Source organism: Loxodonta africana, chromosome 19 (assembly GCF_030014295.1).
Source record: "Loxodonta africana isolate mLoxAfr1 chromosome 19, mLoxAfr1.hap2, whole genome shotgun sequence".
Taxonomy (NCBI): Eukaryota; Metazoa; Chordata; class Mammalia; order Proboscidea; family Elephantidae; genus Loxodonta; species Loxodonta africana.
The window spans coordinates 21,398,057-21,465,094 of record NC_087360.1 but is presented as its reverse complement, the minus strand read 5'-3'; the positions used below and the strand labels follow the sequence as shown (position 1 = coordinate 21,465,094).

At 55.0% G+C, this 67,038-nt stretch overlaps 6 protein-coding genes and 1 long non-coding RNA gene across 10 annotated transcripts in view; 4 read left to right on the top strand and 3 right to left on the bottom strand.

Annotated features, from left to right (window-relative positions):
* Positions 1 to 244, bottom strand: part of P2RX6 (purinergic receptor P2X 6) — an 8,967-nt gene extending 8,723 nt beyond the window's left edge. Inside the window, exon 1 of the mRNA XM_023559387.1 lies at positions 111 to 244. Coding sequence (XP_023415155.1) covers positions 111 to 244 — 134 coding nt within the window. The remainder of the gene's footprint in view (positions 1 to 110) is intronic.
* A 969-nt stretch (positions 245 to 1,213) lies between these two features.
* LRRC74B (leucine rich repeat containing 74B) lies at positions 1,214 to 17,050 on the top strand. The gene is made up of 9 exons (XM_064272959.1): positions 1,214 to 1,581; positions 2,234 to 2,321; positions 2,707 to 2,845; positions 3,844 to 4,050; positions 8,043 to 8,152; positions 10,013 to 10,128; positions 11,544 to 11,622; positions 13,089 to 13,184; positions 16,895 to 17,050. The coding sequence occupies exons 1-9, from the start codon at positions 1,214 to 1,216 to the stop codon at positions 17,048 to 17,050; spliced, it is 1,359 nt and encodes a 452-aa protein (XP_064129029.1).
* A 5,679-nt stretch (positions 17,051 to 22,729) lies between these two features.
* Positions 22,730 to 30,396, top strand: LOC104846789 (tubulin alpha-3 chain; the record flags this gene model as incomplete). Its single annotated transcript, XM_010598888.3, has 4 exons — positions 22,730 to 23,015; positions 23,909 to 24,057; positions 24,378 to 25,058; positions 29,625 to 30,396. Coding segments are annotated over 4 exons (1,413 nt in total), but the record flags the coding sequence as incomplete, so codon positions are not given.
* Positions 30,397 to 30,892: 496 nt separating this feature from the next.
* On the top strand, positions 30,893 to 33,216 carry THAP7 (THAP domain containing 7). The gene is made up of 5 exons (XM_064272371.1): positions 30,893 to 30,910; positions 31,070 to 31,149; positions 31,526 to 31,681; positions 32,183 to 32,323; positions 32,516 to 33,216. Exons 2-5 carry the CDS (start codon positions 31,070 to 31,072, stop codon positions 33,078 to 33,080), a joined length of 942 nt encoding a protein of 313 aa, XP_064128441.1. The 5' UTR covers positions 30,893 to 30,910; the 3' UTR covers positions 33,081 to 33,216.
* Positions 33,217 to 33,266: 50 nt separating this feature from the next.
* Positions 33,267 to 53,065, bottom strand: LZTR1 (leucine zipper like post translational regulator 1). Of its 2 annotated transcripts, none has more exons than XM_003419279.4 (21): positions 52,866 to 53,065; positions 52,404 to 52,466; positions 48,885 to 48,941; positions 47,211 to 47,290; positions 46,617 to 46,725; positions 45,748 to 45,831; positions 44,036 to 44,093; positions 43,198 to 43,337; positions 40,944 to 41,145; positions 40,365 to 40,520; positions 39,833 to 39,943; positions 39,522 to 39,614; positions 39,289 to 39,384; positions 39,039 to 39,204; positions 38,618 to 38,787; positions 38,348 to 38,504; positions 37,257 to 37,383; positions 37,029 to 37,178; positions 36,228 to 36,333; positions 36,030 to 36,110; positions 33,267 to 35,821 (listed from the first exon to the last, which is right to left on the bottom strand). In XM_003419279.4, the coding sequence occupies exons 1-21, from the start codon at positions 53,063 to 53,065 to the stop codon at positions 35,705 to 35,707; spliced, it is 2,523 nt and encodes an 840-aa protein (XP_003419327.1). In that variant the 3' UTR covers positions 33,267 to 35,704. The 2 variants fall into 2 exon arrangements, with proteins under 2 accessions (XP_003419327.1, XP_064128436.1); XM_064272366.1 differs by having other exon boundaries at positions 52,843 to 52,939.
* Positions 53,066 to 53,474: 409 nt separating this feature from the next.
* On the top strand, positions 53,475 to 53,793 carry LOC135228234 (uncharacterized). Its single transcript, XR_010318597.1, has 2 exons — positions 53,475 to 53,581; positions 53,681 to 53,793. It is a non-coding gene; the product is annotated as an uncharacterized LOC135228234 (long non-coding RNA).
* A 509-nt stretch (positions 53,794 to 54,302) lies between these two features.
* Positions 54,303 to 65,775, bottom strand: AIFM3 (apoptosis inducing factor mitochondria associated 3). Of its 3 annotated transcripts, XM_064272369.1 has the most exons (20): positions 65,745 to 65,775; positions 61,198 to 61,411; positions 60,932 to 61,041; positions 60,605 to 60,714; positions 60,466 to 60,510; positions 60,167 to 60,263; positions 59,976 to 60,088; positions 59,613 to 59,699; positions 59,060 to 59,151; positions 58,851 to 58,981; positions 58,652 to 58,767; positions 58,482 to 58,553; positions 58,336 to 58,399; positions 57,840 to 57,916; positions 57,643 to 57,760; positions 55,926 to 56,024; positions 55,520 to 55,595; positions 55,027 to 55,131; positions 54,641 to 54,661; positions 54,372 to 54,411 (listed from the first exon to the last, which is right to left on the bottom strand). In XM_064272369.1, exons 1-20 carry the CDS (start codon positions 65,773 to 65,775, stop codon positions 54,372 to 54,374), a joined length of 1,818 nt encoding a protein of 605 aa, XP_064128439.1. The 3 variants fall into 3 exon arrangements, with proteins under 3 accessions (XP_064128437.1, XP_064128438.1, XP_064128439.1); XM_064272367.1 differs by lacking the exon at positions 54,641 to 54,661 and having other exon boundaries at positions 54,303 to 54,411; positions 61,198 to 61,417; positions 65,733 to 65,775; XM_064272368.1 differs by lacking the exon at positions 54,641 to 54,661 and having other exon boundaries at positions 54,303 to 54,411.
* Between the last annotated feature and the right edge of the window lie 1,263 nt (positions 65,776 to 67,038).

Below are 67,038 nucleotides of genomic sequence, written 5' to 3'. Positions count from 1 at the left end.
GCCCCCCCGCCCCGTCCCAGCCTACTCCCCTCAACCCAGCCCCTGAAGAACCCAACCCTCAACCCCCGGCCTAGCAGGCCTGACCACCTGGCAAGGAGCCCATCTCTTACCCCACCACATAGGCTGCGACCCCAAGCTGCAGCAGTCTCTGCAGGGCGCCCACCCTCCAGTTCTTGGTCATCACATACTTCTCCGTCTTGTAATCCAGAAGCCCCCAGTCAGCCACAGCCCCTGGGGCACCCATGCTCCCAGCTCCTGCTGCCAGCCAGGACACATGAGTCAGCACGACAGCTGTAGTCACAGCCGTGCAGGAGGCAAAGCAGGAGCCCAAGCTGGGCCAGGCCATCAGCTATTAAAGGGACACTTCCACACAGGCAGTCTTCAGCCTCTACCCTCAGCCCTGGGCTCAGACCTACCTCAGCCGCCCAGCTCCAATCCTCTCCAGACCCCTCTGCTAGCCCTGGGCACCCAGAGCACATGAGAGCAGCCCTGCTCCCGCCTTCTGGAGGCTTCCCTCTTGGGCTCGTTCCTTGGGGGTGGACAAGGTGACAGGTGTTATAAGCGCTGGAAGAGGAGGGGCCAAGGAAAGATTGAGGAAGAAGTGACCTTTGAGCTGACATTGGCAGATTCTGAAATTCAACAAGCAGACAGACAAAGCGGGGGAGGGATGTTCTCACGCAGAGCAAGAAAAAGAACTAGGAGCCACAGAAGGTTCCTGAGGGAGAGCGTGGCTCTGGCTGCAGAGAGGAGGGTGATCCGACTCCGCAAGGCTCCCCAGGCCCTCCTGTCCAATGCCCCCACAGAGTTAGTGCTCCCTCTCCACCTCAAGCTGGGAATAGGGTACTGACTCAAGTTCAGGTTCTGGAGTCAGTGAAATGGGGAGATTACAGGACCATCATAGACAAGCAGGGAGAATAAGTGTCCTCACAGCGCCCAGCCCTGCGCCGGGCCCGTTGCGTGCCCTCATTGGCTCTGGAGAGCAGAGCTCAGGGGCTGAGCAGGGCAGCGGCGGTTTCTGTGGCAACCAACAACACCGGGTGCCTGGGCACCGCCGCAGGGAGAGCGCCGACAGGCTACGGCGGACGCCTGTTCGCAGAACGCCGCGCCCTATTGGTGGCTGCAGCCGGGGAGCCCGCCCACACGCGCCGCCGGGCTCCAGGCGCCGAGCGGGCGAGGTCTAGGGCCTTCTGCCCCGACTTGCTAAATGGGCGTAATGGCTGGGGCACCCTGCGAGATATCTGGGGAGAACGAAGGGCCGGAGGAAGAGGCGGGGGCGGCCTCTGGGCCTCTCGGAGGGGTCCAGGAGGCCGCGGAGGTTGTGGACACGGATTCGGATTCTGACCTGGAGATGGAAGGTGCCCCTGAACAGGGTGAGCTAGGCCTGGCTCCTCACCTTGGGGGCTACTCCCGCGGGGGTCTGGGGAGAAAACTGGGGCTGGAGTGGGCAGGGACCCCTGTCCAGCAGGGAGCTCACCCCTCAGCCGGTTGCCCCCTAGCCCGGTGCCCTCCCCCATCTTCCTGGAGCTTCAGGAGTCCACCACTGGAGCACACTTCCAAAATGCAAAAACTCTTTGGAACAGTGTGAAGTGGTTCTCCAGCCTGAAATGGGCTCAGGGCTGAATTTTCCCAACACAGAGGAAAAACTAAGCTAATGAATGTACAGAATTTATAATTGTTTCTGTTTCCCCCCCCCAAAAATGTTCACAAATCATTGGTGGCAGCTGTCACTTGTTTGACAGCATGCATTTCAGCATCAGATGCGCGGGGTCCTAACCCTCCTCTGCCACCTACCAGCTGTGTGGACTTGGGGAAAGGCTTGCTTTCTGGGAATCTTGATGTTCTCAGCACAATATGGAGGCACTATTTTTTTATCCCTTCCGGAAAGGAGCCCTGGTGCTTGGCTGTTAATCAAAAGGTTGCTGTTTGAGCCCACCAGCCTCTCTGAGGGAGAAAGATGTCTGCTTTCATAAAGATTACAGCCTTGGAAACCCTATGGGGCCGTTTGAGGTTTCTATGAGTCAAAGTCAACGCCACGGCAATGCGTTTATGGGTATCCCTACTGGCACAGGAAGAAGCACCTCCAGAGGGGAAGCACAGACTGGGTGGTAACGGAGGGCAGGGGCACCCATGCTCCCAATTCCTCCTGGAGGACCAGACATTCATCCCGTCTCCTCCCAGGAACCTGTCATCTTGGAGACCTTGTCAGGGTGCCCCTCTACCTGGGGCCTCACAGGGCCTTCAGCATCGTGCCTGCCTCCTGCTTTCAGCGCCAAGGGAGCGCCTCAGAGCTGACCCTGCGGCACCGTGGTCTAGGGCCACAGGTACCCCTGGAGGGACCCAGGAGCCAAACTAAGTGAGATGGGGGCAGCAGCCATGGGAGGGCCCATTCCCTCCCTGAGGGTGGTGCTTTGCTCATCCTATACCCCATGACCTTTCTCTGGGCTGGAGTGGTCCATCCCCCACATCTGGAGACAAATGTAAGCAAGGCTATGGCAGAGATATGTGTCAGGGGTGGACACCTGCAGGGTCCTGTCACCACACTGGGGAGTCAGGGAAGGCGCCAGGGGGTGAGGTCTGGGAGGAGCCTAGAAGGAGAAGCCGTGTGCCCTGGGCACCGGGACAGGGCAGGTCTCCCAGTTGGTGGGCACAGAACAGGCTGGGCCTTGAGGGCAGAGACCCAGATAATGGCCAACTGTGTCTGCTCTGGTTCAGGGGGCCCAGATTCTGGCTTCTGTGTTGTCCTCCAGTCCCCACATCAAGCGGCTGGACCTTCGAGACAATGGGCTCTGTGCAGCTGGGGCAGAAGCCCTGGTAGGGGCCCTGAGCAAAAGCAGCTGCATCTGTGGTAGGTGTCAAGCCTGAGGCAGGTGAGCAAGCCTGAGTCCTCTCTTTCCTAAGCATATTGGGGTCTTCTCACCCAGGGCCTGCTAGTGTTAAAGGGAGATGGGGAGGGGCCTTGTGACAAGGTGGGTGTGAGGGGAGGATGGAGTCAGGTCCTCTGGGGTACATTCACTGCTGGGCTTCCTTTCTGACTCGCTCACTCCCCACACACCTCCCCCTGGCCTGCTACAAGTGGTAGACTGGCTGACCACAGCGGAGGGAGATGTGCTCTGCAGCCCTACCCTGGATAGCAGGGGTGGGGGACCTGGGCAATGCAGGAGGGCTGGTGAGTGGGGCTGCTGTCAAATGCAGGCTCTACCATGAAGAGTGGATGACCTGGGGCAGATAGCCTTGCCTCACCGAGCCTCTGTTTCCAATCTATAAAGTAGCCGCAACAGCACCCCTTTGCGCTTGGAGTTGTGCAGAGGGTTGACTGAAACTAAACATATGAAGTGAGTGAGCGTTCAGTGCCCAGTCATGTGGCTATTGTTGTCAATTCTTGGAGATGGGCAATGGGGGCTTCTCTTGATGAGCTATATCACTATGTGGCATGAATCCTCAATGTGGGCAGTGCACCCCCATCATAGGCATTCTTCACAGCACTGCCAGGTAGGTGGTTTGAACCCCTGGACAGAGCAGGTCATAGACATGCCAGGATCGGGAGGTCAGGGAACCTACTTATGGTCCAAGAAGACTCAGCCAATGAGGCAGAGCCAGGATGAGGTCATAGATATGTGGGGAGGGGGGTCAGAAAATCTGCTCGAGGGCACCCAGCTGATGGAGCAGAGCTACCATGCAGCTCCAAGGCAGCCCGAATGCAAAGCCCCTTCTGCTGCCTCAGGCTTAGAGGTTTGGGGGATGGAGAAATGTGAGGGGGGTGGTGCTTCCCATTCCTGCCTTCTTGTACCCCCCCACACACCTGGCTTTGGATCCCACTGACCAAGGAATGGTACTGTCCCACAGATGTGGACCTATCGGAGAACCAGCTGGGAGCAGCGGGAGTCCAGGCCCTCTGTGCCGCCCTCATGGCAAACCCAGCTGTGCGAAAGTTGCAGCTGGCAGGAAATGACCTGGAGGAGCAGGCGGCCCGGTACCTGGCTGAGCTCTTGCTGGTCCACACGAGCCTGCAGTCCCTGGACCTGAGCTATAATGAGCTGAGTGATGGAGCAGGTAACACTCACTTGACTTCCTCAGGCGGGAGAGGGTGGGCTGGCAAGGCCACACTGAGCACCTCCCAGAGAGCATCTACACTCAGCCTGGCCTGGACATTTCTACCTTGCATCCTCTCCCACTTCAGCCACACAGAACTCTTCGTTAATGCAAGGAATATCTCTGAGTGTCCACTGCGTGGGTGCTGGGTACTGATTTTACCACTAGGGACCCAGCTGTGAATAAAACAAAGTCCCTGAGTTCAAGGAACAGAAGTTAACAAGATAATTCTCAGTAATTGTGGATGCTACAAAAGAAACAAATGGTGCATAATTCTAGAAAAGAATGAGGACCCTCTGATTTAGAAGGAAGGAGCCCTGGTGGCACAGTGGTGCAGTGGTTGGTGGCTAACTAAAATGTTGGCCATTCGGATCCACCAGCCACTCTTCAGGAAAAAAATGTGGCAGTCTGCTTCCATAAAGATTTCAATCAATCCAATCCTGTTGCCACTGAGTCAATTCCGACTCATAGCGACCCTATTACAGCCTTGGAGACCCTATGGGGGCAGTTCTATTCTGTCCTATACAGTTGCTATGAGTCGAAATCGACTTGATGGCAATGGATTTTGTTTTGTTTTTTTGGATTTAGAAAGGTGGACAGTGAGGCCTCTACAAGGAAGTGACGTTTAAACTGAAATGCGCAGGGTGGGGAGGAATCAGCCATGGCAAGACAAGAGGGAGAGTACTTCAGGCAGAGGGACAGCAAGCATGCAGGTCGATTTCCCAGACTGACAGAAGCCAGTGTGACCAGGCTAGTGAGCTGGGGAGAATGGCCAGGCTGTGGAGAGGAAACAGGATTCCAGGTCATAGCAAAAGCCATGCAGATTTTATTCCAAGTGTTGAAGACATGGGTAGGATTCATTGATCTCACCCTCTCTCTCATGCCCCAGGGCCTTTGCACGTACTGTATGCTTTGCCAAGAACATGTACCTTTACTTACCTGTCCCCAAATGCTCCAGTCAACTGTAAGAATCCCCTGGGGCCCTGCGTTAAGAACCATAGTCTTGAGGGGAGGCCTGTGCATGGTTCTAGCACCTAGCACAGGCCTAGTAAGGCTGGGTTGAAAAAATGCAAAAAGGAAAGACAAAATGAACACACCAATGCACTCAGCCAGCCTGCTCAGTCAGAACACACTGAGGCAGTTCTGCATCTTAACAGAGGTCCCAGGAGATTAGTCTGATATGGACAGTTCGGGAGTTGATGCCGTTGTGTCTCAAGCTGCTTAGAGAGAGTGGGGGTGGTCCTGGGGTTTAGCTGCCAGTAGACCAGTTTGTCTTCTGAGAAGATGATTGTGGGAAGTCAGCAAAATGAAGAGAAACGCTCGTTAGCAAACTACCTCCAGGTGTCCCTTCTGGGCCTGCAGTCAGAGGCAGAAGCCCAAGAGGCAGTGGGAAGGAGGAGGCTGGAAGCCAAGGCCCCTGTGTGCAGGGGGACGGGCTTCAGCCTGGCAAAGGGTCAACTTGGACTGGGCATTTTGTTTCCTCAAGTGGGAATCTGTGGGTGGACCTGGCTTCCTTGAGGACTGTAGGAGCTTGAGCCTGTTTCCACACCTGACCAATGGGGACAGTAGCACCAACCTCATGGGCTGGCTGCAGGAGCCACAAAAATCAAGCACAGGTAATTGCAGGAGGCCAACTTCAGGTATGTAAAAGGAAGAAACTTCTCACCATCCAGCCATACCACAAAGGGGCTGCCCCACAAAGTTGGGGACCACTGTCTTCCCCCAGAAGGGTCTGAGGAAGTAAGAAAGTACCTGTATCTGAGCACCTGGGGGTGGCAAACCACCGCTGGGCACTGGGTCCCGTTCTCAGGGAAGCAGAGCTGGCCGGGAGGCCTCATGCTGCCGGGGAGCTCTCCAAGGTGCTAAACGCATCTGGCACCTGCTGCCTGTTCTGACCCAGCAGGCCGCTTAGTGCTCTGGTTCGTTCTTTCTGCTTTTCCTCTGTGTATTTATTCAAACCGGCCTTACTAGACTGCTCTAGGCGCTGGGACCATGAAGGGGGGTCAATATTCAGATCCTTAAGGGACTCTCAGGCTTAAGGGAGACAGGATAGGCAGAGCCTGGCAGGACGGACGCTCAAGCGAACGGGGCATAAGAGGGCCTGGCTCAGCCCAGCAGGCCAGAAAGGTTTCCTGTTGCTGCCATGAACACAGAATAAAAAGAAGAGGAGCTGGTAGCCAGGTGAAAAAGGGGTCAACAGTTGGAAACGGAGGAGACCCAGAGGCATGTCAATGCTTCTGAGAACTGACAGCAGGTCAGACAGACTGCGGACAGAATGGAGAGTGAGGTAGGGGCTCTGCCCATTTGACATGGCAACTACTTCTCCAGGGTTTTCACCACCCCACACCACCTCTTCCCTTTCTCCACCACCACTAACTCTTCTCTGCCCCAGCTGTGCCAGCCTTGTCACCTCTAGCTTAGACTATGGACAAGCCTTCCCACTGGTCTCCTTGCCTCTCGTCTGTGCCTCAGCCTGCCCTAGCCCATCCTCTACACCTGCTACTGAAGTTCCTGTTGAAATGCCACCCCAATCTTGTCACTTCTTTACTTAAAACCCTCCTGGGGCTCCTCAGGTCCCTGGGTGGCATAAAGGTTGGTAGTTTGAGCCCACCCAGTGGTGTCACAGAAGAAAGGCTTGGTGATCTGTTTCTATAAAGATCACAGACAAGAAAACTCTATGGAGCAGTTCTACTCCATAACACGTGAGGTCGCCATGAGTTGGAGTTGACTCAGCGGCAAGGGGATTTTTTGCGGGTTCCTTGCCACCTACAGTGCCCAACCCCCTTGACCTACCATTGAAAGTCTCTGAGCATCTTTCCAGTGTCCATCGCCCCTGCCTCATTTTACTGGGTTCCTCCTCACTGCTACCCCCGCCCCAGTCAGCGTGCATCCCACAAGTGCCCTGTGCTCCCTCCTGCCTCTGCCCACTCGCACTTCCCTGTGTCTGCTCTCCATGGAGGTACAAGCTGAATTCCTTTCTTCAAGGTGATCTTCTCTGTCTTCACTTTCCTGACCCCTCCAGGCAGACCTAGCCCTCACTTTGTTCTCACACCTGCCTGTTTGCAGTCTACAAAAGCTCGAATCCCACTGGCTTGTATTTGTATCTTCCCTCATTAAATGTGAGCTCCTTGCCAGTTAAATGGACACTGCGAACACAGGGTGGAGAGAAGGAGTGTGCTGTCTCATTAGGGGGGGAAGCAGCTAGGAGTACATAGCAAGGTGTATACAAGTTTTTGTATGAGAGACTGACTTGCTTTGTAAACTTTCACTTAAAGCACGATAATTTTAAAAAATTGGGAAAAAAAAGTGAGCTTGAAGAAGACAGGACCCATGTGGGACCCTGTGCCTAGCGGAGCCCCTGGATGCAGCAGACATCAGTATCATTTTTTAAATTGGTGTATTTTATTTTATTGTGGTGAAAATATACATAATGAAACATATGTCATCAATTTCTACATGTACAATCCAGCAACATTGATTACATTCTTCAAGTTGTGTAGCCATTCTCCTTAGCCTTTTCCAAATCACTCCACTACCATTAACATCAACTCACTGCCCCTAAACAAAAACTCCCCTTTTCCCCTTCCCTTCCATCCCTGGTAACCACTAATTATCTTTGGTTTCTATGTATTTGCCTATTTCATTTAAGTGAGATCATCCAGTATTAGTTTTGTGACTGGCTTATTTCACTCAGCATGGTATTTCCAAGGTTTGTGTCGTAGCACGTATCATAATTTCATTTCACTTTATGGCTGAGGAGCATTCTATTGTGTGTATATACCACATTTTGTTTATCCATTCATCTGTTGATGGACATTTCCTTTGTTTCTATCTTTTGGCTATTGTGACGTGCTGCAATGAACACGGGTGTACAGGTTTCTGTTTGTGTTTCCAGGTTTCCTTTTTTGAATCAATGAACAGAGTGAATGTGGTTTCTCTTGGTGTTTCTAAAGGGGAGACCCTTGGACCAGCCCTGGCAGAAAACTCAGGACTCATCGAGCTTAACATGAGCTGGAATCACCTTCGAGGCCCAGGAGCTGTAGCCTTTGCCAGGGGACTGGAGGTATAAGGTGCCCCATGCAGTCAGCCCCTCGACCTGTCCTCTGTGGGGCAGGGTCTCCCAGGTGCCAGCTCTCTGTCTTTGCAGCTCTTCAGAAATGCATCTTGGGTCTTTCAGGCAGAGTTTAAAGTGTATTTCTTTAGGTGACTTAATTTTCCTGACCCCATTCAATGACTCCCTCTCGTATAGCAGAAATGAATGTCACACATCTTCCCCAGACATGACAGACACTCGGCTGGCTGGGGACATTCATGAACTCCAGTGACACATGCCAGTTGTTGGGCATACTCAGATATTTCCCAGAGATAACACCTGCTTTGTCATTAGTACTGCTGCAACAGAAAATGTCACAAGTGGGTGGCTTTAAAGAAAAGAAATGTATTTTGTCATCATTCAGGAGGCTAGAAGTCAGAATTCAGGGAGTGGCTGTAGCGGGAAGTCCTTCCTTATCTATTTCAGCTTCTAGTAGCTGGCAATCCTTGGTGTTACTGAGCTTGTAGAGACACTTGTCCCATGCGTCTGCCTTCATATGGCCTCTTCCTCCTGTCTGTGTCTTTTTGTCTAGTCTTTTTTTATAACGCAGAAGTGGTTAGGTTTAGGAGCCACCTTATTCTGGTATGACCTCATTCACATAACAGAAGAAAAGCCCTATTTCCAAACAGGATCACATCCACAGGTACAAGGACCAGGACTTTAACACATAGTTTTGAGGGACATATTCAATCCACAACAGAACCCTTGCACCCGTGGATCCCAGCACATACTCTCCAACATCTGATTAGCCCCCCTGGATATTGGGGGTTGTAGGTCACGAGAATGAGTGGCTCAAGCCCCTGCTCAGGTGGCACCAGATGCCTGTAATGCCCACAGTGCTAGCTCCCTTTTGGGGCCCTCCTCAGGGAACGGCAGCAGCTGATTGCCCTCTTACAGGGGCTGACCTGGGGTTAGGGCACCACAAGCTCCTGCCTCTCTTGTGTCAGTCCTCTGGGAAGATTTCTTCCCAGCCCTTGAAAGGCTCCCAAGTAAGGGTGGTGTCTTAGTTATCTAGCGCTGCTATAACAGAAATACCACAAGTGGGTGGCTTTAATAAAGAGAAATGTATTCTCTCACAGGCTAGGAAGCTAGAAGTCCAAATTCAGGGTGCCAGCTCCAGGGGAAAGGTTTCTCTATTGGCTCTGGGAGAAGGCCCTTGTCATCAATTTTCCCGGTCGAGGAGCTTCTCAGCACAGGAACCCCAGCCCCAAAGGACGCAGTATTCTCCTGCCTCTCATTTCTTGGTGGTATGAGGTCCCTGTGTCTCTCTGCTTGCTTCTCTCTTTTAAATCTCAAAAGAGATTGACTTAACACACAACCTAGTCTTGTAGATTGAGTCCTGCTTCATTAACATAACTGCCACTAATCCCACCTCATTAACGTCAGACAGGATTTACAACTCATGGGAAAATCACATCAGATGACAAAATGGTGGACAATCACACAGTACTGGGAATCATGGACTAGCCAAGTTGACACATTTTTTAGGGTGACACAACTTAATCCATAACAGGTGGTATCTGATTACTCTGAGGCCTGCAGCCTCTTGGCAGACCCATGGCTCTTGAGGGCCTCTCCTAGACACTCTGCTATTCTTTACACACCCACCCAGCCTATCGTGCTTCAGGTTATTGGCTCTGCCATTCATTATCTGAGGCACAGCTAATGAGGGTCTACATAGCACTTCCCTTAGACACCTTGGTCCTCCCAGGAACCTCTACCCCTTGCCATGCTGTTTGCATCTTGGGCCTCCAGGGCTCCAAGGGTGTGACCCTGTGGCATTCTCCACTGCCAAGTGTGCCTCCATGGCTTTGCTCTTTTGTGTTCTAGTCAAACATCTTCCTGAAAGTCCTGGACATCTCATACAATGGCTTTGGTGACCCTGGGGCCTCCGCCGTGGGTGAGGTCCTCAAGGCCAACAACATGCTGGAGGAGCTCAACATGAGGTGAGGAGCAGAGTCACAGTCTCCAGGCCCACAACCAGCCCCAGGGGCCAGGGTCTTAGCCATCTAGTCAACATTTTAATTTCCAAGCTGACCATAGTCTACTGGTAATGGGGTTTAAGCCATGTCTTGGTTACCTAGTGCTGCTATAACAGAAATACCACAGGGGAATGGCTTTAAAGAACAGGAATTTATTGCCTGAGTTCTAGAAGCTGAAAGTCCAAATCAGGTTCTTGGCCATGTCAATTCCTTCCTCGTAGGTAGTCCTGACTCTTCCTTGGTTTATAGACGATCCTCACATGGCCTCTGTCTTCCCCCCATATGTGGGTATTCCTGGGCCTATTCTTTTTAAAACTTGTAAGTGATTAGATTTCAAACCCACCCTATTCGGGCATGGTCTAATTGACATAAAAAAAGACGACCTTATTTCCAAACAGGATTACCTCCACAGCTTAGGAGTCCAACACACATTTTGTGGGGACACAATTCAATCCATAACAAGCCACAATCTGAAAGCCCCAGCTCTTCCTTTCTCACTCTAGTTCACCACTTAATACGTGGGGCCCGTGGTTCCCACCATACAGAGAGGTGGCTGGGAATATCAGACACATGTATACAGCCCTGTCAGTAGAGCCTGGTGTGGGTGGATGCTCCATGCAAGCTTCCCTCCCTTTCAACAGAGGCACCTAGTCTAGGTGAGACAGGGCAGAGCCCTGACACCTGGGCATATGGCTCCTGGAGGCTGTCGTGTGTGAGGTGCTCCTCCAGGCCCATGGAGGTAACCAGAGCTGGGCCAAAAGCCCAGAGGGAAGGAAATGGGCCAAGGCCAGGCAAGCCATGGGCAGCCATGGCTGAGTCCCTCCCAGACCACACACTCCATACTCCTGCCCACTTCCCCTGCCAGTGGAAGGAGCCAAGGCTAAAGGAGGCCCGAGAGATGCTAAAGGTAGAGGCAAGCCAGCCAGTGCGGTCAGTACCAGTGTTTGGGAAGTCAGAGTAGAGTGGGACTGGATCTGGAAACTATGGCCAAGAGTGGTGCTTGGATTCAGCCAACTGAGCAGGGCTAGGAGGATCAGACTAGTGATTGTCCAGAGCAGGCGATGCCATTGCAACAGGCTCGGGGTGCCAGGTGGGGCAGACCACATGGGAACACTGCTGAGCTCAAAGGGCCAGGGGTGGAGCAGCCGGTTTCCATCTGGGGGAGGGACGCAGCAGGCATGTTTGCTGAACACATGAACCACGATGAGCCGGGGTCAGTATCACCTTTTACGCATTGACTCGTCCTGGATCCCTGGAGCAGGAGTGGATGCAGCAACAGCTCTGACTGGACCTGGGCGGGAGGCAGAGGAGTCCTGGGGCAACCCTGGATCAGCACAGCTCTAGGAAGGCGGCACAGTAACCTGGTCTTTTTGTTGCAGCAACAACCGCATCTCAGCAGTGGGAGCCCTGGGCCTGGGCCTGGGCCTCCGGGTCAACCAGACACTGAGGATTCTTATTGTGAGTGCTAGCCTGATGGGGGAGGCCTAGCACAGCCCTGCCCCTCTCCTACCACATCTCCCCACCCCATGGCAGTGGTACACGCTGGCTCCATAGCCCAGATGGGAGTCTTGGTGGGGTGGTGTCTCTGTGAGGGATATCTCAGGACGGGGGGTCTCAGGGAGGGGGCCTGCTGGCTTCCTCTTGTGAGCAGTTCCTCCTCTTCCATTACTCCCCCATCTCTAGCCTGGTCCAAGTGCTTCTTCAGACTCCTCCCCTCTCACCCTGCCCTCCTTTCTCTGGACAGGTGGCCAGCTGTAGTGCTGCTGTGCCCAGGTGGCCAGCACCCTTTCTTCTCCTCCCCCGCAAGGCAGAGACCCAGGGTTAGCCCGGGTGTGCTGTTGGCCACAGCTGACACCTGTCTGACACTGCTTCAGTCCACAGGGGTCTTGTCCTCAGGGGCTGCAGGTGGGGAGAGGGCTGCTGAGCAGAGCTAAGAGGATGAGAGGCAAGGAAGGGCATGAGTAAGGGCAGGGCACTCCAGGAAATTGGCTGTGCCACAGCGTGCACTCAGGGCACCTTGGGGACATTGGCCAAACCTTCCCTGTGCTACTCCCACCACTGTCCCATCCCATGGAGCCTTCACCACGCAGAGTGCTACTTGCTCCCACCCATACCTCGAACCCAGACCTCCCCTTTCATGCCCTGGCCTGAATTCCTAGCAGCCTGCTGGACCATCTTCCCTGGAGTCCCCCAGACACAGCAGACAGTCCAACCTGAGCGACTCATCTTGCTGTGAGAGCTGCCTCTTCTCCTCAAGGCCCAGAAACCAGGGCCTACTCCTTCTAGTCGCTGATGCCTCCTCTGCCCTTCGCTGCCCCACCTCCGCCCGCATCTCACCACCCCTCCGTTAGTTCCATCCCTCTCTGTTGTTTTCTGTCTCTGGTCCTTCCCACCTGCTACCAGGAATCTCTCTAAACCCACTCCCTGCTTTAAACCCTCAGGCTGCTCTCTCTAGGACCAAGCTTTGAGCCACACCCGCCTCCTCCCTTCCCGTGAACTTCATCACTCTCACCCCAAGCTACACAACACAGTGCTACTTCTCACCTCTGCTCTTGCCAGGCCTGCAGCCAAAATGCCCAGCTCCACCCACCTCCCCGGTAAAGCTCAGCTCAGGTGTTATCCACCCCATTCCTCAGCATTTTTATGACCTGTTTCCTTTTTCCCTCCCCCTCTGAACTTCTAGGGTGTCTTTGTCTTTGGATTGGCCCCAGGATGGGGCTCAGTCTTTGTTCACTCCCCTCCTCTCTCCCCTGATCAGCTGCCTCACTCAGGGAGCACTCTTTCTGATGGGGGACACCTTCTGAGCAGGGATCCATGGGGTCGCCCTGATCCATATTAGCAGACGAGAAATTCCTTCTTCACTTTTGTGTTGCCCTCTTGGCCCCCCTAGGTCAGATTCTCTCAAGTGTGTGTGTGATTCTTAGGTGTCCAGGAATCCCATGCGAAGTGAAGGCTGCTTTGGTGTTCTCAAGTCTGTCCAGGATAACCCAGAATCTGCCCTAGAACTGCTGGATTTCTCTGTAAGAGCTTTTTATAAACCTCATCTCCCAACTTCACTGTTACCTGATTAGGGTCCGTGCCCTGGAGCAGTCGAGCCAATGAAGCATACTCCAAGTCAGAAAGAGTAAGAAAGTTTACTAAGGAGATGCATACATCACCGGGGACCCGGCAGCAACACAGGCTGTCTCTGTGGAGTCCCAAAGAGCAGTTTTACATTAGAGCTTATATAGAATCTTACAAGGGTTACAAGTGTCTTTGTAGTCCCCTGCCAGACATTTCTTTATTAGGCTAAAGATAAACATATTTGATACCTGGGCTCCAACTTTCCTGTGGGGGTTGTATGCCACAGGTAGTCCGGACAGAACAAAAGGTTATTTGAATCAGTTTTAAAACAAAGAACAAAGTCATTAACATTTGGTCAAAACAAAATTATTAACAGAGGTATGTGAAGGAGGCAGGCAAAGGAAGAACTTATAGATTTATCATTTTTTTCAGTTATGTTAAGCTCTCAGTTGCCCGTTTTGAAATAAGAAAAACATGCTGGGGAATATTCGGGGTCACATTCACCTCTCACCTTCCCAACAGCCCTCTGAGATATCTTTATTTCTATTGTCAAAATAATTGAAGGACAAAAAGAATGAAAGGTACAGGGTTCATCCGAGCAGTTAACTGTATGCACACAGGGAGACCTCTCTGTTTAGAAAGACAGATCGGCTGGTTACAGGAAGCTTTTGAGGAGAAAAGGAAGGAAATACAAAGTAGAAAATTTACTATTTGTCTAGCCTTAGCATAATTGAATCAGGCTCCCGTCTTCAAAGGCCACCAGGTGGACCTTGAGGCCTGGCCAGCTGGCGATCTTTTGCACAACAAAGGAATCTCAATTACTCAGGGAACTCCAAACATTTGGAGTTATCTTCTTAGGAAACCAGGGCAAAGACCAGATTACTTTGGCTAAAACTAAACTTTTTTTTTTTTAATTGAAAGTTTACAGCTCAAGTTAATTTTTCATACAAAAATTTACGCACGTATTGTTATGTGACACTAGTCGTAATCCCTATAATGTGACATCCACTCCTCTTTTCCACCTCGGGTTTCCCGTGTTCCTTCAACCAGCTCCGGTCCCTTCCTGCCTTCTCATCCTGCCTCCAGACAGGAGCTGCCCAGTTGGTCTTGTGTATCTGCTTGAACTATGAAGCACACTCTTCACGAGTATTGTTTTATGTTTTATAGTCCAGTCCAGTCTTTGTCTCAAGAGTGGGGTTCAGGAATGGTTTTAGTTATGGGTTAACTGAGTGTCATGGGGCCATGGCTTTGGGGGTTCCTCCAGTCTCAGTCAAACCATTAAAATGTGGTCTTTTTACTTGAATTTGAGTCCTGCTCCACACTTTTCTCCTGCTCTGTTAGGACTTTCTGTTGTGTTCCCTGTCAGGGCAGTCACTGGTGGTAGTTGGGGACCATCTATTTCTTCCAGTCTCAGGCTGATGAAGTCTCTGGTTTATGTGGCCCTTTTGTCTCTTGGGCTAACATTTTCCTTGTGTCTTGGTGTTCTTCATTCTCCTTTGCTCCAAGTGGGTTGGAACCAATTAATGAATCTTAGATTGCTGCTCAAAAGTAAAGCTAAACTCTTCACACAAAGTAAACTGAGTGAGTTCATGGTTAACAGATGTCTCGCCACAAAGGGAGTTTGTGCGATTTTGTGTCTGCATTGCTCCAGTTTATCTGTTCTTGGGTGCATGCCACATTGTTCAATGACCTTTGTGAAGTATCCTACGCACTCAGAGGAATCTATCAGTTTGGGCCTCTGTTTCTTTTCTTTTTTAAAACATCACTTTAGAGAGAGAAAGTGGGGATCAGAGAAATAAAATGCCCTGGCCAAATACAAAGCATAGCAGAGTCAAGATTCAAACCCAGGCCTTGATGTTAAGTCACGATGCCACTGTGGCACTATGGCCCCACTCTACGGGGGACCGCCATGGTCTCACCTCTGAAACCACCCTGGTTTCTGCACTGGCTGAGAGAGTACTGGGTCAAGGGCACTTTGCTCACTGTTAACTTGGCTGTTCAGCTCTGCAGGTTCAGCACTTACAAAGCTATGGAACCTCCCCCTCAGGTCTATAGCGCCTGCAAGTGGATAATGCATGACGTTGCAAGATTCACATGTGTGGCTGTTTTGGAGATTAGGACCCCTTTTCATTCGATTTTGCTTTTTCAATATAGAAGAATGTCACCCTTTTCTCAGGCAGTTAAACATTAAAGATGTAAAGAGGAAAATCCCTGAAGATACAAATTACTAAAAGAAAGTCTAATTGCAAATCACTTACTGCTTCTTCTAACCCTGATTTATTTCAACTCAGGCTTGAGTCAAAAGCCTTCCCAGAGATGGGTTTGTACAATTCCAATGGTTGGGACAACTGGTATCAAATGTCCTAGTTTCCTTCCAGCCACCTGGTCTCTATAACAACTCCAAAGCCAGGTATTAGCTTGCCTTTACCATGTTCATTCTGCTCTAAGAATTTCTGTAGCCCTGGATTCTGTCACGCCAAACAAAATGGAATGATGGTAAATTATTCTGCCAAAATGTATGGCTATTCGATACCAAAACCAAAAACCAAACCAGTTGCTGTGGAGTCGATTCTGACTCATGGTGACCCCGTGAGTTTCAGAAAAGAACGGTGCTCCACAGGGTTTTCAATGGCTGAGCTTTGGGAAGCCGATCACCGGGACTTTCTTGCGTGGCACCTCTGGGTGGACTCAAGCCTCTAGCCTTTCAGTTCATCGCTGAGTGTGTTAACCATTTGCACCACTCAGGGGTTCCTTTATTCAATACAGTATAGGGTTATTATCAGAAGCTTCTAGCATAATGGAATACCATGGACTTTGGAATCAAATAGGCCTGGAATTTTGAAATTAATAACCAACAACACTAGCCCAAATTCAATTTCCTATTTTCTGTTTCCTTAGCTGGTATCATTAGTGTAATGTGACTAATCCTCAGCCTTGAGAGAAATAGTTAAAAATCCTTACGTTCTTGTTGTTAGCTGCCTTAGAGTTGGCCTTCATTCATGGGGGCCCCGTGCACAACAGAATGAAAGGAGGCCTGGCTGATTTTTGGAAGTTGATTGCCAGGCCTTTCTTCTTGGTTCTGCTGAAACCTATGTTGCATCACAGCAACATGCAAGCCAGGTGATGACTGCACATGACATACACTGGGCAGGAATTGAACCCAGATTTCCCGCATGGAAACCACCAATGTCTAAAAATCCTTACAGTTCAAGTAAAAACCCTTCCCACTTCTTTCTATAAAATGGGGCTAATTAATACCCACCTCCCAGGGTAATTGTGAAGACTGGATGAGATGATAGACCCTGTGGAAAGGGCCTTAAGAGGAAAAAGACTCAGTCATTGCTAGTTCTCTTCTCCCCAGCCCCTCTTAAAGTTTTTATCAAGGTACAATATTTATACTGAAAAATGTACATATATTAAGTGAATTTTCACAAATGGTGTATCCCATGTCACCAGCCCCCACCAAGACCTAGAGCATGCCCCTACAAGGAGCCCTAAACCCCTTCCCCCTCTCTTTTAATAGTTTGGGGAATGTGAAGTTGCCATCCACAGGAGAGAAGCTGCCCTTAGGAGTACTGTTGAGACTTTTGTATGTGTGTGTGTAGCCAAATATAGTCCTAATGTTGTATGTAATAATGTACTGTCTTGTAATGGGCTTTCTCCTCAGGATAGCCAGGTGAACAGAGAGTTTGATGACCTTGCTAAAGCAGTGAAGGTAATTCTTCCAGGGCTGTGCGTAAAAACTGGTGTTCGCAGAGTGGAATACAAAAAAGAGTTGCTGCCAGTCTTCAGAGCATCCCTACCATCATCTGCTTCTAACTGACTTTGAAGTGCGGCTTCCTCATCGTCTCCCACCAGCCACCTCAACTCCCATGTTGAGAGTTCTTGGGCTCATTATGCCTTCCACCTCTGTCCTGAGTCCTCTTATCAACCGATGCTAAGCTCCTTGGAGCTAGTCTTTATGATGACTCAGGCGGGGTACCATCCTCTCTGCCCTACAGCCCCTGTACTACTCTGAGTCTTCATTTTCTCTTATTTGCCCACGTAACACTTAGTAAACCCTAAAGGGTCGCTATGAGTCAGAATTGGCTAGATGGCAATGGGCTGGACACAGAGTTGGAGACGGCCAAGCAAGTCCCTCCCCCACAATCCCTGCTCATATTCTGGGGAACTCAACAATTACAACATAAAGAAATGTGTGACTGACATTCTCAAACTCTGTTTGGGAGAATGCAAACTGGCACAACCTTTTTGAAAGGCAACTTTTCATTAAGCACCAAGAGCCTTAAAACTGCCTATGCCCTTTGATCCAATTGTTCAATTAATCTGCTCTACAGAAATAACCAGAGATGCATAAAAAGATTGATGCCCACAGATGTTTCCAAACATGCTATCCACACTAATGTAAATTGCAAGTAACCTAAATCCTCAATAACAGGGGATTGGTTACCTAAGATTTGGAATTCTGCAACCATTAAAAGCCATGTTGTCAAAGAACATTTCATGATTCAGAAAAAACTCATGTGATTGTTAAAGGAGAAAATCAATATAAAAAAATCGCATGGTTTATGTGGCAGTTCCTCGTAAGGTTAAAGACAGCATTGCCATATGACTCAGTAATTCCACTCCCAGGTAGATACTAAACAGAAATGAAAACATTTGTACACAAATGTTCATAGTAGCATTATTCACAATAGCCAAAAAGTAGAAACAACCTAAATATCAATCAACTGATAAATGGGTAGACAAAATGTGGTATACCATAAAAAAAATTTTTAAAAACCGCACTGCTGTGGAGTTGATTCTGGCTCACAGCAACCCTATAGGACAGAATAGAACTACCCCCATAGAGTTTCCAAAGAGCAACTGGTGAATTCAAACTGCCAACCTTTTGGTTAGCACCCATAGCTCTTCACCACTATGCCACCAGGGCTTCCGGTATAGCCATACCATGGAATATTATTTGGCCGTAAAAAAGGAATGAAGTTGGGGGTGATAAAAATGTTCTAAACTTTGATTGTATGATTCTGTTGATATGAAATGTCCAGAATAGGCAAATCTAAAGAGATAGAAAGTAGATTAATGGTTGCCTAGACTGAGCTGTGGGTGATGGGGGGGACTACATTTGACAATTAAAGGGTACGGGGTTCCTTTTTGGGGATGATGAAGGTATTCTAAAATTGATTGTGGTGATGATTGTGAAACTCTGTGAATATACTAAAAACCATTAAATTTCACAATTTAAATGAGTGAATTGTATGGTATATGAATTATATCTTAATAAAGCTATTTAAAAAAAATCACATTGTTCCCAACTGTATCAAAAAGATGTATGTATACACACAGAAAAAAGACTTTTAAAAATCACTGAGCTATTAATGTTTATCTCTAGGTTGTGGGTTTATAGGTGATTTTTATTTTCTTTACACTTTTCTGCATTTTCCAAACTTTCTACACTGAATATACATTACTTTTAAAATCAGAAAATGAGTATTATCTTAAAACAGTATTTGTTTATTTAAAAACAATTAATTATTTAAATAACAATTGTGTGCTCACTTTGGTTGGAGCCCTGAGAAGAGACTCACTTGCCTAGAGAAGAGGCAGGGAAAGCAACTGACCTCCTCCCCTTTCCCTGGCTCTCTTCTGGCCTCCCTCACCCCCTCCTCTTGTTGCCAAAGCAATCTAAGGGCAGGCCTGATCCCACTGTTCGGAGGCTCCCCTAAATCAAACCAGTTGCGGTAGAGTCCACTCTGACTCATGAAGACCCACGTGCGTCAGAGTAAAACTGTGCTCTACAGGGTTTTCGGAGGCTGATTTTTTGTGAGCACCAGGCCTTTCTTTCAAGGCACCTCTGGGTGGACTTGAACCTCCAACCTTTTAGTTAGAGCAAGCACCTTAACCATTTGCACCGCCCAGAGGGGTGACTTCGGGCTCTCTAAGAAGGGGGAGTTAAGGGTCTGCCTTGATCAACCTCTAGGGAGAGACCAGAATGAGATGCTGCGTTCTGGTGATGAGCTAGGGTACGCCTGGATTCCTCCCCACCAGCTTTTCCCAGAAGTGAATACACACTGGATCTCAAAATAAAGACAATCTTTACAGAAAGAAAGAATCAGGTAATCGTTCAAAGGTCCCCCAAATGGGTACTATACCCCAACTCACCTTTTTCCTTTCTTTCGGTACCCGGGTCCCAGCCCAGGCATTCCTGGTCTCCGGAAACCCACTCCTTCTCACTAAAGGAATCAATCAACTCTTGCCTGGTTCCCGGTGCTGGGTGGGAAAGGGCTTTCTCCAAGGCGAAAGAGACGGGACAGAGAGGGTGCCAGCACTTTGGGTGAACGCCCGCGAAGGCCTCAAGGAGGCCGCCATGTTTGCAAAGACCTGAATAAGGAGCGCGGGGCAGAGCAAGTCTGGTGCACCCGGCAAGGACAGCAGCCGTTCCTGGTGAATGGCAAAGCCATTCACAAGCCGGTAGCACACGTGAAGGTTAAGGCCCAACACCACGCACAGGCTGCAACATGGCCGCTCTAACCGCACAGACAGAGGGGCCTCCGCCGCTCTGCGACCGCCTCCTGCGACCCCTTAGCTTTCCCGCCGAGCCTGCATCCAATCAGAAGGTGCCACCGCTCGCGTGTAAAGATGTGACCAATCGTTGAGCAGAAGATCAGGGTTGGGCCCGCCCAGGGAAGCTCTGGACCAATGGGAGGGGGGTATTGGCAGGCCAATCCGGGCAGTGGGCAGAGCAACAGCGGCAGTTGGGCGTGCGGCTGCGGCGGTTGAGGTGAAGCGGCGGCGTCGGAGGCAGTAGCGGAGCTCACCATGGTAAGGCCCTGGGCGGGCCGGGCACTGCGGACTGGTGCTTGTTTGCTGGACCCTGAGCACTCCCCCGCAGACTCCCGGTCAGGAGGGTGGAAGAGGGGGCCACAGGAGGTGGCTGGAGGGTCAGACCTGGACACACTGGCCTGCGGAGCCCCGAGGGTGGCCTTGGCGCGAGGGGTGCAACCTGCAGGGCGAGGGGTGGGCGGCCAGGCCTGGGGCACCTCGAGGCCTGGGGGCCACGGAGCGGGTGGGTGAGCCCACGGGGAGGAACCACGGGCGTAATTACTGTGGGCATCGAGGGCAGTGGTGACCCTGAGCGTGGCTGGGGAGAAAGCAGAAGGCACAGTGTCGCAGCTACCCAGAAATTGTGTTTGAAGAGCCAGCGTGGCTGGAACGCTGCTTGGGGGAGAACTTTTGTTTAAGACAATGCTGATGGCCCTGACTCAGTAGGAAAGGACTAGATGAGAACATCTGGGAGAACAAACAATAGTGTCGGGTTCCTGAAAAGCGTTTTTGGTCTCAGGACCCGTCTACACTGTTAAAAATTATTGTCAGGTGCCGTCGAGTGGGTAGTGACCCAATGTGATAGAGTAGAACTGCCACATAGAGTTTCCTAGGCTGTAATCTTTATGGGAACAGATTGCCAGGTCTTTCTTCCGCAGAGCCACTGGGTGTGTTCAAACCACTAACCTCTTGGTTAGCAACCCAGCACTTAACCATTGTGCCACCAGGGCTCCTTTAAGGACTTAAAAGTGCCTTTGTTTATGTGGGTTATGGCTATCTATGTTTGTCCTGGTGTAAATTAAAATTGAGAAAAATTTAAAGTATTCATGTATTTATTTATCCACTTAAACAACATGTTAACATAAATAATAAAGATCAATTTGGAATAAATGTAGTTTGCCAGTTACCCTTTTCAGGTAAAAATCATGTTCCCTGAAAAAAGTGGTTAGTTCAGCTGGCAACTCAAACAAATGCACAAGTGCTTTTCCTTGAGACAGTTCTACTACTGTATGTGGCAGAAGTGTTTTATGTGTATATCCCATTTCCTCACAGTACCCAAGGGTAGAGATTTAATAAAATCAATCATTTTTATTGCTTTATCGTGGATTTTCTAAGTGAAACTGATTTTTTTTTTTTTTGTAATTTGAGTGTATAGTAAGAATGCAATGACCACTGGTACAGTTTGGTGCCACTACTTTATTTTTTTTGCTTTTGCACCATCAGTGCAACTGTCAACACACTGAAAAGGGCTAGTAACCTAGTCCTATTATAAAATTGGTTTTATCTCCATGTACCTCTGTGAAGGTCCTATTTACCTCTGGGCATTTGGGAACTCCACTACGATTACTTTGAGGACAGTTGCTGGGTAGGGGATGGGTAGAAAGAATGAACCCTTAACAGGAGGAGGCAGATCTTTATTTCACGGAAAGGAAGGAGGGGAGATCTGTTTGCAGATTTGGTGACAGGAAGTTGAAACTTCTGGGTAAGTAGGGAACAAGGTCAGCTTCCTGGAATAGAAAGAGAGGAGATGGCCTAGAGTTTGAAAAGAAAAGGAAATTTCACGTAATTTTTTCAGAGAGGAGAGAGAACTGACTAAAGAAATGTAAAATCTGATGATCCATGTGAGGTGGGCAACGATGAATTTATTGCAGCTTTCTATTGAAAGATAGGAGTGATTTTCCTGACTACTTTGGTTAGTTTCATTGGTTAGATAATCAGAGATGGAGATGGCCTCACTGACCACTGAGCTCCTCACCTCCATTTTGCAAATAGAAAACTGGGATCACAGCTAATTAATGATCCTACAAGGGCTGAGTAGTAGAATGTCAAATCAAGCAACCTGTGAAGTATAGAGTATCTGGATTTAAGTAAGGCAAAACAAATAATACGGATTTGAAAGTGGCGTGGTTGGGTGGATTCCAAAGGACTTTTCCCGTAGTGTTAATGGGAATCTAAAAAGGTACTATTTACAAAGCTATGGCCGGTGTTTAAGGAAACCCAACAAAGGAGGGTGTGGTATCCCAGCACTTACAACTTTATGAAGACAGCCAACCGTCAGAATTTGTGATCTTGATAAAGGGACTCCAACACATGGCAGACAGGCAGGGAGGAACCCAGGAACGAGCACCCTGACCATAGTCCTCTAACCTCTCTGTCTCCTGCGGGGGCCACCATTGGTCAAACCAGCCAGAAGGCAAAGGGAAGGAAGCCCTTGGATGCAGACCACATTGGTCAGCTTCTGGAGCAGAGACTTGGGTGGGAGTGAAAGGAGAGAGGCTCTAGAGGGGCAGACGGAAGACACCTACACAGTGATCACCTGGGCTTGGGGCAGGGTGCCCTGCAGCCTAGTCCACTTGTCCTTACCTCACTCTCTTAGCTTATCCTTTGGTCAGGACACCATCAAACACTGGTGTATTTCTCAGAGAATCACTGTGATGGTAGGCATACCGTGGAGTTTATTGACAAAATCTGACTTGTAAGTTTAAAAATAATTTTTGGGTAGTGGCAAACACTTAGATTTCAGGATTAAATTTATAGTTAGGCACTTAGTAACTAGAGTGATTTAGAAGAGGTCACCTTTAGAAAGATAAAAGGGTCATATGAGCCTCATGAGAAATAAAGTTTGAGAAAGCTGTAGATACCCTGAAAGAGTATAAAACTTAATTTATAATGCTTTGCATGCCATATAGTTTCCAGTTGCCTTGAAGATGAATGGGTTTTCCTTTCGTGTTCTGGTTCACAGCGCGAGTGTATCTCCATCCACGTGGGGCAGGCAGGTGTCCAGATTGGCAATGCCTGCTGGGAGCTGTATTGCCTGGAACACGGAATTCAGCCCGATGGTCAGATGCCAAGTGACAAAACCATCGGCGGTGGGGACGACTCGTTCAACACGTTCTTCAGTGAGACCGGGGCTGGCAAGCACGTGCCCAGGGCAGTGTTTGTGGACCTGGAGCCCACCGTGGTTGGTAGGTCCTCGGGCACGAGATGGCAGCTTGCCTGGGTGGTGGGAGAGCCGCGCTAAAGCCCCTTGTGTTCCCCTTTGAGTCCCTTTGCAGAAAGGACAGGACCCACAGGCATTGTTAGGGGACAAACTGAAAGTGTCAGTGGCTGAAGAGTCCGTGGGACGCAGCCTCTAACTTAGGAAGGCCTACCCCTGGGGAAGGCTGCTGTGCCAGCAGTAGAACGGGCTGATGGGAGAGTCACTCAGGCTGCCTCCTCCCGGGCAGTGGCTTCTGTAGACCCGCCTGCTCAGTGTGGTGGGTGCTGGCTCTGTCCTTCATGCTGTGCACACTCGTGCAACAGTCTGGACCTGGATTTTGGGATTAAAAGTCTAAGTTAGAAGATTCCTTTGGTTTCTCCACATCAGAAGCCCAAGGTGGTTTCCAACAAGAGCTGCCAAGAAAGCAGCTTTCAGGGGCCACCCACAGGTGACAGAATGCCACTTTAAAGCTAGTAGGACCAAGGCCGCATATGGGGCCCTGGTGGGACTGCTTGGCAAAAATCACGCTGACCCAGTGACTGTCTGGTATTTAGGGGATCTTTAAATCCTACCCCTTGATGCAGCTACAGGTGTAAGAGAAGTGTGGGACTTCCCGCGTGCGTGCGTGCGTGAGAGCTGTGTTTCCCTTCACCTGAACGGGTTGAGCCGGCTTTTGTCCTGGGAGTTGACTTCACTGCCCTATAGCCATAAACTGCATTTGTGCTTTGCGATTACACAAGGAACGTTTTCTACATGACACTTAGGCTGTTGACCTATGAGGAATAGCATCTGCTTGTAGACTTGACTAATCTCCAATCTGTCCATGTTGGTGAGCACAATAAGCCTTAGAGGGTCACAGACCGTGTGGTCTGCTTGCAGATGAAGTGCGCACGGGGACCTACCGGCAGCTCTTCCACCCGGAGCAGCTCATCACCGGCAAGGAAGATGCAGCCAATAACTATGCCAGAGGCCATTACACCATCGGCAAAGAAATCGTCGACCTGGTGCTGGACCGGATCCGCAAACTGGTGAGGAGAGAGTGCTGAGGAGGGCTTCGTACAAGTGTGGTCCTGGATGAGAGGGTAGGCTCGGCCTGTGAGTGGGTGGTCATTTTGGCAACACTTGGGCCGGAATTGTGAGTCCAAGTGCACTTACAAAGGTCTTCCTTTAAAGTGTGCATTGAATTAGATCCATAGAGCCTCATTGTCTCCTGTTATTTGCTCTGCATGAATGGCGTTGACTGGAAGGTTTGAATCTGTGTATACCACAGAGGGAAACAGAGGGACCTGACCAGTGGCGGCTGGTGGTGGCTGTGCAGGCGCTGCTCACGTTGTCTGCTCTCTCTCAGGCGGATCTGTGCACAGGCCTGCAGGGCTTCCTCATCTTCCACAGCTTCGGGGGAGGCACCGGCTCGGGCTTTGCGTCTCTGCTCATGGAGCGGCTCTCGGTGGACTATGGCAAGAAGTCCAAGCTGGAGTTTGCCATTTACCCGGCGCCCCAGGTCTCCACGGCCGTGGTCGAGCCCTACAACTCCATCCTGACCACCCACACGACCCTGGAGCATTCCGACTGTGCCTTCATGGTGGACAATGAAGCCATCTATGACATCTGTCGGCGCAACCTCGACATCGAGCGGCCCACGTACACCAACCTCAACCGTCTGATTGGGCAGATCGTGTCCTCTATCACGGCCTCCCTACGATTCGACGGGGCCCTGAATGTGGACCTGACGGAATTCCAGACCAACCTGGTCCCGTACCCCCGCATCCACTTCCCCCTGGCCACCTACGCCCCGGTCATCTCGGCTGAGAAGGCCTACCACGAGCAGCTCTCTGTGGCTGAGATCACCAACGCCTGCTTTGAACCGGCCAACCAGATGGTCAAGTGTGACCCTCGCCACGGCAAGTACATGGCCTGCTGCATGCTGTACCGGGGGGACGTGGTCCCCAAAGATGTCAATGCGGCCATTGCCACCATCAAGACCAAGCGTACCATCCAGTTTGTGGACTGGTGCCCAACTGGATTTAAGGTAGGAGTGGGTGGTAGTCGTATCTGGCAGAATGCCTCAGATCCTGCGAGGTAATACTGTCCCCAGAACCCGGCCCTCTGGGGAGATGGTCCCTGTTCCGTGGCAGCTAGGCTACAGGGAGAACAAGTTTAGAAAATAATTTGCTAAGGGCCTTATACTTTACCAGTGACTCTATGTGCCTGAATTTCTTAAAACCACCCTGGACAGTTCACTGGGCAGTATTAGCATACCTTACACTAGATGACTGAAGGGGGACAGCTTTAAGGTCCAAATGTGTGGTCACAGTCTTAGGTCTGGACTCCACATCACTCCACTTCTCACTTTAGACATTTCTCAGTCCTGGTATTTTGTGTTAGAAGTGGTACTTTTTAGACTTTTCACCTAGTGTCACTCTATTTTAGACAACACATAGGTTTCTGTAAATAGATTGAAGTTAAAATGCATTATGCAGAGTTGACTGTAGGGGTGAGGGCCAAGTCACTGCAGTTTCTCCAAACCTGGCTGGGGAAACTGCCTTGTACACAATGCTTATGGGGCTCCCTCAGCCATATTTAGTCTCAATGAAATGTCTGCCAAGAGAAAAACATGTACTTTGAAGGCAGATTTTAGAATGTCAGACCTATTACGATTACCAGGCTGAGTACCTTAGCCACACCTGGGTCCCTTAGCTTTGTGCCCTCCTTTGTTAAAAGCCCTTGTCCACAGTTGGTTTACTGCTTTAGACAAAGCTTCAGCATGGACGGTGAGCTATGGACCTCACATTCGTAAGCCCTGGTGAGACCGTAAGGCATTGTGGAGCTACAGGTTCTAGGGTCACTCACTCATTCCAAATTGAAACTGACAAGAGAAAGCAGCAGGAACATGTGTCTCCTCCCATTTGCAGCGGCCATAGCTTTAGTGGCTACACAATTTGTTGAACCTGTCTGGTCCTCTGTCAGACCCGCTTTAAGACAGGCTTAAGTCCATCACTTCTGAGGGTTTATTTTTAATTTAAAGTGACTAGCAGAGAAGGGTAAAATCTACAACAGATTTCACTGACCTCGGTGTACCCATTAAATCTTACAAGGCTTGCAGACCTTGGAGGTTACAGGTAGGTAATGAAAACTTCCATTCCACGTGTCTAATTACCAAGCTTCTCAACTAGAACAGACATTTTTCTTATAGTGCGACTTTGGAAGGGGAGAACATCCAAGGCCCTCAGCTGGGAGGCACTGTGGGAGGTGTGTGCTATTGTCTGGGTTTCTACCTGGCTGAGTCTCTGGCTTTTGTGAGCCACTAGCAAGGCCAGACTGTGGGGCCGGTACAGGAAGTCGTAGTCCCCTCCTGTCCCCACAGAAAGGTCCAGACCCAAATGAACCTCTGCTGTGAGTTCTTTCTTGTCATTCTGAGCGTGCTTTCACCATATACTCCTTAACAGCCATTTAGTCAGGACACTTACTGTCAAGGCGTCTTTGCAATGTTTAAAAATGTTTATTATAATATGTATGTGGTAAAATGTTAAAACAATGTAGAAGCCTGAAAAACTGAAGTCCTCATCCCCTTCCCAGAAGTTTTTGTTTATCCTTCAAGAGATGCCAACAGACACAGACTAAGGATGCCCTTTCCTTTCGAGCAGGTTACAGATTCAACTCACTACATATACGTGGCCAGAAAGACCAGGAAGATGGCAACACTCCCACTTGGAGAGGCCAGCTGGCCTTAGAGCTGCAGGGTACCCCTAGGTCAGAGTGAGAAGTCCCCTGTGCCCTTCTCCCTGCCACTCCCAGCTCTTCTGGAGACTAGGTGCTGCTTACCCATCGGGGCAGGGCAGGGCAGCGTCACCACCTCAGCATGTTCCTTTGTTTTTTATCCTCCAGCATGCTGTTCCCCTTGCCATCCAAGGTGCCAGCCTGTGTCTGTTAACTGTGTTGGTTTTTTTGAAGCCTAAGAATAATTACGTAGCATTCTTGAACTTGCTTTATTTTTTTTTTTTTTTTGGCTTTAAAGAACCGTTCCAGAGGCTAAGAGTCCAAATCAGGGTCCTGGTCGTGTCAGTTACTTCTTTGGACCTCTCTCCTAGTTTCTGGTGTCTGCCAGCAATCCTTGTTGTTCCTCTGATTGCAGACAAATCTTCACGTGGTGTTTTAGTCATCTAGTGCTGCCATAACAGAAATACCACAAGTGGATGACTTTAACAAAGAGAAATTTATTTTCTCAGTCTAGTAGGTTACAAGTTCAAATTCAGGGTGTCGGCTCCAGGGGAAGGCTTTCTTTCTCTGTCAGCTCTGGAAGGAAGGTCCTCGTCCTCAATCTTCCCCTGGTCGAGGAGCTTCTCAGGAACAGGGACCCCATGTCCAAAGGATGCACTCTGCTCCTGGTGCTGTTTTCTTGGTGGTACGAGGTCCCCAACTCTCTGCTTGCTTCCCTTTCATCTCTTGAGAGATACAAGGTGGTACAGGCCACACCCCAGGGAAACTCCCTTCACCTTGGATCAAGGAGGTGACCTGACTAAGGGTAGTATTACAATCCCACCTTAATCCTCTTGACATAAAATTACAATCACAAAATGGAGGACAACCACACATGGCCTAACGAAGTTGATACACAGATTTTTGGGGGGATATAATTCAATCCATAGCCTGTTTGTCTATTCTGCTTTTTCTGTACCACTCAGAAATGATGTTTAGGACCCACCCTACTTTGGTATAGCTTCATTAACACAACAAAAGAAAACTATTTCGAAACAGATCATATGTACAGGTACAGGGGTTAGAACTTCTGAATTTCTTTTGGGGGACAAAATTCAATCATAACATTAGTTTTTAGAATAGTAAAATGGTTAAGTGCTCAAGTGCCAGTGTCTGGCCAACAGTATTTGTATTTTGGCTCTACTACGCATGGCTCTGTGACCTTGAGCAGGCAACTGACCAATCCTCTCTGATCCTCCCTGAGAAATGGGGAAAAGTTACTGTCAAGCTCAGTGCCTGGCACATACAGCTGCTTTACTTTTTGCATAACAGTGCACCTTGGAGACTACAGAGTTCTTTTTAACGACCATAGATGGTGTTTTACTGTGTAACTGTATTAACTCTTGATGATGATGTTAGTTGCTGACTCTGACACAGGGCAGCCTTATGTACAACAGAACAAAATGTTACCCGGCTCAGTATCATCATCACAATCACCATCATGTGTCAGTCCATCATTGTGGCTACTGTGACAGTCCATCTCACTGAGGGTCTCCCTTGCCCTCACTGGCCCTCTACTTCACCAAACATGATGTCTTCCTCTAGTAGTTGATCCCTCCTGATAATGTAGCCAAAGCAGGCGAGTCAAATAACGTGCTTTTCTGATCCATAAGGTTTCTATTCACTAATATTCAGAATTCAGAAGTAGATAACCGGGTCTTTCTTTCTAGTCTCTTAGTTGGGAAGCTCCACTGAAAAGTTCATGGGTGACCCTGCTGGTTTCTGAAATACTCGTTGGTATAACTTCCAGCAACACACAAGCCACCACAGCATGACAAACTGACATGATAATTTAATTCTCTATGATAGACATTAGTTTCGAGCAGCGCTTGGAATCAGTTTGGAACTGTTCAGTAATTGCCGACTTAAATGAGGGCATTGTTGCATAGCAACCAGGTCTCTTGCCTTGGATTTTGACCAAGTGCTCCACTCAGAGATGATGTCTAACAATGCTGCTTTGAATGTGTGTCGCTCTCTCCACAGTCCTGCCATTAATCCAGTCTCCTGCATGGGTCCCAAAATTTTCAGGAGCCTGATGCTTTTCTGTTAAAAGGTGATCTCAGGGAGTTTTGATTCAAGGTTTTGAAAAGCGTCTCAGGGCAATAGCCTCAAGGAGTCTTTTGGTCTCAGTGGTCCAGTTAATCTGGCCATTTTTATAAATTTGAATTTTGATCTGCCTTTTTCTCCCATTCAACCAGGATCATGTATTGTGACCCTGGTTGGGTAGGTCAGTGGTGGTAGCTGGGCACCATCTTGTTTTTCTGTTCTCAGGGTAGTTGAGGTCATGCTTGTGTAGGCAATTAGCCTTATAGACTTGTTTCCTCTGTGATTTTTGGTTACCTTCATATTCTTTGGCTCCTGACAAGTAGAGACCGATAGTTATATCTTAGATGGCTGCTTGCAGGCTTTTAAGATCCCAGATACTACTCACTTCACTGGGATGCAGCACATGAACTTTGTGAACTATATTGTGCCAATTGATGGAGTTGTCCCATGAGACTAAGGTCCTCTTCCTACAAACTTAGAAAACCAATCCCACAAAGTGTTCAGTTATGTCCGAGAAGTATCAGTAATTATGTCTTCTTTCAATATATGTGCCTGCACACACACATCTGTACTCAACGTGTATAGATACTATGACCTGTGCACACTTACGTGCACACCTGTACCTACCCGTATACTTATTTGCCTATACTCATACATATGTAATCATATGCTGGTTTTGTGGTCATATTTGTGTCTACAGTAATTACTTAAACTGGACCCACAGCTTTTTTTTTAAGCTATCATTTCTGAGAGCAGTATTAACTTTATCTTCTGTCTTCCCCTTGTGTGACAGGTGGGCATCAACTACCAGCCCCCCACCGTCGTCCCCGGGGGAGACCTGGCCAAGGTGCAGCGCGCTGTGTGCATGCTGAGCAACACCACGGCCATCGCCGAGGCCTGGGCTCGCCTCGACCACAAGTTCGACCTCATGTATGCCAAGCGCGCCTTTGTGCACTGGTACGTGGGGGAAGGCATGGAGGAAGGCGAGTTCTCGGAGGCCCGGGAGGACCTGGCGGCGCTGGAGAAGGATTATGAAGAGGTGGGCGTGGACTCCGTGGAAGCAGAGGCCGAGGAAGGGGAAGAATACTAGATGGAGTGTGGCTGGCAGCCATTTATTTGTATCTCCCCGACTGTAATTTACAGATTTATCTATTAAAATTTCTGTATTGAGGCGTCCCGTCTCTTGTGCTTCATTTTGACAAAATTCCCAATCCAGATACCTGGCTTTTCCAAAGAGATTTCTAGAGGGGAAACATCCGTTTATTTCTTCTCAAAAGAACAAATTAAGCATGTCTGTGCACATTTAATTGGTAACTACATTACCTCCAGAAAAGCTTCAAAAGGCTCGGTTGAGGGAATCGGAAAAATGCTTTACTCAAATAATATATAAAGTCTTTAGCTCGCCATACTTGGTGTTCTCGGGACGGCAATCTGCCTTTTTCGCCCAAAGAGAGCTTTCTGAAATCATGGGATGACTCTGCACCCCGGCTTGGCGGCGTGGAGCCGGGTCCCGCCGCTTCTCCAGGGCAGCGCAGACCCAGGTCGGAAACGCCCATCCTTCCGGCCTCCCCGCGCTCCTGTCCGAGGCTGCCACCGGCGCCCTCCAGCCCATCACACTTCCCTGTAACTAGTGGCGGCCGCCCGACGCACCGGCGTCCCTCTGCCTGAAGTCCCTGGCCGGTATCCCGGAGTAAGCTCTGAGCACTGGTGTCTGCCAGGGGGTTCCGGGCAAGCGTCCCGGCCGCTTCTCGTCATCGGGGTTTCTTCTGTGCAGTTAGGGACCCTCAGCTCCCGTGGGTGCCGGTGCAGTAGGCTGTGCGCCCCAGAGCTGGAAGGCAGCCGCCATCACGCGCCCCTCGGTCGGCGCCGGGCAACTCACAGATCCGCGCGGGCGCCGAAAAGACAGCACCGGGAGCGCGTTTGCCGCGCGGGCCTGGCCCACTCGCCAGCCAGCCACGCCCCCTTCCCGTCCCGCCCACAGCCGAGCGCCGCGCGCGTCCGCTCCTCCGTCTCTATGGTGCCAATTTCCGCCGCGCGCCACCCATCGCGAGACTTCGGCGGCGCAGCAATGGCGACACCGTGAGTGCAGCTGACAGGAGTTCAGAGGCCGGGCTGGGGCAAGATAGGGCCGGGGGAGCCCCGACAAGCCAGGGCCCCTGGAGCGGAGCGGCGGTTGGGGCGCGAGGCCCCTGCGGGCCCGGACAGACGCCCTTGCCCAAGCTCCTGCCTCTCCCCCAGATGCCGCGTCACTGTTCCGCCGCCGGCTGCTGCACACGGGACACGCGCGAAACGCGCAACCGCGGCATCTCCTTCCACAGGTCAGCGCGCGTGCGTGGTGCCGCGCGAAGGCTCGCGTGCGCATGCGCTGGGCTCGCGCGCCGCTCTGGGCGCCGGCTGCGCATGTGCCCCGGGCCTCCGTCAGGCGGGGGCGAGGCTTGAAGTCACCGGTGAGAGAGGGTGAGGGGGGCGGTGCCGGTGGGACCGCGATCTGTAAGGGAAGGAAGGGGCGGGAGGTGTGGGCCCACTGCTCCCTGACTCTCACCGCTAGGTGACGCTGAACCAGCTGCTGGCCTCCTCGAGGCTTCACTCCGTGCCCGGCGCTGTGCGCGGCGCCTGCCCTTTCTGCCCAGGGCCCCGGGCGGCATGAGCCCGCGCGGCCGGCGGCCCGGCGCTCAGGGGTGTGTGGCTCCGCAGACTTCCCAAGAAAGACAACCCGCGACGAGGCTTGTGGTTGGCCAACTGCCAGCGGCTGGACCCGAGCGGCCAGGGCCTGTGGGACCCGGCGTCCGAGTACATCTACTTCTGTTCCAAGCACTTCGAAGAGAATTGCTTCGAGCTGGTGGGAATCAGGTGGGCCTCCTCGCGGCCAGCGGGGTCGGGCGTGGGCTGTGGGTGTGGGAGAAGCCGGGCGGAGGGTGGCCGATGAGGAGGGCCCTGGCGCAGCGAATCAGGCGAGGCTCCGAGGGCGGTTCGGCCTCGTCCAGTTGTCTTCTAACTAATGAAGACGGGATCATCGGGCCAGTGACGCAGAGAAAAAATATTAGTTCTTCCAGAGACTGTTGTTTAGAACTTCAGTACTGTCAGCAAGCGCACAAGAATCCCCTGTGCTGGTCACCCCGGCCCTGCTGGGGAGTCTCTCGCCACATTAGCTCCAAGGAGGCCTGCAGGGAGGAGATTGTCTCACTGCCGGCGCTTGCGCTCCCCAGGCTACCTATCGCAGTCTGCCTCCCTGCCTCCCCCAGGGTGCCCAGGGACCCTGCCCCGGGGTGCTGGCGGGGCACCCTGCCCAGGGCAGGTCCGCCTGTGGGGGCAGCATCTGCTCTCAGCTCATCCGGGCTGCTTTTCCCATAGCGGGTATCACAGGCTGAAGGAAGGGGCGGTCCCCACGATATTTGAGTCTTTCTCCAAGTTGCGCCGGACATGCAAGACTAAGGGGCGCAGTTACCCACCTGGTCCTCCTGAAGTCAGTCGGCTCCAGCGATGCAGGAAACGGTATGTGCTACAGGTGGGGGCAGCCCCGCTGCACTCCCTTACTGCAGTCTGAGGGCCTGGGATGTGGGGTGCCTGCTGGTGTTCTGAGAGCAGTGTCCTGAGCCCAGCTGTGTGTGGGGGCGCTCAGGTGGGCTAGTGAAATGAGGTCTGGCAGGGCTTTGGCCCAGCTTGTCAGGTTCTTTCTCTCCCTAGCTGCTCTGAAGGCCGTGGACCCACAACTCCATTTTCTCCTCCTCCACCTGCTGACATCCCCTGCTTTCCCGTAGAAGAGGCCTCAGCACCTGCGGCTTTGCCGACCTCTCCAGCTGGGAGGCTGGAGCCTGGCCTCAGCAGCCCCTTCTCAGACCTCCTGGGGCCCCTGGGCGCCCAGGCAGATGAAGCAGGCTGCAGCACCCAGCCTTCTCCGGAGTGCGAGCCGGAGCGGCAGCCCTCCCCTCTGGAGCCTCGGCCTGTCTCCCCCTCAGCGTACATGCTGCGCCTGCCACCCCCCGCGGGGGCCTACATCCAAAATGAGCACAGCTATCAGGTGGGCAGTGCCCTGCTCTGGAAGAGGCGGGCCGAGGCAGCCCTCGATGCCCTGGACAAGGCCCAGCGCCAGCTGCAGGCCTGCAAGCGACGGGAGCAGCGGCTACGGCTGCGCCTCACCAAGCTGCAGCAGGAGCGGGCGCGGGAGAAGCGGGCACAGGCTGACGCCCGCCAGACTCTGAAGGAGCACGTGCAGGACTTTGCCATGCAGCTGGGCAGCAGCTTGGCCTGAGGGATGGGCACTGGGCCCCAGCTGACAGAGAGGCAGTGCCAGCCTCCTCTCCCTCTGATTCTGCCCAAGAGGGACCCAAATGAACTGTGTCCACCAGACCTGACCAGATGCCATAATAAAACAGATGTGAGAATGAGGCCTGCTGTTTGGCTTCAATGGGGCTGGGGGACCCCCTTGAGTCTCAGGTTCATTCCCCAGGAAACGGCTACCAGGCAGTGGGCTAGAAGTCCTTGCAGCCCCCAGAAGGCACAGACCCTGGAGCCCAAGCTCTTGCCTGCCTGGACTAGAAACCCCATTCTCTTCCTGCAGTTCCTCCTCACGGCTGCACAGGTGGACAGGTAGCAGCCCACACCTGTCCAAGAGGCAGGGACTCCAGGGTGGGGCTCTGGTGCCTGTCGCCCACCCCCCCCCCATGCCCCACAGAAGTCTCTGAGGGAACCCAGACAAACCTATTGCTATTGATTCCGACTTATAGTGACCCCATAGGGTTTCCAAGGTCGTAAACCTCTACGGAAGCAGACTACTGTGTCTTTCTCCTGCAGAGCCACTGGTGGTGTCAAACAGCCCAACTTGCAGTTGCCAGTCGATCACTTTAATCACTGCCACCAGAACTCCTTTCTGAAAGGATACAGTGGTGTAACGGCCAAGGCAGGCCCAGGCACCCTATCCTTGGGATCTGAGGCATAAACAGCCTGGCCCCTCTGGAAACACAAAGCCCAGTGCAGACTTCACTCCTTTGCAAGGATGCCCAACCTTCTGTCCACCGGCCAGCCTACCTGTTGCCTGGCAGGGCAGCCACCATGTGGGCCTAGGACAGCCTCCAGGTCCCAGCCTCCAGGCCAGGCCCCGCTCCCCACTGGTACCTCTCTCCAAGACATGGGCAGTGACCGATGCCCACGTATCTCGTGGGCTCCTGTGCTGGGCAGGTAGTGAGGACCCCCCAGTGGCCTTTCTTATCCCTGGATGTCTGGGGCAAGGTGGGTAGACTAGAGGCAGGCCTGCACAGCAGACCTGGCCTCAGCATGTGCTCGTATTTGTCAACAGGAATCCAAAAGGCCTTGCTTTGTGTTTATGAGCAGACCAGTGTGTGGGGCAACTTAGCAAATATGACCTCTCCCTGCTGTCCTTGGCCACCACAACCCAAAGAACATAGCTGACTTCTAGTCCCATGGGAACTGGGCAAACTGCCAAATGGCATCAGAAATGTGCTTTCTGAGGCCCCTTGGCATGTAACCTCCTTTATTCAGAGTCACCTCCAGGAGAGATACTTGGGAACCAGTGAGCACAGGGTTTACAGGTTTGTGCGGGCAGGCTTCTCCTGGAATGGAGTGAGGCTGCCCCGGGGGTGTGGTGAGCAGTGTCTTGCAGGGTCCCGGGTGGGGGGTTCGGTGGCCCCACCATGAATGACGTATGCCACCCACCCTAGCCAACACCCCTCCCCACCTGTGGCTGTGGGTCCACGGCTTCCTACCAGGTGTCCCTTGAGTGCATAGCCTCCTGCTCCAGCGCCTTCTGCTGCCCACCACTGGTGTCTCCCAGCTCATCTTTTTTGTGCCAGGCCGCATCCTAGCTTGCTGCCTGCCACCCTTGACTCAGATCTCTGGGCTGCACACATCTGTGCCCTCTTCAGCAAGGGCTGCTGTGTGGCAGGACCAGGATGGAGGGGAGTATACCCGGAAGAGGGGACAAGCTCCAAGGCCAGGACTAAAGTGATTCACCCCACGACAGGGGACTGTGACTTCCTGGCGGCCAGGGCAGAAAGGTCCCCGAGGTTCTCGTTCCCAGACAGGGTACAGGAAGGTTCCACTGCACAAAGGTAGACTCACAAGGCCTCTGTAGGGGACAGGTGGATGTGAGGGTCTGTCCTAAATGTCCCAGTCAGAGGCCAGCCCACCTTCCACAGCAGCCCATGTGACTGGTATGTGGGGGGGTGCTGACAGGCTGGTTCCAGCTCCGGGAAAGGCTGAGAGAATGTGGAGCAGGCATGCGTGGAGATGGACACAGTGAGCCATATGGTAGCCTGCGTGGCTTTAATGCGGCATGTCTGCAACAGTAAATGCTTAGTGAGGTATGCACGGTGGGCCCTGTGGGCTGGGGGCCCACAGCCCCTCTGGAGCCAGGCCCATTCATCTCTGAGTCAGATCCCACCCACCCATTGCTGATCCCCACTCACAGACTCAGGGTGGGGGAGCCCCTTACACCCCCTCTGTGAGGGTGGGAGGCAGCATGCAGAGCCCCTGGGGCTGCAGTGTTCTGCTGAGCTTGCTCCCCCTGCCCAGTCAAAAGCTGCAGGCTCCTGGATCTCATCCAGGCCCCTGCTGGGAGGGTGCACACTTGTCCCTCCCCCAGCTGGGGAACGGCCAGGACCCTGCTTCCTCCAGCCGTGTCCCCATCACTGACCCCAGCTTCCCACCTACGCCTCTATACCAGGAGAGTGCAGCCAGGCATGTGACCTGGGACCTGTGTCCTCAGCAGTGGAATGAGGTGTCTGAGCCTCCCTTCTGGGGCTCTGGGTGTCCTGCCTGACCATTCTCAACCCCTCCACCACAGGGCCACGTGTGGCAGGCACAGGGCCGCTCCTGGCCAGCGGTGTCTCTGCAGTGGGCAGGGCACCACATGGGTCCTCAGATGTCGGCTCCCAGCTCTGCGCACTGGTTGTCGGAGATATGGGAAGCCAGGGAGTCTATGATGTCGATCAGCAGCTGCTGGCTCAGCGACCGCAGTGTGGGCAGCTTGGAGACCTGGGGGAGGTGACCACATGCCAGAACAGGATGGGCCTGGGGCTCTCTGGGGGCCCGACCAGAGTGGCTCAGGTGGCTGTGAGGATGGTGAGGGGTGGCCATGGGCGGGCAGCCCTGCATGGCTTCTGCCAAGGGCCCACCCCCACCCCAGCCAGCCATGGCTGCTGCCCAGGGGAGCGGGTCCTGAAGGTGAAGCCCGGGGCCTGACCTTGGTGAACTGGTGCACGATGATGTGCAGGCAGTGCCGCTTCATGTCCAGTGCCTGCGTCTTGTCAGCCGCCTCCAGGATCTGGAAGAGCACCGGCTTGAGACGCAGCCCCTGCCACCCACCCAGGCCCTGGTGGGGAGGCCCGGCCCTCGGGGGGAAGCCCGGCCCTCAGGGGGAGGCCCAGGGCAGCTGAGCTACCTGCAGCACGTTCTGCACCGTCACGTTCATCTCCAGGTTCTGCTTGCAGTAGGCCTGCAGCCGGTTGTTGTAGAAGCCGTAGTAGTAGGGAGCAGCAAACAGGTAGCTGGGGCTGGTTAAGGGGCTGCCAGCACAGGGACCCTGTCCTCCCACAGACCTTCCTCTCCCCCCTCCACCGATGGTGCGGCTACAGCCCTATATTCATAGGTGCGTAGAGGACACTGGGGGCCCTGGCTGCCCCTCCTGCTTGTCCAGAACCAGGGTGGCCGCCCCCACCAGAGGGACTGGCCCTGGGCTCCACATGGTATAGGAGCCGAGCTCTAGTCCTGGCTTGGACACCCACTTGTTCTCTCTAAACAAGGTTCTGAACCACATAGGGGTCCCAGGGCCCATTCACCATCAAGAGAAAATCACCAGTCCTCCCTCTAGAAAAATGTCCTTCCATACATTTGTAGAACCAGTCCCAGGCCTCACAGACCCCCTGCAGGGCATCCTGGGGGCAGGGGCCATGCTCAGACCCCCACTGAATGCCAGCAGTATCACTCCACATGTGTCTACTCACTTGTCAAAGCCAGGACAGCCCTTCTCCATGTAGCTAAAGACAAGAACCCAACCATCCCTCCCAACTGCAAAGCCCTCCTTATGGCTTCAGAGAACCCTTGGGGAGTGCCAGGCCCACCACGGTGGGCACTGGGAAATTCTCTGGAGTGTGGTGGCCAGGCCAAGACCACCAGCCCAGCCAGGACAGCGGGCCCCAAGCCCCCCTCCGGTAGCCCAGGAGCCTGAAGTACGCAAGGATACAGTGAGTCCTCAGGTGGCATGTTGACCTCACCGTAGTAGATGTAGCGCAGCATGGACTCGAAGGCCTGCCTGCTGGGGACCATTTCTCCGATGGAGATGTTCACCTGCCCATCCTCGGGCATGAAGGAGCGGAACATGGCCTCAAAGTAGCTGCAGATAGGAAGGCAGTGGCGGCTCAGTGAGTGTGGCCAGCGGCTGGGCCCACTCTCTTTCTGGGTGCCCACCCACCTGGAGCGGGCGGCCAGGATGGCTTTGTGAGCTGGCCGTGGGTGTCCATCCAGCAGCAACGTGATGTCACAGAACTCCGCACCTGCCCCCTCCAGGTATGCTTTCATGTCCTGGATCAGAGATGTGCCTAGGGATGGGGACGGAGCCTGAGCAGGCGCCTCCCAGCCTCCTCCAGGCCTGCCTGCTCCCTGGACTCCTCAGGTACCACCTCCCTGTACTTCCATCTGCGTTGTTCCTGGACAAAGCCTCCCTGGCCAGGGGGCTCACTTGGGCCCTGGGTGCCACTAGCCCTGCTCTCCTTGGCCCTTGCATACCTGAGCCCTGCGGCCCTAGCAAGTCCTCTCAGGCCCCCACATCTGACCTTTCCCTGTCCGGATGCAGAGCCCCTTGGCCCCTGTGCTCTGGCTGCAGAAGGTGTGGGGCTTCAGCGTTTCTCAGGACACCAAGAGCTCAGGGGCTGAAGTCAGCACAGGTCGCAAGAAGGGTCAAGAGAAAAGAGAGAGTAGAGGGAGAGAGTGGGCTGTCTCATTAGAAGGAGAACAATTGGGAGTACGCAGCAAGGTGTATATAAGTTTTTGTATGAGACACTGACTTTAGGTGTAAACTTTCACTTAAAGTACAATAAAAATTTTTAAAAAAGGGTCAAGAAAGTCCAGGTTGGGTGGGATCCGGTCTATGGGCTGTTCTCACCCCTCACTAGGCCCCAGACAGATGTGCCTAAAATAGAGCAGCTCAATGGCTGACTCGCTGTGACCCTAGGCACATCACTTACCTCCGAAGTGATCAGACCTGAACCCCCAGCCAGAGCAAGCAACCCACCAGAAAAGGGCTGCCCCATCTCCACTACCAGCAATGGGCTTGGGGATCACTCCACCCGCTGGTGCAGCCCACTGCTGATAGCCCTGTGGCCAGGAGGTTCTTCATTCCACAGAGCTGCCCTGCCACGGGTATGCCTGGGACATGCTCTGGGGTCCCACTGCCCTCCCCTCACCAGCCTGGGGGCCTGGCAGGTAGTAGCTCAGGCCCCCAAATCTCCTACCCATGATGGACACAGCCAGCCCCACTCAGGGAAGAGGACAGGGGCTCCCTACCAATGTCCACAGGCTGGTCTGAAGGGGCGCGAGGGGGTGGCTGCTGCTTCCGCCGCACAATCTCCACGATGAGAGGGGACGAGAGATGCTCAAACTCCTTCATCATGATCACTTGATTGAAGTGGGACTCCTTCACCACGAAGTTCAGGCAGTGCTCCTGGACAGACAGGCCGGGTGGGTGGCAGGTGAGGCCCGGACAGCAAACTGAGAACAGGGAAGGGAGAGTGGAGTGTGGTGGACCCTCCCTGCCTGCCCCAGGCCCCAGGGCACCTTGAGCTGGCCCAGTTGCAGCCTGGCAGCGCTCTCGCACACCACCAGCACGTTCTGCAGGTCCACAGAGGCCTCGATGTACTGCCGGCACAGCTGTTCCAGGCGGCACAGCTGGAAGCTCAGCGCCAGCTTATACACATCCATCATGAGCAGCACGTCCTCCACATGGCCTGTGCCCAAGAGCCTCCTGAGCAACGGGGCGGGGGCCCTGGGGCTCCCTCCATGGAGGGGACAAGTCAGTGTTGCCAGGCGGGAGCAGGCCATGGGTAGGGGGCTCAGCTGTTGGCACCTGTGACCCCGGTAGTCACAGCCTCACCCCCAGACTGCCCACCCGTAAGGAGGGCAACGTCACCTCCCGCCAGGGGGCAGCACTGCCTCGCCCGGTCCCGCTTACTCGCCCCGTGAGCCCCGGCTGGCGGACCTTTCCGCGGGTACCGGATCTTGTCCGTGTAGAGGAACTGCATGAGCACCTCGAAGGGCCGGGCCTCGGCCTCGCGGATGGCCACAGGCAACAGGGGTGGCCGGGCGCCACCCACAGCCCCGCCGGTGGCCTCCCTGGGGGCTGGGGACGCGTCTTCCTCCAGCTTCTGTAGGGAAAACGGGGGTGTCCAGGGCTCCACAAGGGGCATGGTGCCAGCTGAGTGGACGCGCCTCGCCGGGGCCAGCCTCACCTGAGCCAGCCGCTCCCGCGCCTGGACTATCTTCCTGCGCAACCAGCGGCTCCGGGCCGTGACGATGGCCACGTGGCCCTGCACGCACTCCTCCTTCTGCGGCAGAGACGGTACGTGATACAGGGGGTGGGACCCCGTCTCAGTACAGAGGCCTACCTAGCGGGCAGGCCACCCGAGGTACAAGGCTTCTCCTCCCTGGGCAGCAGGTGGGGGGCTTGAGGAAGGGCACCCACCTCTCCCAGCACAAACTCCACGTCGCAGAACTGGCGGCTCTCCCACAGTCGCCCGTAGTCCTCGTGCAGCGTGCACTTGGGGTAACAGGAAAACTGCGGGGACAGCAGAGTGGGGCCATGCTCAGGCTGCACACAGCCCCATGCACAGACCCCAGGCTGTCCAGGCCGCCTGGGCTCCAGACAGCAGCGGGGATCGCCCTGAGGCTTAGGGCTTGTGGCCTCTGCAGCTGCCCCTGTACTGGGGTTTTCCACCACTGCTCCCACCTTCAGCCTGGGCCCTAGCCCACCCACCAAGCCCACAGGCTCCACACCTGGAACCTGTACATCTCCCCGCTGCGGATGTTGTTGTCCATGGTGCCCCCAAAGATGTACATGGCATCTGAGATCACAGCGGCTGCATGGAAGAGCCTCCCGCTGGGCAGCTGGGGGAAGAGGGCTAAGTCGGTGGGTGGGTAGGTGGGTGGGATGGGATGGGTTCTCTGGTGGTGGGGCTAGTGGGTGGCCAGAGAGCACAGCCCCTGACAAGAGAGTTCCCAAATGGGGCAGAGCTGGAGTGTGTGGGAGGCCCAGGAAGGTGAAGTGGGGACCAGGCTAGCACCCACAGCCAAAGAGCAGGTGCTTGGCTTAGTAGGCTGAGCCACTGAGGCCCAGGGGCGAAGCCTGCAGCTGGCACTGGAGTCCTTGGAGTGAGAGGTAGGCTCGGCTCCAGGCCCTGCTCCTTACTTGCTGTGACCCTGAGCGGTACCGCTCTGGACCTAGGACTCCCAACTGTGAGTGGGACGGACAATGGAACCTGCCCAGGAAGATGGGGTGCTGGAGCCTTAGTGAGGTGCATCTACTCACCTCTGAGGCTGGCTGGGCTGGCTGCTTGGCTGTCGTGGGACCGAAGTCCAGGCCAAACACGTCTCGGGACTTCTTGAAGCCACCCCGCTCCTCAGGGGCCAGGGCAGGTGCCTCTTCGGAAGCAGATGCTCGCTCTGGTACCTCTGCCCCACCAACCTGGTGAGAGGCCATGCAGAGCCTGAGACCAGGGAATGGGGGCCAGGCAGGCCCCAGACTCAGGCCCTCAGTACCAAGAGCACGGTTGGAATGGGGTGGGGGGCAGGGAAGGCCACAGGACAGAGGAGCTCATTTCACATGGTCAAGAATGGCTGTGCAGGGGACCAGGGTCCTGGGCCCCCAGGACAGAACGTGTCTTCAGCACAGGGAAGACTTGGCAGGTGTGGGATGTTACTGTCTCTCTCGGCCACAGAGGAAGGACAGGCCAGAGGGCGAAGGTCAGCGGAGTGGGTATCCAGGGTGGCCGTCCAGGCTGCTCTGGCCTTGTTTCTACTATGTCAGACACCTCGCTATCGAGAGCAGGGTGGTCAGTGTGGATGGACGGAGCAGGGCAGACACTGTAGTGTCTGGCCTGCCGCTCACCTCACTGTCAGAGCTGGGCTGAACCACCTCCCAGGTCTGGAAGTCCACGTCGTAGCAGTGCAGCTCGTTGGGCAGCGTGTTGTCGGCTGCACCCCCAAACACGTAGAGGTGGCGGTCAAAAGCCACCATGGTGTGCCCGTAGCGCCGCTGTGGGGGTGGTGGGGAGCCCCGGAGCAGGTGCTCAGTGGGGATGCGTGTCCACCTGGGGGCGCACAGTAGTGAGCCGGGCCTCAGAGCCACTGCTTCCATATGGCCTCTACTGGGCTCCACTGCTGCCACCGGGGCCCCGCCCACAACCCTTGCCTGTGTCTATCATAAAACTGGGGCAATCCCACTTCAGGGAGAACAGAGTCCTGCACAGACCAGTGCCACAGCAAGTGGCTGCGTGTGCTCCACTGTGCCTGCCGACCCCCACAGCCAGGCCACTGCAGAAGCCGCCCAGACCCACCTCCCAGTGTTGCTTCTGCAACAGTTCCCACAAGGCCAAGGCTTCCCCGAAGACCCGGATGCTTCGTCAGCTGGAAAACCCTAACATCCTGCCGGCAGTGCCTATCTGGGTGGGACACGGAGCCTGTGTGCTGCCTACACACACGGCCTTCCCACCCAGAGCAAAGAAGGTGACCACAGGCCTCTAGTAGGAGGGGGCAAAAGGCGGAGACCAGGCAAGGTGTGGGGCTTCCTAGGAGGGCTGCAAGGGTACAAAGGCTGCCAGGGGTCGCCAGGCCTTCCAGTGCCCACCCTGGGCTGCAGGGTTTCTTCCTAGTCCCCATCCACTCCGCCACCAGCCTTAAGACAGGTGGCTGCCCATTCGCACTGCCTACCCGACTTCCCAGCCTGCTCCATGGGTGGCCTAGGCCCTATCTCCACCCACACTGGCCCTGGGCCCCTCACTCCTGCCTGCAGGCCCCCAAGCTGCAGGCATCCTGGGGCCCTGCGTCTTCCCCCAGTACTGGCTGAGGACCCCCTCGCAGATTCAGCCTTGCAATCTGCCCGCCTGGTCCAGACACTGAGTGTCTGCGTCCACCTTCTCTATATCTGGGTGCTCCCAACCTCTGTCTCCAAAACATATTTGGATTCCACCTCACTGGCCCTCCTACAGAACGCAGACCTCCGCATCACTTCTCTTCAGGGCTGTCACCCCACACTGTGGCAGCACCCCCTCTCACTCACCCCCTTCCACCTCTCCAGACATAGATGGCTTCCCACCCGCACCCAGCCCTCTGTGCTCTGGCTACCCAGAGGACCCCAGCCCCGCTACAGCCAGGCCAGTGCCTCGCCCCTCCCTGCCCAGTGGAGTCTGAAGTCTGCAGGGAGGTTGGACATGCCCAGCCAGGGGCAGAGGCCCCATACAAAGTATCATGAGAGAGGAGGCTGGAGGGTTGTCAGGGCCATGCTGTGCATCAGAACAAGGGACGAGAACAGGTGGGACTTGGCATGCTGGCCCAAATGGGGCTGAAGGTGAGCAAGGACTTCCAGAGTCCAGGCTGAGATGCGGTCCTTGCCCTAGAGACTGGGTGGCAAGACCCCCGAGTATACTCAGCCGGACACTGATGAGAACAGCTCATTGTAACGAGACACAGAATAAGCAAGAACCAGGGTATAGGACATGAAGGCGGCGCCACTCCAGAGCAGGGTCCTGGGTGGAACAGCAAGGGGGACACCAGAATTCTACAGGGGAACCAAGCAGAGTCCCCTGTCCTGTGCGCAGTGAGGTCCTCCTCCCAGGCCTGGCCACCCCCAGCATGAGGAACTGGTCCCCTCTGCCCAGGAGGCTGACCCTTCCTCCTACCTGCTGACAGCCCTGGCCTTGAGGGCAGCCCCCAAGTCCCCCTCCTGGGCTCCCAGAGCCAAAGCAAGGCCGGCAGCCACCTCAGTGGCAGACTTATCACGGAGCTGAGGACCAGTGGCAGAAGGGTATTACAGCCGGAAGCTCCCAGGGCCTGCGCGCCCCTCTGATCTCCTGCTATCATATGAGATGTATCCTGGCCGCAGGTGGTATCGGTACCACTGACCAAGCCCTTCAAGGGGCAGGGGCATCCTTCCCATCAAATGAAGGAGCAGGGCCCACCCACGCCCCACCTGGTGGACAGCCACACCCAGGGCCCAAGAGGCCTCACGCCCAGTCTGTATAAGGCACCCTGTGCAGCTGGGAGGATGGCAACCAGACTCAGGCTCTGGGGCTCATCGTGAAGGTGTCTACCAGCTAGGTCACCTGTCTGCACCTGCCCAGCACCCTGCCCACGAGGGTACTCACGTCTTGTCCTTGAACTCAAACTGAAAGAGGTTGTTGGTGATCTTGGCTCCACTCTGGCCCGAGAACACAAACATCTTGTCTCGGCATACAGCCACAGGGAAGTTGCAGCAGGAGGGCGGGATCTCACCACTCTGGGCCACCTGGGGGTAGGGGGTGGACACTCAGCCTGGGGCCTTCTAGGACCAGGCTCAGACTGCTGCACTTGAGCTACTTTTACTTTTGAAACTTCCCTGAATAAGGGTAGGAGATTCAATTTTGCAGAACAGCTTAAAGTGTGAAGAATCGCTTCCCAAAAACCATCTTATAAGCCAAAAAAAAAAAAAAAATCAGTTGCTATAGAGTCAATTCCAACTCGTGGTGCCCCTGTGTGTGTCAGGGTAGAACTGTGCTCCACAGGTTTTCAATGGCTGATTTTTTGGAAGTAGATCACCAGGTCTTTCTTCCAAGGTGCCTCTGGGTGGCCTTGTACTTCCAACCTTTCGATTGGTAGCTGAGTGTGTTCTCTGTTTGGCCATCCAGGGATTCCAGGTTTGAATAGCTGAGGCTAAACTCATCGCTACAGGGGAGAGGAACAGTGCGAGGGGACAGTGGATGGCGAGACAGGTGGCCCAGAAGCTCCAGTGACCTGGACATTGGAAAATGTGGATTAGACCAAAATGGCATCTATCACTAGTGATGATCTACCCCCCGCCCCACAACACAGAGCCTGCAGAGGGGGCTCGCTAGGTACCTGCCACTGAAACTTGGGGGGCGGGGGTCTGAGCAGGAGGTGAAGCTGGAAACAGACTGGGCTTGGGCAGGGGAGAAGGTACCCACCCTGGCTCCCTGCACCCCTTACCTCCTCCCAGCATGTGAGCTCCCGGTCCTGGAGGCCAATCGTCCACATGTCGTTCAACCTGCGTTAGGACAGGGTGGTGATCCTCACCGTTGAGTCTAGCTGTCAGGGTGGCACGGCCCTGCCAGGAGGGCTGGCCCCAGGGACAAATCTGTCCCTAGGATGCTGATCAGGGACACTTCTACACAGCCCTAGGACAGGAGCTTCGGCAGAGGAGGGCAGCTGCACTGAATCCTGGCAGGGCCATGACGGCAGTGTACCGGCCTTCCACATGCCCAGGGCTGGCCCCTGCCTGGCCTGGCAACATGCATAATGTCTGCACACTTAGCAGCTGCCCCTAGTGCTGGCAGGGACCATGAGGAGGTCATGCTCATGGAAACCACCACCAGCAGAGACCAGGAGGGATTTCTGCAATGCCGCAGTTTTGGGGACAAATGTGTGCTGCTTTTGTGATCAGAAAAATACCATTTTCTACAACAAGAAGGAAAATTCCTGGGACAGAGCGAGGACCCCAGGGCTGGGAGAGGCCAGGTCTGAACCCCAACACCACCTACTGCCCACCAGCCTCAGGGCCCCTCCTCACTGGGGCTTTGACTGTCCTCGCCCTCCGCCCAACCCCACCGGGCTCTGGCCTCTTGGCTCCGGGGACATGCATACCCTGAGACTGATGCATGATGCATGAACACGGCCTGGGCTCAACCCCCTCTCTGCCCAAGGGACTTAAGAAGTCCAGCCCTACTGACCTCTGTGGGGTTGGGTGGGGCCCCTTCCCCCACCCCTGCCCAAATGCCCACCCTCCCAAGACCCCCCAGACAAGGTGGTGCTCAAACCCATCGGGCTGACCTTTCCTGGCCAGGAAAGCCTACTCCGCACCTTAGCATGCTCAGGGGCAGCGCAAAGACAGGGCGCACGTGGCACCCCAGCACACCCAAGGGCAGTGCAGAGACGGGGAACATGGCACCGCAGCACACCCAGGGGCAATGCAGAGATAGGGTGCACACGGCACCTCAGCACACTCGGGCAGTGCAGAGACAGGGCGCACATGGCACCTCAGCATACCCGGGGCAGCGCAGAGACAGGGTGCACATGGCACTTCAGCACACTCGGGCAGCGCAGAGATAGGGTGCACGTGGCACCTCAGCACACTTGGGCAGTGCAGAGACAGGCGCATGTGGCACCTCAGCACACCCAGGGGCAACGCAGAGATAGGGTGCACATGGCACCTCAGCATACTCAGGGGCAGCGCAGAGACAGGGCGCACATGGCACCTCAGCACACTCGGGCAGTGCAGAGACAGGCACATGTGGCACCTCAGCACACTCAGGCAACTCAGAGATAAGGTGCACATGGCACCTCAGCACACTCAGGCAGTGCAGAGACAGGCACATATGGCACCTCAGCACACTCAGGGGCAGCGCAGAGACAGGGCACACATGGCACCTTAGCATACTCAGAGGCAGTACAGAGACGGGCATGTGGCACCTCAGCACACCCAGGGGCAGCACAGAGACAGTGCACACATGGCACCTCAGCACACCCAGGGGCAGCGCAGAGACAGGGCGCACATGGCACCCCAGCACACCCAGGGGCAGTGCAGAGACAGGGGGAACATGGCACCGCAGCACACTCGGGCAGTGCAGAGACAGGGCGCACATGGCACCTCAGCATATTCAGGGGCAGTGCAGAGACAGTGCAGAAGGGCAGGCGCCACCTACCTGGCATTTCCATCGTAGCCAGCGAAGATCCAGAGCTTGTCATTGTACACTGTGGCGCCGTGAGCCGACCTAGCGACCGGCAACCTGGAGTGTGGGGGAGCAATGAGTGAGGCCTTGTATGCACCTGACCCTCACAGCCCTGCTTGCCCAGCATGTGGGCCACTACCCTGTGTGTTCCTGCCTGAGCCCCTGACACGGCTGGTCCCCACATCAGCCTGACACTGGGGTCGGAGGGCCTCCAGCTGGGCACTGGTAGTAATGGCAGCAGACCCATGGGCATCCCTAGGCTGATCCCAGGAGGTGCAATGCATGGCTGAGCAGAGTGATTCAGGCATCCACATAGTCCCAGAACACCTCCAAGGGGCCACCAAAATACTCAGGGACGGACTGGTAAAGGCAGGACCAGGGATGCCTGTCGGCAGTCTGTTCAGGTCTCTTTTAATCTCTGGGAAGAGACAGTCTCAGGGCTATAGGGAGGCAGTAGCCATGTTTGGCTGTCAGTGAGTCCTAACCAGCTCCCAGAGTCCCTGGGTGGTGCAAATGGTGAACGAGCTCAGCTGCCAACCGAATGGCTAGTAGTTTGAGTCTGCCCAGAGGTGCTTTGGAAGAAAGGCCTGGCAATCTACTTCCAGAAAACCAGCCATTGAAAACCCTGTGGAGCACAGTTCTCCTCTGACCTACAGGGCAGCCATGAATCAGAGTCACCTTGACAGCAATTCATTTGGTTTTTTGGGGTTTTATCCAATTCCTGGTCCCCCTTCCCGTGGTTCCTCATCTGTGATGCTGGGAGGGAGGCGGGCCCACTGGTCCCCAGGACCCAGTTCACTAGCCAGCATGACACCCCCAGGAATCTCAGCCAAGCTTCTCACCGTCCTTCAATCTTCCACTCAGTCCACTGTCCAGTTGCAAACTTGTACTCAAAGAGATCATTTTTATTCTTCAAGTTAGAATTAGAATAAATGTCCCCAGTGTAGCCCCCTGGGTAGACAGAGTGAGAAAATGTTATGGCCAAAGGCAGCATTTAAGAGTCCTTAAGCCTCTGGAGTCAGGGGCAGAGCCCGGCTGGTTAAAACACTTTCTGGGATTCCTTCCACCAGCCTCAGGGAGCACCGGCTGCCTGCCTGCCTCTGGGCAAGGCTCTGGGAACACAGATGAGCAGAAGACTGTCTCCTGCTCCTGCAGAGAGGGGAGGCTACCTCCTTTCTGTCACAGACAATTCCAACCCTGTGAGATGGGGGCAGTTAGGGAAAGAGACCCACAGGCTAAAGGCGCCCAGAGGAGGCCCTGGCCCAGCCCAGGAAGGTCACGGGCAACTTCCCAGAACTCATAGGACTCTGGCAGACAAAGCTGAGGGTGGGCAGCAAGGGCCCACCAAGCAGGGCCCAGCCTGTGAGAGACCTCTATACCAAAGCTGGGCAGGAGGGTGGGGCCGGGGGTCAGGAGAGGGCCCAGAGGCTGCTCACCGAAGACAAACATGCTGCTCCCGTAGACGACGGCCGAGTGATGGTAGCGGGGTGCTGGCGGAGTCCCGGTTGTGAAGGCCCTGGGGTAGCACAAGGGGTGTGAGCGGCGGTGGAGCCAGTGGGGACTCACACTCACGCATGACAGCCCCTGTGCCCCCAGGCCTTCTCTTATTTTTTTTATTTCAAATGTAATACCTGGCTGATTACAGAAACTTTAAAAAATGATCAAGAACAACAAAACACAGGCACTAAGAACAGTAAGAATGATGGTTGCACATGAGAAATGTAATTAATGGCACTGAGCTGCACACGTGAAGGCTGTCGAAACGCCAAATGTTTTGTCGCACGTGTATTTACCACGATAATGGTAGTAAAACCAGGCACTAAAAGCCACAGGGAATCCCCCCACCAGAAAATCGCTGTCGCTCTGCTGCACCCTCTGTGTATTTATACTTCAGTCACTTCTAACGTGGAATCACAAGGAAGATATTCTATAATCTGCTCTTCAGCTCAACAATAGGCTGTGGCTCAGCCTTCCCGCTGCTCTAGAATCCTCTATGCCCGGATGTGCAACACAGCCAGTACCCTACCACCTGGGTGGTCCATACATTTTATTTATTGAATTAAAAACCCATTTACACTGCTTTTCATAAGCTGCTCCTTTTCAGAATTGTATTTTATGCTCAAGCAACTTTTAACCAAGAATTGTAAATTCTTCAGGGCAATTTTTAAATTTAATCTGTAACTATTAACTGTATTTCAAAAATGAAGTGTGGGAGAAACAGCATATGAACTTCAGGAGATATCCCAGTCTCCCACTCCCCAAGTCTCCTGGGACCCTGGCCCGGCCACATGGCAGCTCTGGGTCCTGAGTCAGTTCTAGATCTCTTCAGTCCTGATGCCCTCCTCTGTCACAGGGGGACAGTGGGACCCCCCACCCAGGGGCTGCTGGGACCAGGAATCTGTGCTCAGGGCTTCCACTCAGAGCATGGCGCCACAAGGGCTCAGTGGGTTTGTGATCCTGGCGGGACAATGGCAGAGATCAGGAGGAGCCCATTAGCTCCCAATCCTGAGATATATCTTTCCCCTTTCCCTGTGGACTGCTTGCAGGGAAGGGGCCAGACTGGAGTGAATGGGCACAAACATCTTGGGCCTAGAGAGGAAAGCATCTTGCCCAAGGCCACCCACCTGGGAGGGCATCTGTTGGAGGGAGACCACCAAGGGCTGGGGTCTTCTGCAGAGGGGGAGCCCACAGGGCAGGGGGTGAAGTATGCCCCTGCTGTCAGCCCCAGGTGCCCTGCCACACAGAGTCAACCCAGTTGACTGTCAGCAATGGCCCCGTGCTGGCTCCCACAGCAGGCCCTAGCCCAAAGACAAGCCTGGTGACTTCAGGGTTCTCCTGGAGCAGAATCTAGAGACCCACAACTGGATCAAACAGATCCCCTAGCGAACAGGATTCAGAATTATGCACCACAGTCTTGGACGAGGAAAGAAACCCAGGAAATGGAGGAAAAGGCTAGGAGTGGTTCTGGGTGTGGCAATCCAGGACTGTCCACCCTCCTTTCAGCTTCTTGGGTTTTCCGTGATGAACAGGATGACACCAGCCATCAGAATCCGTAGAGGGTCACTCTGTTTTATAAAAAAAAGTGGGGTTCCAGAGCCGAGGCTGCTCACCTGCACCAGGAACAGTCCTTCACGTCGAAGCGCAGGAGGTCGTTGAGCATTGTCTTCCTGAAAGTGGCCAGAGAGAGAGCAGCATTGGACCCGAGGAACCCCATGATGCACACTGCAGATGGGGGAAGCCTGCTTCTGGCTGGTTGCTGGCCCCCTGGAAGGTGCCCCAGCTGTTGCACGGGCTGGGGCGGCCACACAGGCAGAAGTAGGACCAAAGCATTATCCACCCAGCAGCCCAGTCAGCTGCTACACTGAGGGCAGGAAATGGCCCAAAGGGCCCCAGTGTCCCGACTTGTGTGTCTCAACACCCCCTCTCCGAGGCTGCAAATGCTTGCCCATACCTCAAGGGAGGCCCCTTCTTGTCTCTGAACTTCCCACCCTCTTCATCGTAGAAACAATGTAATGCCTATCTTACGTCAAAGGCACCATAGAGCGTAAAACAAATCCAGTGCTCACTGCACCACCTACTAGGCTGGCCCCCTCTGCATGTCACCTCCCAGGCTGTTGTAGTTGTTAGCCGCCGTCCTCGGCCCCTGACTCACGATGACCCCAGGCACAACAGAGTGAAACCGCGCCATTCCCGTGATCAGCTGCGGGTGGAACCAATGTGCTCCACAGCATTTTCACTGGCTGCTATTTTGGAAGTAGATAACCAGGCCTTTCTCCCTGGTCTGTCTTTAGTCTGGAAGCTCTGCTGAAACCGGTTCAGCATCATAGAAACACATAAGCCTCCAGCGACAGACAGGTGGTGGCTGCATGAGGTGCACTGACTGGGAATCAAACCCGGATCTCCCACATGGAAGGCAAGAATTCTACCACTGAACCACCAGTGGTTCTCACTACCACCCAGAAGGACATCACCCCAAAAGCCCAGCAGCCTCACTCAGGCTGCACCAACCCAGGGAGGGACAGTGACTTTCATTTTCCAGATGGGGACACTGAGTCTGAAGATGAAAGGGTGTGCCCAAGGCCAGGCAGCCAGAAGGCAAGCCTGGAAGCCTGCAGGTGGGACTACACCCTCTGCTGCCACTAGACTGAAGACCAACTGTATCCTGTTTCTTAGTGTCCCATTACATCAAAAGCGTTTCTGCTTGTTGCTACAGTTGTCACAGACTCTAGGTTACAGAGCCATCCCCATCCCTGTCGCCCCTCCCCCTGGCCGTCACCTCCCCCAGTACTGCCCGGTCCTGGACACCAAGGCCTCTCCTCATTGGGGAATCGTGTTCCTGGTCCAATAAATGCTACAGGCAGAGGCCTCTTCCTTTTTCTGTTCTAGGTCTGGGCGGGGGGATAAAACAGGACCTGACCTCGGCTCTGCCCTGGTGGAGCCGACATTCCAGAACAAGTAACTGCGTGCTCCCAGAGAAGGAGAGAGGGTGAGAGGGCAGGGAGGGACGGGCGGCTCCCGGTCCCCACAAGGCACATGAGGAAAGCAAGAAGGGGGCACAGAGAACCATGTGTGCACCTGGGGCCAACATTCCAGGCAGAGGGAGCAGCCAGGGCACGAGACAGGAGAGTGCCTGGTCCAATCAAAACACAGCAAGGAAGCCAGTGAGGGCAGGAGCACAGGGCCTCACAGATGCTGTGACAAGAGGGTGGACATCACAGGGTTCTGAGCTGAGGAGGGACACACTCCAACTTGCATTTTTAAGTGGGGCCCTCTGGCTGCTCATGGGGAAAGAGACTGGGGAAGACAGGCTGGGTGGGAGCCAGGAGACCATGCCCAAGGAGGCCAGAGGGGACTTCCTGTACTGCAGGGCCAGGTGGGGTCCTGCCTAGTCCCCAGGTCCAGGTCAGATCCCCCAGGGCATCCCATAGGACCAAGGCCACAGCACCCTCAGAGACCAGCCGTTTCTGAGGCTGAGGGGTGGGGGCAGAACTCATAGCAAGATCTGCCTTGCACAAACATCCCACTCTTGGCTCAGGGAAACCCTCTGTGTTGAGCCCCTCGTAACTGCACAGCTGTGTGCTCACGGACCCTTGTGAGCCCCCTGCAACAGCAGGGTGTAGGGCAGCCCCAAATACACAGGAGGAAACCAAAGTGCACTTAGCATGCTTAAGCTGCCTGCCTGAGCCCAACACCACATAGGTTCAGACCATGCTTCAGCCCCACCTCTGGCAGGCTTCCCACCCTTCCCAGAGCTCCCAAGTCCCTGGCTTCCCTGAGCACATCAGTGAATGAAGGAGCGGGGGAGACCCTGTCTGGATACCAGTCCTACGCAGTTCTGTACCTCCCACCTCCAAACCTCTGCTCCTGCTGACCCCTCTGCTTGGAGCACTCTCCTGGCTCCCTCCAACTCATCTTTCAGGTCATCATCCTCTCCAGGAAGACCGACCTTCACTTCCCTCACCCAGAATGCCCCTGCCCAGGATCAACCATGGCCCAGCCCACACTAATACAGCACTTCCCCCTGGGCAGGTCCAGCTCCCGCGGAATGGCTTATAAAGAAACATTCCAAGGGAAGGAAGTGGGTGCACAGACTGAGGGTGAATCCCAGCTGTTACCTTTTGCCAAGGCGCACCCACCACAACTTGACTGGGAATGGTTTGTGTGATGGAGGTATGCCCATCAACAGGACTGGAGTCGTTGCCAGGAGTTGATTACGGTATGGGAAAGCCCTCACAAAAAGTGAGACACACAGGAAATAAAATCGCATCCTCCATGTCTTCTTAGCTGCAAAGCGTGTGGAGGGCAAGGCCCCTAGGGAAGTGCTGGGAAGAACTGCCCCACAAGGGTGGCCACAAGGGCAGCTGTGTTTCTTTCAAAGCTTTGTCCATTCACTCAGAACAAGAGGGACGTTTCTGTGTGCTCCCGATTGCATGCTGCACTGAGGAGTTCTATGGGACCTGGTGATCAGCCTGGGCCTCACAGAGCAATCCAGAGAAGCTCTGAGAGGGTCCAGAAACCCAGCTGTCAACAATTGCTGCCAAGTGTGAGAGGCACAAAAACACAGCATCACTGCCTCGCCAGCACACTGAGTCTTACCTAAAAACAGATGAGCCTTGCTTCTTTCCAGAGGCAAAGCTGGGGTCTCAGTGCAATACAGCACAGCTCAACTACTTTTAGACACAGCTTTGACAAACTGCTAAGAAGCAACTCTCACAGCAAGTGCAGATAGTTAAAAATTTCCAGAATTCCACTCAACAGAATAAACAAAGCTACAGACCCCTGGTGGCACAGTGGGTAAGAGGTCGGCTGCTAACCAAAAGTTCAGCAGATCGAATCTATCAGCGGCTCCTTGGAAACCCTATAGAGCAGTTCTACTCTGTCCTGTAGAGTCGCTATGAGTCAAAATCGACTCGATGGCAATGGGTGGGTTTGAGTTTCACAGAGCTAATCCTCATCATGACCTGGGAGGTAAGTGCGGGGAACCACACCCTACAGATGGGGAAACTGAGGCTTACAGTGTTTAGCTAACAGCTGGGAAGACAGAGGTAGTAGCACTGCAGAGGCCCCGCCCCTAGTCAACATGCCTCTCCCTGTCTGGTCCTAACGCTTCCATGTTCAGACTCACTCACCCATTGTCTCCTCCAAACACGTAGATGGCATCTTTATAGGCCACCACCGTGTGCTTGCTGCGCCTGGAGAGAAAGAAGGTGTGGTGAGGCCGAGACCCTCCTGGGAGCACCCAGGGGATGAGTCTAAGCAGAACTGCCACAGAAGTCGGCTAACACCTCTCCACTGTGGAGACCTACTGAAACTACTAACTTCTATCAGCACTCTAGGGGACCCTGCCCGGGGACCTCGGACTCTGTCCCGGGACTCTGATTCTCCCGTCCACAGCAGAGAACCCGGAACCTTGGCCTGAGGGCCCCAAATACCATTTTGCCCTAGGACCCTGCCCCAGGTCACCCTGCTCTGGGACCACTGGGACCCCCCCTCCCCGTCCTGGGCACCGTCCTGAACCCACCCTCCCCCATTACCCGATCCCGCCCAGGAACCAAGCCCCAACCTCACCCCTGGACCCTGCCGGCCCGTACCGAGCGCCCACGAACTCGTCGCAGGGAGGGAGGCGCCGCCAGCGATGCACAGTCTCAAAGGGCCCAAAGTTGAGCGTCAGGTACTCGACGCTGTCCGAACAGCTGTGATCAAAGTCCACGCTGGGGGCCACCTTGGACCGCGCGCTGCCTACGAGGGTCCCGGCCCCAATCGGGCCCCCAGAGCCACCCGGCCCAGCCATCCCCGGTCCACGCCCGCTCGGCCGTCTGCTCCGTGGGACGTGCAGCCACCGCCCCAGGCTGCCCGGTGGGACTACATTTCCCGGCAACCCCTGCGCCGACGTCGCAGCACTTCCGGCTGGTGCCGTGCTTTACCTCGCTCGAACTTCCCGGTGGACCTACGCACCTCGTGACACTGCGGGACAGTGCGGGCCCTGGGGCGCCCAATCCAGGCTAGCATGTAGCCTTCCGGGAAGCATTCCCGGCCGAGTACTGGCACCTGGTTACCCCCTGCAACAAACGCGGCGTCCTTCCCCCAGCCCTTTCCAGAGTGCCCTTCCCTGGCGCTTGCTGGTCCCATGGCTCTCGGGGACCCTCCGCGGCGGGACTCCTGTTCCCGGCATGCCCTGTCTGCGCGTGGCTCCAGCTCGGATTGTCCGCCTCTCCCAGGATCCCTGGGTGGAGTGTTCCGTGCTCGCAGCGGCCTTGGCGGGCGGCCCGGCTGTCCTTTTCCTGCTCGCACCCTCAGCCCTGACCCCGTAGGTCTACTCTCAGCGTTCTTGTTGGCTGGGAGGCAGTGTGGCACAGCGAAAAGGGCAGGGCCTCTGGATTCTCATTCCTATTTTTCTACTTAACAGCAGAGCCTTCGCTTCTTCGTCCGCGCAATGAGGATTCGAAAAGCTTGAGCAGCTGCGAGGATAATGGGGTCTGTCTCAGGACCGGCTTTTACAGCCCTAAGTGGGCAAACACATCCTAAATGCCTCTCATTTCTGTAGAAGCATTTTCTGTCTCAAGTCTTTTGCATGTGTTGTCCCTTCTACCTGGAGTGCCCTTCAAAATCCCGATCCAAAGCACTCCTTGGAGAAGCCTTCCCTGACCCCAGGGGAGAATCAGTTGCTGCTTCCTCTCGGCGCCCACAAGCTGAACTTCCTTGGTGTGGCACTGAGCATTCTGTGGTTGTGCTTGTCTCCCCCCAGTAAGCGTTTGCCCAATCATGCTGGGAATTACACAGATCTGCAAATGTGTGTGTTTTAATTTTAAGATCATGTCTAAGATGTTGCAGGGTTCTGTAGGGGACCAGTTCCAAAGCGGGAGAAGAAGCAGGGCCTATCCTGCCTCGAATGCTAGCCATCTGTGGCAGCCAAAGTATGCTCTTCTTGAAGCTGAGGCCTCTCCGGAGGGGAGACAAGCAGCTGAAGGTGAGCACTAGGAGGGCTCAGGTTCTGCCCTGGGGGATCTTGGAAAACTGGAAGTTGGCACCTGGCCCCGGGAACTTGGCCTCTGACCCTGGTGCCCCAGCCTGCCTGCCCGAGTGTGCCGCATGTGAGCTCAGGATCCTTTCCCCGTGAGCCAGGACATGTCGCCAGTTCTGCAAGAATAAGAGAAGGAGAGGTCAGAACAGAAGAGAGCAAGGTCCCCCCACTCTGGGCACTACAAGCAGCTGGCCCATGAGGGCAACATGGGGCCTGCTCCATGTCAGGCCTTGGTGCCAGAGGGATGTGTACATGGGCAGAGAGGGGTACACCAGTGGAGGCTCTGGGCTGCAGTGAAAAAAATGCAAAACAGTCAACAAGAAGGACAGAGAAGAACAAATGTACTTGCTGTGCAGCACAAACAGCCTTTTCGAGGGCAAGAGGAAGAGACAGAAAGCCAGGTAGAGAGCATGTCATTCAGTGGTCCTCCAGTGCTTCCAGCTGTGGCCTCCCCTTCTCCCACCTTGTGGCCCCAGCCCCCGGCCCCACAGTGGCCCCAGGCTTTCCTCAGTCCCTGGCGGCTCTCTGGAAGCAGTGACTGTCCAAGAAGTCACCCTTGACCGCCCCCCCCCAGGCCCCCTTTCCTGTATGTCTCCCTTGGTCACATATACCAGCCCACTCCCAAATTGCAGCCCATACCCTACAAGGCCCTGGAACTGGGTGTGGGGGGGGCGTGCCTCAAGCCCCCTCCACTCTCACCCCCGTCCCCAGGCCTCACTCCCCACACTCACTCTACTTCCCGCTTCCGGATGGTTCGGCCTGAGGCCAGCACCTCAGCCACCTTGGACACGATGGGGTCGTAGTTCATGCTGGCCACAGCGGTCACCTCGTCGCCTCTGCAGGGAGAGGACGGCCGAACCTGAGGAAGACCTCGCGGTGGCCCCCTCCTCAGAAGACCCTGACACAGGGATGTCCTGGGACAGGGAGGAGTCTTGCCCATCTCACTGGGTGGACAGCAGCAGTGTCCTAAGCACCTAGCCCTCCCTGCCGCTTAGGACTGGAGTCCTGTCCCAGTGTGTGACTTTCCTCAACTGTAAAAGCAAGTGTCAACACCCACCTCAAAAAGCTGTCCTTAAGATGAAATGTGCGGTCTCATTTCTCCTCCCTACTCCTCACCTGTCTCCGCCGCGTCTCCTGCCTCGCATCCCTCCCTCTGCCACTCGGTCCCCCTCCCAGGCCGAGTTCCCACTGCCTCGCGCTCCCCCCCAGCCCCGTTGCTCTCACTTGGTGTAAAAAGCCACAAACTTCAGCTCCTCCAGGTCCCCCTGAATGATGACATCGTCGAATCCTTCTCCGTAACCTGTGGGCCGGGCAGGCAGGCGGCGCCCCATGTGAGCCGCGCAGAAGGGTGGGGCTTCGCGGGTTCCACGCCCTGGACCCTCTAACTGCTCCTTGGAGCCTCCACGACCTCGCGCTCCACGACTTCGCTCCCCACGTTCTTAGGTAACGCCTAGCCCCGACCCCAGGGAGTTCCTAGCTGTTTATTTCTAGTGTGGTCACGACCCCGCCCCTAACCCCAAGCCCCGCCCCTACACCCCGCGGACACTTCAGTTGGCCCCGTCCCCGCACCGTCCGAACTGCACCCCAGCGCCGCCCCTGCACGCTCAGCCCCTCTCCCGCCCGCGGGTACCCGCGTAGCGCAGGCTCTTGCCGAACATAGCAGTCCAGAGGTAGGGCACCGTGCTGATCTCCGCCTCCTGGGCAAGCATGTTCTGGGCCGCCACACGCCCTGCAGGACCCAGCGCCGTGTAAGCCCCGACCTTCATCACCATCCCACACCGCCTGCCCTGGGGGCCCGACATGTGGGGCTACTCCTCCTCACCTTCCCCCCATCCCCGTGGTCAAGAGGCCATCTTTGCTCAGCCACTGCCACCCCCTCTCGTAGCCAATTGGTGAAGAAGGGACACCTGGCGCAAGGCTAGCCAACTAGATTCTTCTGGGGAATTTGAAATGAGGTGCCCTGGGCCTGGAAAGTCTGCTTCCCGGGACTTCGGGACCATTTGGGCAGGCCTGAGGTGGGAGGTGTGACGTGCCCAGGGAAGCACAGGTGATAACCACACACGGGGCCCCTGAGAAAAAAACTGTGGTGGCATCCCGGTTCCCTGTGAGGCCCAGGCGGACCCCTGCAGCTGGATGTTAGGGAAAGTTCTCTGGTCCATCCCAGTAAAATCCTTGTTATACTTGACTGAAGAGAACCATTTGGCTCTTTACAACCTAGCAGCACCTTTCAACTTTGGACTTGGGTAGAAACTGGTACCAGCAGCGCTGCAGCGGACCCTCAGATAAAGTGAAGGCAGAGGGAAGGGAAACTGAGTGCAGGTGGAGTCTCTTGCCCAGACTAGGGGTCTGGTGGTCCTCTTTATGAAGCAGGGAGGCAGCTAACTTACTGGATTCTGCAGTCTAGGGGCCCATACCAGGTGTGCAGAGTAGGTGAGGCTTGGAGGGTGTTATGGATTGAACTGTGTCCCCCCAAAATATGCGCTGGATTCCTGGCCTTTTATCCCAGTAGATACAACTGATTTGGAAATAGGGTTTCTTTGTTATGTTAATAAGCCCTATCAGGGTAGGGTGTGTCCCAAACCTAAACATTTCTGAGTTACAAAAAAAGTAGATTAAACACAGAAGCCATCCCAAAAGGGAGAAGATAGATGCCACATGAAGATTGTCCAGGAACCGAGGACCCCCAGGGCTAGAGAAGGTGAGACAAGGATCTTCCCCTACAGCCAACAGAGAGCCTTCCCCTAAAGCCAGTATCCTGAATTTGGACTTCTAGCCTCCTGAACTGTGAGAAAATACATTTTTGTTCTCGGAAGTCACCCACTTGTGTTATTTCTGTTCCAGCAGCACTAGGAGACTCAGGTGCGGGCATAGTGCCCACCAAGTGTGAGGGGGAGGCTATTCCTCAGAGAGTGCCACCGGCCCCCACTGAGCTGAGCCCAGGCCTCCAGGCGCAGAGGACCACCTCCCAAGGGCTTGACAATGCAAATGAGCTCACAGCTAGTCGTGGCCCAAGGGAGGCAGAGGCCCTGCAAGCACAGGGTGGACAGTCCTGGGGTGACTGCACAATTGGTCAGAGGAATTCTGCAGGACATGTGTCCCTGAGGAAGGGCTGATGGAAGTCAAGCTAGAGTAAGGGGGCTGTGTCGGGCTCAATGGGGCATCCAGAAGGCACTGACTCTGGGGTCAGCCTGAAGGAAGGTCCCTGGGGATGGGCCATAGGGCCGGTACAGTCACCTGGATGAGGCTGGCAGACAGCTCATAACAGAGCCTTCGATGACTAACAGTGGCCAGGACCCGAGGCCAGCCACTGAGGGGTGGGCCTGGGGGAAGCTGAGACCCTGCCATACCCTGGGCATGTGCCATCTGCCAGTGTGGGATGTTCACTTTGCGGTTGTTCCTCCAGGCCAGGGGGAAGGTGACAGCGTCACCGGCTGCGAACACACCTGGGACGCTGGTCTGCATCATCTGTGGGGAGAGGCCAGGCTCCATGTAGGGTGGGATCCAGCCTGGATATCCCACCCCTCTTGTCAGAGCCCAACCCCACCTTGTTGACAGGGATGAAGCCTCGGGAGTCCAGACAGATGCCGCTCTGCCTCAGGAAGCCTGTGGCGGGCACTGCGCCTGGTAGGACAGAGGCTGCCTCGTCCATGCTGCAGTCCCACCCTCTTGCACTCCATAAAGCCCTCCAGGTGGGGTTCGGCACACCATGACCCCCAACCCCTGAGGTGCCACTTCCCAGCTTTGCCCCTCCCCCAGCCCCCTGAACTGCCACCTCAACTGGACCAGGGACCAGCTAGAGGCTGCTCTGCCTTTAGCCACCCGCACAGGGCAGGGCATGGAGTGTTACTGGGCAGCAGTCACTGGGAGCGTCCTCCAAGCCAGGCCTGGGAGGCATGTTTTCCAACAGCTCTGCCAAGTGGGCACGATTAGAGTCCCCATTTACAGATGTGGAAACCCAGGCTCTGGGAGGGGAGGGGATGAGCCCAGGGTCACTCGGAGGGTGTGTGGGTGGCTCTTTTCCCTGCCGCCCACCCACTCACCGATGCCCACCACGCAGACATCCGCCCGCACAACCTTGCTGCTCTTCAGCACGACCTCCTTCAGCTGTGGGGAGGGGGATAAGGAGGTGGGCCCAGCTCAAGGGCACAGAGGAGGAGGACAGAAGATCGGCGGGGGGGGCGCCCACCTTTCCCTCCTGAGCCCGCAGCTCCGACACCTCAGTCTGCATGTAGAATTTCACCCGATTGTTCTCGAACATCTGTCGAGGCAGGTGAGTGGGTGGGCCATGAGTCAGGGCCTTGCTGGGGGCTGGTCAGGGCACCCAGGGTGCCAGGGGCTGGACTTGGGGGGACTCACCTTCATGAGGGCCCGACCAACACGTTCCCCCAGGAACTTCCTGAAGGGGGTCTCTTCCAGCTCCACCACGGACACGGAGTGGGCCTTCTCAGTCAGGTAGGCGGCCACTTCCATCCCTGGAGACATGGGCCAGGGAGGCAGGCTGACACCCTGCCCCTCCCCTGGTAGCCTGGCCACCCCCTACCCCCTGGCTACTCACCCAGGAAGCCAGCTCCCACGATGACAGCGTTGCGGCCCCGGGCCAGCCTTACCACACGGTTGGCATCCTCGGGTGTCCGGATGGTGAACACGTTCTCAACCTCTTTGCCTTTGCAGCTCAGGGTCTTAGGGCTGAAACACTGGCAATGTTGGGGAGGGGCTCCTCGCAGAGTGAGACCAGCCTGGCCAGCACCCTGCCCAGGGTCCCACCTGCTCCCTGGTGCCAGCAGCAGCTTGCTGTATTCCAGCTTAAAGCCATCCTTGAACACCACCTTCTTGTTTCTCACATCCACGGTGACCACCTGCAACCCCGCCAGGTAGGGCGTGGGCCTGGGCAAAGACCTGGCCTTGCCGCCCACTCCATCCAGCGATACACCAAGAGCCCAGCCAGACCCTCTGAGCAGCCCCCACTAGCTTCTTCTCCTACTTCCTGGGTTGCCCTTGCTCCCTCCTCTGCCTGCTATCCCTCCTCATTCTTTAAGCTTCGGTGTCACCTTCCCCTCAAAGCCCTAGACATACTCCCAAGCCCCTCCAGGCTCCCATCCCAGGCCTGAGCAGATCAGCTATTTCCCCACAAACAGGGGCTCTGTGAGTGCCCTGCTAAAAAGGTGGCCCAGTGCTACTCCCTGGGGCTGGAGCACCGAGACCACGCCCAGGCCTAGACAGTAGGGCCAGGAGGCCTGGCCATCCTCCACACCTCCAGGGGCCCATGCAGCCCACACCCTTCCCCTGGGCCTCAGTTTCCCCACCCTTGGCCTCGAACCTGAGCCTCGGTGAGCACCTCAATGCCATAGGCGCGGAAGAACTCTTTGGGTCTCAGGGCCAGCTGCTCAGGCTGTGCATCCAGGGACTACAGGAGACAGCCAGTTTGAAACGGGGCCAGGCGGCCACTGCTCCATTTTATAGCAGAGGACACGGGGCCTGGGGAGCCTGGGACTGGGCCATGGGTCACACAGAGGCAGCAGATAGGATTCAACAAACCCCAAGTCCTTCTAGGGCACCATGATGGGCGTGGGCAGCTGGCCAGACCCCCAAGGGGGAGACAAGCAAGGCTCCAAGTGGGCCTGACTGGGACAGAGGGATGGGAGTCTGCCCCTGCCTGGCCCCCAGCTGCTCTGCTTCACACCTTGCTGAGCTTGGGCCGGTCGTAAGGGAGGTGCCGGTCCAGCGTGCACAGGACAATCCGGTCCGAAAAGCCCTCCTGCCGCAGCGTCTCAGCACATACCAGGCCAGCAGCACCTGAGGGGAGGGGCTGTGGGCCAGGGACCACCCCTCGCCCCCCCACACCCACGTGGTCCTCATGACCCTACTACCAACCTGCGCCCACAATGAGCACGTTGGTGCTGCCACTGTGGCCCACACTGGGGGAGATACACTTGGCCATCACCTTGGTCCTTCGCTGCAGCTGCAGGGCCTGAGGATGGCCATGAGGGAAGCAGCTAGGAGCTGGACCATCGCCATTCTTCTAGGTCCTTCCACTGCAGCCCAGCCGGATCGCCACCACGCAGCCCCTCACCCTGCTCTACACCACAGGGCCTTTGCACACACTGTTCCCTGGGCCAAGGTGACTTCCCTTGCCTCTCCCTTCTGCTTCAGCCCCGAGCTGCTGCCCTTACCTGCTTGCTAGCCCGGACGTACACCTTCTCCTTCTCAATCTTCACCTGCAAGGACTGTGTTGCTCAGAACCAAGCTTTAGAGCTCTCCGGCCGTGATCCTGCACCCCAGGCCCCCACCTCATCACATCCCCAGCCCCACCTGGAACTTGTGCAGACTGTCCAGCCCTGGGAAGTCCTCCAGGTCCCCAGTACTGATGTTGAAGCAGGCGCCATGCCAAGGGCAGCGCACCCGGCCACGGGACAGAACGCCTGGGAGGGATGGTACTGGGCTGGGGCAAGGACCCCATGTGCCAGCATTCACTGGCCCCTCCCCACAGCCCAGGAGACCCTGCTAATGGATGAAGACCCTGGGGGGCAGCTGGCTGGGACCTGCTGGAGTTGGGGTATGACCAGGTTAGAGGCAGTGTCCCTTCAGGGTGGTCCTGCCCCACCTTCCACACGCACCTGATACAGGCAGCTGGCTCACCTTTCACCAAGGGTGCCCCATAGTGCGGACACTTGTGGCCCAGGGCGTGGAACTCGCCGTTGTCCTTCACCAGCAGCACCTTCCCCCAGCCCAGCTCCACCTCCCGCATCCTGGGGAGGGCCGTACTCAGAGGTCAGGCTGGACGCCAGGCACCTGCCAGGCAGCAGCTGGGGTGGGAGCCGGCCCCCAGGCCCCACCCTTGGCCTGGACCTCACCCTCCCCAGGTCTGTGCCCTCTGACCCCCCGCCGGCAGGCCCAGCACCCACTGTCCATTCTCAAGGTCCTTGATGTGGCAGACAGCAGCCTCCACGTAGTCCTGGGCGCCAGGGTAGGGGTGGGGGGCAGGCAGGCGTTCCTCAGCATGGAAGTGGCGGGCTGTGCCATTGCCCTGGTAAGTCCGGGGGCTGCCCTTCGCACTGGCCGATAGCTCCTCCTTGCCCCGCTCCTTCTCGGGTAGCACCACCTCGATCTTGAGCTCCACTGTGGCAGGGGCAGTGCTGTGAGCAGGGCGGGCAGGCCTCCTCCTCTCCTGCAGGTCAAGTCTCACCCCACTAGCCTGGGAGGGAAAGGGGCCTGCTCCTCTGGGCACAACTCCTATCCTGATCCCTGACCTCTCTGGAAAGCCATCTGCATCCCGCAGAAATAGCCTTAGAACAGACGAGAAGCAGCAGAGGGAGCAGGATACACTGGGGCTTCTGGAGTGATTTTCTGCATGTTTTCTTTTCCATGAACAGAATTAGTGGGGAGACACAAAGTGATGCTCCTGCAGTCCCTGGGTGGTACAGACTGTTAATGTACTTGGCTGCTAAGCAAAAGGTTGGAGGTTCAAGTTCACCCAGAGGTGCCTCGGAAGAAAGCCCTGGCAATCTACTTCTGAAAAATCAGCCACTGAAAACCCTACGGAGCACAGTTCTACAGTACTCTGACCCACGTGGGTGCACCAGCAGTCGGAGTGGACTCCACAGCTACTGGTTTTTCCGACCCTGTAATTCCCATCTTTCTAAAAATCTACATGGAGGAAAGAACCCTCATACCGTGACTCCAAAGGGCACAGTCCCTGACGGGCAACAACAACTTTGTAATCCCTGGAGGCTTAAGGACTTGTTTAGGGGATGACTAAGGTACAAACAGGAGGGTCCCGAACTGGGTGCAGCTCAGTTCACAACTGAGAAATCGGGTGGTGGGAAATCGAGGATTTATGTCCTATTCTTGCAACTTTCCCTGAGGTTTGCAGTCTTTTCAAAATTAAAAAAAAAGTGTACACAACATAATTTCAACTTCTTAAAATAGCTATTCTCACCACTTTGAGAATCATTCATTTGCTACTTACCCAACACTGGGTTTCTGGTGTTTTTGTGTGCAGTGGTCTGGGGCCCTTAAAGGTACTCACAAGTGTGTGTGTATGTGTGCAAGACAGTGTGTCCGTGTCTACGTATTGTGTGTGTCTAAGTAATACGTGTGTGTCTATGTATATGTATGTGTGTGTCTATGTCTGTATGTCTCTGTGCGCGTCTGTTATGTATCTGTGTGTGTGTGTCTATATGTGTACGTGTCTGTGTGTGGATAGTGTAGAGGGGGTATAAGGCTCCCAACAGCCTCCCCATAAAAGACCCCTCCCTGGCGTCCCCATGAGATCTACTCCGGGAGGAATTAGCTGGAGCCTGGCATTTTCTTCTTTCTACTTGTCTGCATTTTCCAAATTCCCTACAACGTGCCTAGGGTATTTTTCTAATTAGAAGGGAACAATAAACAGAATTTTTAGCAGCGATAATCTGGCCTCCCGGGTTGCTGCTGCAAGGAGGAGGACGGGTGAAGGAAGCTGAGCCCCTGGCACAGCATGGGCCGAGGCAGGGAGCAGGAGGCCCCTCTCCCAGAGCACCCGAGCCCACAGGTCACCCCTGCTTTACCTCTCATCCCCCACCTCAGCCTGACACCCCAGAAACAGAGAACCCAGAGTGTGGCTGCTGAGTCACCCCCAGCCTCATTCTTCCCACCCATCCATTGACACACAGCTCAGGTGGGGGCTCTTTGAGCTGCCCAGCCCCTGCAGGGCCCTCACCTCCTGCTTTGGTAACCCCCCACCCTGGCCTAGCCCAGAAGCCTAGGGGATCAAGCCTCCACCCCCTTATTCTCACCCCAGCCCCCAGCTCAGGCCCAGACACCACAGGGGCCAGGGGTGAAGCTCTGCTCTGGGAACCCACCCAGGTAGAGTGGACACATGTGCACACACCCACGCCCACTGTTGTGTTGGTGCCAGGGGTGGGGGGGGAGTGAAGGGGAGTGGGACTATGGGTGGGCTTTTCCCGCTGCACTTTATATAATGGCCTTAGAATGTTTGCAGAAGAAATAGAAGAAAAATACTTTGAACTCAGCTGACCCCAGCTATGTGAACTGTGGAGAAGGAGCTCACGGGAACAGCCTGGCAGGGGCCCAGATAACAGCCAAGCCAGGCTGTTTTCATCCTCCACCTTCCAGAAGACTCCAGGATACTCACGGATGCAGTCTAATGTGGTGCCATTAAGTCAGGAGCAATGGAGTAAAGGCAATGGGGAGTTGAGGTGGGGGTGTCCTCTGCTCACCCTCCAGAACCAGATCAATCCAGCTGCATAATTCCCAGCTGCCCCATGACCTCAGGGGCCCCCCATCTCAGCCCCTCTGAGCCTCAGATGCCTCTGTTATAAAACAGAGAGAACAGCGGCTACCTCCGTGGTGACAGTGAATGCTGGAGAAGATAATATAATGTGAACCCAGGGTAAAAGCTCAATAGATAGAGTTGGCCAGTAGTGTTTTATCAGCATTACTTCTGAGCTTCCTGGTAGCTATGGAGAGGAGGGCAAGCCTTCAGATAGCCCTTGCAGCCTAATAGGAGTCCCCAGCTGGTACAAACATTTAATGCGCTGGCTGCCAAACGAAAGGTTTGCAGTTCAAGTTCACCCAGAACCACCTTGGAAGAAAGTCCTAGAGAACTACTTCTGAAAAATCAGCCACTGAAAACTCTATGGAGCATGGTTTTACCCTGACACACATGGGGTTGCCATGAGTCGGAGCTGACTCAACGGCAGCTGGTGGTTTTTTTCCAGAAGAATAAAAGGCAGATGGATGTTCAGATGCCAAAAGAGCCTCCCTCTTAGCTCTGAGCTCAGCAAGGGACTGGCCCGGGGGTGTCGCTATCAGCAGCATGCAGCCACTGGAGCCCAGGAAGCATGTAGTGATGTGTACCGAACAGGGCAGAAAGCGAAGAACTTGCACACAGACCTTCTGCTTGCTGCGGTCTCCCAACACCCCCTGCGCCCAGCCCCCAGCCTCTTCTCATTCCGGCCAAACCCTCATTCCCTGAATACTCTGTCTCACACCTGGAAGCTCCAGAGCCTGCCCAGCCTGGGTACCTCCAGCAAGAGCTCCTGCCGGCCTGCCCTCAGCCCATACAGGAGTCCTGCCAGAGAAGAGGTAAGAGTAGGCTTTCTCAAGTGTTTCCTGTGTGCCAGGTGCCTTGCCAGGCACAACACCCTGCATAGATGGGCACAATCACCAGCTCCATTGCACACTGGAGGAAATGGAGGCCCAGAGAGGTGAAATCAGCTGCCCAAGGCCACACACCAGGAAGGAGATGCACCAGCGTTCTTAGCACTGCCTACAGGGTGGTAAGAGTGGTCAGCTCTCATATTGGGAGTCCTGGGGTCCCCAGGCAGGCCAGCCCATGAGACACTGCAGGTGGCACCTGCCCTGGACCTGGCAGCCCATCAGTCCTGCAGGCAACTGCCCAGGGCCAGCTGGCCTCCTCCTGCCTATGTCTCAGGGGGAAGGTTGGAGTCAGAACAGTGGATGGGTATGGGCCCCAGTCACACATAGAGGCAAGAGGGCAGCAGGACTGGGGCCCAGCTGAGCTGTCCACAGCGCAGGAATTGGGTAGGGTGGGCAGGCACAGGTGGGTCCCTCTGCCTAGCCGAGCCTCCATAGCTTCCCTCCTCCTCCCCTGCCCTGCTAGGTTCTTCCTCAGACCCAAGAAAAGGAGAAAAGGCTCACAGGTTCAAGGTAATGGAGCCTGATGGGTTATCAGGTAAGGGGAGCTGGGTGGGGTAGCCTGGGTGGGGGCCCTGAAGGGTTCTGGGGAGGACTCTCCAGGCCTCAGTGTCCTCATTTGTGATATGGCTATACCCCCTGCCTCTCTGGATGTCATGAGGAGAGAAATGGGGCCCACAGGCAGAGTCTAACAGATATGGATCTCCAGTGGAGAGTGAACACTGGCCTCCCCAGCACCCCAGACGTCCCCACCCCTGGCTGGAGCAGACTGGGGCAGGCAGGGGCTGATTTTCTGTACAAATGGGGAAGTCCACCCAGAGAGGCCAAGGTGGAGGCTTAAGGTCACACAGGAGGTCAGAAGAGTTGAACTTGGAGAGTTCAGGACAGTCAGGCCCATTTTATAGAGAGGGAAACGAGGGCTCGGAGAGGTAATTTGAGTGCCCTGGATCACCGAGATGCTGAGGGGGGTCCCAGAGCCCCCTTCTCCAGGCCTGGGGGACACAGCCTCCTCCCTCACCCTGCAACAGGAATGAACTCTCCCCTCTCCTTTCCAAGAAGCTTACAGCGGCTACTCCCTCCTCCAGCACCCAAAGCCCCAAATAAGAGGAGGACTCACTTGAGGGGAGCCAGGAGAACAGCTCCAGGCCCCCCGACCCCCTCCTGCCTGCAGCGTATTAGCATTCTGAGCTGCTCCCGCCTGGCTTGACCTACTTCAAGTCCTGTGGCTGCTGAGTGCAGGGGGAGGGGGAGGGGGAGCCAGAAGGAGGCAGAAGGGAGGGAAGGACATAGGCACCTGGCTTGGGCTTGGAGAAGCAGCCACCCATGGCTGTGGCCTGGGGAGGGAGGGTGGGCCGGCGCACAGGTGGTGGGCTGTCAGGCCTTTCGAGCCTTCAAGATGCCAGGGCTGCCATCCCAGCTGGAGCTGCCAGACCTGCGGGGAAGGGGGAGGGGGACAGGAATCAGGACCAGAGCTTTGATGGGGGTGCAGAGAGAGACACAGACTGTGGGGGCTCTGGCAGCAGCCTGCCTGGTAGCCAGAATGGCTGTGTGTAGGGGAGACAGGTCCCAGAAGAACCCTGGCCCTCTGGGCTCAGCACCTCCATTCTCCCAGTTGCATGCCTCTGCCTTGCACACACACACGCACACGCACACACATGCACGCATGCACACATACACGCATACACACACCCAGCCTCTGCCCCTTTACGGTGGCTGTGCCGGCTCCTAGGAGAGCCCTTGGCCTGTCTAGCGCATGATCTCTGGTCCAGGAGATCCTCCCTGACTTCTGCCGCCCCCTCCTTGACTTCTCTCTGAATCCTAAAGCCTAGGAGCTCTGGGACCCTCCACTTCCCCAGGAGGCCACCATGCCTAGGGCCAATCCTAGGTCACCCTGGGCATGTCAGCACCCTCCTGGTCAGTTTCGCCTTCCTACAATGGGGTTGGGGGGGACACGAGGTTCGGATCTCCCTAGTGCCACTTCCCATCCCTGCAGGCTGGCAGTCCCTGGATACCCACCTTCTCCAAGGGCAGCCACGGCTCCTCTCTCCCAGCCCAGCAGTGGACTGAGGCCGCTGCCCAGGCCTTGGAAGGCAAGGCCTGGGGTGGGGGTGGGGGAGGGCAGGGGTCCAGGAGGCGGCCCAGCCTTGGCCCCTCCTCCTGATGAGAGCTGTGGCCAGGAGGGGCTGGGGGGCTGGGCGGTCCACTGGTCCCCCAGGAAACCCAGCTCTGTGGTGAATAAAAGCTGCCAGCCAGCGGGGCCCGATGGGGTAGGAAGAGGACTCCAGGCACAGAGCCCTGCCACAGCCCATGCCCAGTCACCCTGAGTTCCCACCCACCACCCTGGCTCTTCACAATGTCCACCAGGCCCCATAAATGAGCTCATGGCCCGAGAGCAGATGGGGAAACTGAGGAGCAAGGGCTTACCAAAGTCCAGGAGTAGGTGGGGGTATCTGGGTGGCCTCACACCCCTGCTCCCTGCCTTCTTTTGTTAGTTCTAAGGTGGCAGGGGCCTAGGAAGCCCCCTATCACCCAGAAGTCCACACAGGCCACCTGGCTGGGGGAGGGGCCTTTGGGGTGGACTTTGGAAG

Bases quoted from the DNA above. Each gene is read 5' to 3' on its own strand.
- LRRC74B (XM_064272959.1), top strand. From the start codon at position 1,214: ATGGCTGGGGCACCCTGCGAGATATCTGGGGAGAACGAAGGGCCGGAG. The intron at 1,582-2,233 runs GTGAAGTGGTTC...GGGGCCTCACAG, and splicing joins CAAAAACTCTTTGGAACAGT to GGCCTTCAGCATCGTGCCTG. The intron at 11,623-13,088 runs GTGAGTGCTAGC...TGTGATTCTTAG, and splicing joins AGACACTGAGGATTCTTATT to GTGTCCAGGAATCCCATGCG.
- THAP7 (XM_064272371.1), top strand. From the start codon at position 31,070: ATGCCGCGTCACTGTTCCGCCGCCGGCTGCTGCACACGGGACACGCGC. The intron at 31,150-31,525 runs GTCAGCGCGCGT...GTGGCTCCGCAG, and splicing joins CGCGGCATCTCCTTCCACAG to ACTTCCCAAGAAAGACAACC. The intron at 31,682-32,182 runs GTGGGCCTCCTC...CTTTTCCCATAG, and splicing joins TTCGAGCTGGTGGGAATCAG to CGGGTATCACAGGCTGAAGG.
- LZTR1 (XM_003419279.4), bottom strand. From the start codon at position 53,065: ATGGCTGGGCCGGGTGGCTCTGGGGGCCCGATTGGGGCCGGGACCCTC. The intron at 39,385-39,521 runs GTGGGTGCCCTT...TCTCTGCCGCAG, and splicing joins TGGAGTTTGTGCTGGGAGAG to AAGGAGGAGTGCGTGCAGGG. The intron at 38,788-39,038 runs GTCCGCCAGCCG...TCTTGGGCACAG, and splicing joins GATCCGGTACCCGCGGAAAG to GCCATGTGGAGGACGTGCTG.
- AIFM3 (XM_064272369.1), bottom strand. From the start codon at position 65,775: ATGGGTGGCTGCTTCTCCAAGCCCAAGCCAG. The intron at 61,412-65,744 runs GTGCCTATGTCC...CCCCTGCCACAG, and splicing joins CTTCTCCAAGCCCAAGCCAG to TGGAGCTCAAGATCGAGGTG. The intron at 55,132-55,519 runs GTGAGAGCAACG...CTCTCCCTGCAG, and splicing joins TTTGTGGCTTTTTACACCAA to AGGCGACGAGGTGACCGCTG.